At 47.8% G+C, this 69,782-nt stretch overlaps 1 protein-coding gene and 1 pseudogene across 1 annotated transcript; both read left to right on the forward strand.

The window, feature by feature from the left end:
• The first annotated feature begins 25,221 nt into the window (after positions 1-25,221).
• Positions 25,222-51,198, forward strand: LOC138528024 (trichohyalin-like; annotated as a pseudogene).
• Positions 51,195-55,321, forward strand: LOC138528025 (splicing regulatory glutamine/lysine-rich protein 1-like). The gene is made up of 4 exons (XM_069639459.1): positions 51,195-51,294; positions 51,936-51,956; positions 52,583-52,617; positions 55,007-55,321. The coding sequence occupies exons 1-4, from the start codon at positions 51,195-51,197 to the stop codon at positions 55,319-55,321; spliced, it is 471 nt and encodes a 156-aa protein (XP_069495560.1).
• The last annotated feature ends 14,461 nt before the right edge of the window (positions 55,322-69,782 follow it).

Below are 69,782 nucleotides of genomic sequence, written 5' to 3' on the forward strand. Positions count from 1 at the left end.
TCATTTTCCAATCTATGTACAAGGCATGCTTTGGTAACATACATTAAGTTTGCTCGTTTTCAGTGTGTATTGTGGAAGTTTTACTGCAGGTGTGTTAGTGGGAGAAGTGGTTTTAAAAGTGACAGAAGGAAACAAGAGAACAGTTCCCACATTAGAATGGATGATATGGGCAAGCATTGTTGGCGTGGTCATATTCTGAAGTTTCACATAGGATCTGGAAAATCCACATGTGAAACATTTCCACAGCATGTTTGTTACAAAATATCACAGAGTGATATTTAAATATATGTTATGAAACTGTTATGAAAGTGCTCATTAAAAGAGTACTTTCTCGCAGACACTATTGTAAGTAACTGCCACTTGATGTCAGGAGATGGGAGAAATGAGTATGATTGATTTAGTAGGTTAAGCAGGGTAAGTGGCCGGAACCCTGTTTACATGCATTTGTGAAAGAGTCAGACATTTACTTTACAACATGTATGCATACATGTACTTTGTGTTGCTAGATGCAGATGTGAATGAATCTGGAAGTAGAAATCTTGGAGAATGTTACAGCACTTTTGATGCTGGTGCTTTGTAATCACAGGAGACCTGTACTCTGAGTGTTGCACTGAGATTACTGTTCAACACTGCAGATGTATAGTTAGAGGTAGAGTTATGGGATGTGTTAGGGACTGCGTAACAGTAGCCAATGAGGGAATGCTGCAAAGAGTGAAGTGGAAAGGAAAGAAGGGCTGCTCCTGTGTTACGGGGTCCGTGGACACTGCGTGTCACATCCAGGTCTTCTCAGCATGCCTGGAATGTAAATGGAACTGTGGGCCAATCAGGTTTTGAGGTTGTGCTTTATAGGAAGACAGGGTAATACTTTGTTTTCATTGCATCTCTGCCATCTTCACTACACACAGCAGAGAGTTGGTGTGTTGATGGTGGGAGACTCCTTTCGTGAGTGGTATGCACAGGGAAGAAGCATTTCTGTCAATCTTGGATTTCAGGGAGTGGAGGCTTTGTGGGGCAGTGTGCCTGGCTGCAAAGTGCAAAAACTCCTTGCAAATTGCGGAGATATGGCTGCTTTCAGTACTCCTGATGTTGAAGATGTGCATTGTGGAGCACTGCATTTGGGTCATATCAGTGCTCCAAGTTTGCTGAGTGCACTGAAGGACCTGATGAAGGCACGGATGCTGCATTTCCCCAATGCAAAGGTTGTTTTCTCACACATACCACATAGAGCAGTATGGAACAACCCCAATGTCCTCTATCCTCAGCAAGATGCAGGAAGGTGTCTTGTAAACAGAGGTATGTCTGCATGTTTGTTTACAAGCACCTTAAAATAAACCTCTTTTCAGAACCACCACCAAAGATGAAATCTCCTACCCTGGGTTAAATTTCTTTCCCCAGCCCCTTGAATTGGATATTTCCGCAGACAGCGCAGTGGTCAGCGGATTGCACGTGGCACATCAGGGGCTTTTGAGGATGGCAGGCATGGAAATGTGGAGGGCAGGGGATTGGCCAATAAGGTTTCCTGGGTGTGGTATGCAAGGAGAGACTGTGGCAGAACGTATGTTTGCTGAGAGGAGTGCAGATGGCTATGGCTGTGTCTTTCAGAAGGCAGTGTGTGTATATTTCTGGAACTCGTGTATACATTTGTTGCAGGTGTATGCAGAGGACTGTGGAGTGGCAGCACATCTTGGATTTGATCATGTTCAGGAGCAGTGGTATGGAGTGCGCAGAATTAAGTGGGTGGGCTTGCTTCCACTTTTTGGTGATGCGCCACCATCCGGCCATTATTATTCATTGTGGAGGGAACAGTTTAGGCCATGTTACCGCAGTGTCACTTTTTTTTGTGATGGAGGCATTTGGGAAAGTCATGGACATGTTTCCAAACTCCTGAGTCATTTTTTCTCGCATTGCCCAGAGACAGATGTGGCTGCACTCCAGTTCATTTGGACCGCAAATGGAGAAAGCGAGGCGCAATGTCAACAAGGCTTTTTGAGATGTTTTCATTTTGGAAGGACGACATGCCAACATTACATATTTTTTTGGCGAAATATCCAAAATGCTTTGCTGCCCTTTGTGCAAATATAGCATGTATTTTGCAGTAGGTGTTGCCCACTTTAAATCTTCCAAAAAACAAAAAAAGGCTCTTTCCCACGCATAACATTGAAATGTTTTTGATGTCACCACCAGCTACATTTTTTTGGAATGTCCATGGACTTCTACGCTGTCCAGACTTCAGAGGCTGCGCAGGGGCATGCACCATTTTTTTGTTTTGTTCTATTTTTCAACTGTGAAAGGTGGCTCTGAAAAGAACCTTTTTTTTTATTTTTGTTTTATGATTTTCTTTGGTATTTTTATACAGGACAAACAAGGAAATGAAGGGTGGGTGGTGAAGGGACACCAACTACAGGGACGAAAAGGCAGGTGGAGAGAGGAAGATGTTGGTTCGGTCTCACTTAGGTAGGGGACACTGTTCCTCGTGCTCTCGGACCGTAGCCTCGAAAGCACTCAAACTGTTACCCCCTGCAGAGTACTGCGTCATTGTACATACACAATACAATGTGACCCTTGAAAGGCACGGGTCCACTGCATTATGTATGGCCTGTGAGGCCTGTTCAGGGATCTGCTGCCCCACAGGAGTGTCTCTTGTGGTGACAGGAGCAGATGTAGGGGATGCAATATAGGAACTCAACCTGTTACCACCTTCAAAAGGGATGACCCTCCAAACTGCTGCCTTGTGGTTCGACCTCAGGTGTCGCTGCATGGAGGTAGCCGAGGTAAGCCTGGTATGTACAGCTATGGGACTGAGTGCTGCCTCATTGTAGTGAACTTTGATTGCACGCACCTTGGGTACCCCCCCCAAAAGTGGTAAATAGCCTCCACACTCAAGACTCACGTCGGCATCACCATTCCTGTTCCCTTCTCCAGGCCCTCTAGAAGATGGTGGTGGTTGGGGGTGGTGATGCTAAGGAGGCAGCAGCAGGAGCAGCCATGGATGCCATAATATGCAACAGCAGGATTCCAACAACAGCAATCCCGATCTCAGTCAAGTGCTCTGTCATGGGTAGCCAAAAACAGAATGAGGTGCAGCAGTGGAGGGTGGCCTTTTATAGTGGTGTGTGGGTGAGCGCTCCGTGGACAGTTGCATGCTCCGTGGACACTTTGAGCCCAGCTTGGGGTTCGAAGTTGCACAAAATCTCTAGATCAACCAGGGCATTGTCTAGTGGCTCTGCAAGGGTGAAGTTTCAGCTTAAAATGCCCTAGTTTGGGCAAAAATGTACTTTTAAACTATTCAGGGGTATGAACAGTGTCCACAGATAGGCCTTATGCTCAGCGTGGGTGTGGTCACATGGTGACATCCGCGGATAGGACGGCTGTCTGTAGGACACCTATTGCGTGATGTGCCTAGGTTTTCGTGAGACTGAAGGGGATCACCGAACTAATTAAAAGTGCGAGACGTGCAGCGAACAGTTCCGGACAGGCGCGATGTCCGCAGACTCCAAATGGGGCTTTAAAAATAATTTTAAAAACACACACTCACTTACACACACTCACTTACACACACTCACTTACACACACTCACTTACACACACTCACTTACACACACTCACTTACACACACTCACTTACACACACTCACTTACTCACTTACACACACACTCACTTACACACACACACTCACTTACACACACACTCACTTACACACACACTTACACACACACACACTTACACACACACACTTACACACACACACACACTTACACACACACACACACTTACACACACACTTACACACACACACTTACACACACACACTTACACACACACACTTACACACACACACTTACACACACACACTTACACACACACACTTACACACACACACTTACACACACACACTTACACACACTTACACACACTTACACACACTTACACACACTTACACACACTTACACACACACTTACACACACACTTACACACACACTTACACACACACTTATACACACACTTATACACACACACACTTATACACACACTTACACACACACACTTACACACACACACTTACACACACACTTATACACACACACACTTATACACACACTTACACACACACACTTACACACACACACTTACACACACACACTTACACACACACACTTACACACACACTTACACACACACACACACACTTACACACACACACTTACACACACACACACACACTTACACACACACACTTACACACACACACACACTTACACACACTTACACACACACACACTTACACACACACACACTTACACACACACACACACTTACACACACACACACACTTACACACACACACACACTTACACACACACACTTACACACACACACTTACACACTTACACACACTTACACACACACACTTACACACACACACACTTACACACACACACACTTACACACACACACACTTTCACACACACACTTACACACACACACACTTACACACACACACACTTACACACACACACACTTTCACACACACACACACACACACACTTACACACACACACACACACACTAGGGAAGGGGTATCAGAATGGGAACCATATATAGGGCATATGGGGGAATTGGGGGGGGGAGGATTTCAAGAACAGCCTATACTAACAGAATCATTGTACCCCCCCACCCGCAGAGTGAGAGCGGGCGGTACAAGCTTCCCCAACATGGCGGCCACGTATTGGAACTCCCTTCCCCCTTCCATTAGGGGGATTGACTCCCATGAGACTTTCGGGAAGGCCATCAAAAGTAGACTCTTTGTCTAACAATGTATTGTTCCATGTGTTTTGTAACCTGTATTGAAAATGTACACTGCTATTTTTTCCTAAAATCATAATGTGCACTGTAAACTGCAACTAGCTTCCGTTATCAAGTATTTCTGCTGGGGCCGCATTCATGTAACCCTGAATCGAGCCTTCCTAAGCCTTCTCATAGCGCCTCGATGCCTGAGGGCTGTAGTGCGCTCTACAAATACAAAAATAAATTAAAAATAAAGAGGCTGTTCATCAGGGGAGGAAGGGATTGAGGTCTCATAGCATTGGTGATAAAAGGGATTTGGTGGGGATGATTGGTTGGGACGGGGGAAGGGGCACAGATGCACGTGGGGCAGTGGTATTTAATATTGTCCATTATATGTCTTTCTACAAATGCCTTTAACTGTGGAACCATTGGTGTAAAGCTGATCCATTTTTGCAGAGAGACTTCTGAGTTCATCTACAACATTTACATTTTCGGTCTCTGTGCCCATATTCTTGCACATTTGCTGGTAATTCCAGGCAAGTTTCTTCATTTTAACTATGTGCTGTTAAAAAAAAATGTTTTCAGTGACATGTTTAGCAATGTACATTAATATTACTACTTTAATGGTACACAGTACCATTTTTAGAGTTACTTCTGTAACTCAATTCAGCATGGGGGACATCCTTTTCCTCTAACCACTCCAGAGTGCTTGCCATTTCTGTGGCCACCATGTTGGGGCGTGGCGGGGAGGGGAGCGGGTCACTTTGATTTAAGGGACATGTAGACAAATTAAGGATATCATGGTAAAACCTATGAAATTCAGTGGAATACTTAGTAAAATTTAACCATCAGGAGACGTATCATGAACTACTTCATCTATTAAAGAATGTACTGCCCTAAACAACATTCCATTGCAGTGTTCTTCATAGTACAGGAACCTAATAATACAAAAACATAGGCATTGGTTGCAGCATGCACCACAGAGGTGCAATATTCACCACAGAGGTGCAATTTTTATACTCTTGCAATGTTTGATAAGAAAGCATTCATTACTTTACTATCCGAGTTTTGCGTACTGTCAAACATTTAATAACTAGCTAATAATTCAACTCTTACTGCACACTTGTGCTACTACAAGCAATACATACAAAGACGACAATGCATACACATCAGAGGCACATACAGGGTAACTAAAGTAAGTAAAAAAGAAGCAGTATCATCAGAAACTGTTAACCTAAACATGTATCTTCATGTACAGAAATGATTGGTGTGTCCCATGTACATGCACCATAAGCTGCAAAGAAACCCTAAGGAAAGTACTGTAAGAACATATGAGAAGGGCAATGTCTACATATAAAGTACCTTTTGAATTTTAAGTGAACAAAACCACCTGACCTAGATATCTCGGTGTACAAAAACAAGGGTCCAGACATGTGATGTCATCTTTGTTCTGGGTTTTAGACTTAGCAGTGCATGGTGGTGGCGTGAATTATGGTTGCTTAGCTTACCATAACTGGTGAATTTCTGGTGTATTTCGATTTTACTTGTAACCATAATATCCCTTTAACAAAGTTTTGTCACTGAATAATATATATAGATGCAGAATAATTAATAAAGACCATCTTTACTTTTCATGTACCTAAGTAGAATACTGGGATAATTATTTGCCAGCAGGCATGGCCATTCATGAGCTGTAGTTACTTTTTCCAGAGAAAATGAATGGTAAATTCTTTAATGTTAAGCAGAAAACAAATGAAAATAAAGTATTCTGTACTGCATCTCTTTCTCCATCTACACCTCTGCTAGGCATCACTTGATGGCTCACACAGCTCCCCGACCTTTTAACATTGCGTGAAACCTGGTGCCCTGCACTTCAACATAGGATACGGAGGTAAGCCCCCCCCCCTCCATCTGTGTTTTCCTTCACATCTTTGCTTGATGATTGTGGCTGAGGGCATGAACGAACTAAAACACTGACATGCGTTTCACCTGCAAATTACTTTTATTCTCATTCTGACTGTGTGCAGGCCGCCATCTAGGAATGGCGGCTCGCAGTTCAGAGCACTGGAGTGCCTGGTGCTGTGCTCTCATTGCTCCATCCTTAACATCCAGTCTGTAAGCCAGCAGTCTTGGCCGGCCCTCCTCCCAAGGCCCGATCCTAAGGCCCCTGTCTGCTCCATGTCCACTCAGGTATGCTTCTCACCCCCCCCTCTGGAGGGGTGAGTGTGCCCTCCATACACACCTCTGGACCCCTGTGCGGCGTGAGTGTGCCCTCCCACCTCTGGACCCCTGTGCGGCGTGAGTGTGCCCTCCCCCCTCTGGACCCCTGTGCGGTGTGAGTGTGCCCTCCCACCTCCCCCCTCTGGACCCCTGTGCGGCGTGAGTGTGCCCTCCCACCTCCCCCCTCTGGACCCCTGTGCGGCGTGAGTGTGCCCTCCCACCTCCCCCCTCTGGACCCCTGTGCGGCGTGAGTGTGCCCTCCCACCTCCCCCCTCTGGACCCCTGTGCGGCGTGAGTGTGCCCTCCCACCTCCCCCCTCTGGACCCCTGTGCGGCGTGAGTGTGCCCTCCCACCTCCCCCCTCTGGGCCCCTGTGCGGCGTGAGTGTGCCCTCCCACCTCCCCCCTCTGGACCCCTGTGCGGCGTGAGGGTGCCCTCCCCCCTATTCCCCCCCCCCCTCTGGACCCCTGTGCGGCGTGAGGGTGCCCTCCCCCCTATTTCCCCCCCCCCTCTGGACCCCTGTGCGGTGTGAGTGTGCCCTCCCCCCTAATCCCCCCCCTCTGGACCCCTGTGCGGTGTGAGTGTGCCCTCCCCCCTAATCCCCCCCCTCTGGACCCCTGTGCGGTGTGAGTGTGCCCTCCCCCCTAATCCCCCCCCCTCTGGACCCCTGTGCGGCGTGAGTGTGCCCTCCCCCCTATCCCCCCCTCTGGACCCCTGTTCGGCGTGAGTGAGCCCTCCCCCCCTCTGGGCCCCCGTGCGGCGTGTGTTTACGTGCCCCCCTACCCCCCTCTGGACCCCTGTGATGTGTGTGTGTGTGCGCACGCCCCTACTAATTACCAATGCCTCTATTGCTATCCCTGTTTTCTCCAATATGTTTTCACAACCAGCAACCCAGTCTGTCAGGACTTTACAACCACCTGTACTCCAAACATTGTTTAAGGCCGCATACATTGATGCAGCCGGTGAATTTAAAATACTAACGAACAGCTGACGCTTCCCCCAATAAATAACAGTTTGAATGGGGAGTTGGCCCAATTCAAAAAGTACCCCCACCAAAGGAACTGATTGGTCTAAATTAGAAGATATGGTCTGGCGTGAGCTTCTCCGGCTACGGCAATCTATTTGTCTACTCCTGGTTTGAGCTCCGTATGTCAGTTTAGGCACCAATTGCTGCTTATATAATTTTAAAACGGGTAGAATCGAAAATCTCCTGAACTTGGTATTAAAAATACGGAGCTTTACCAGTGCACCCAGAAAATTAGCCTTAAGATCTATCTCCAACTCAGGACCATCAAAATTATCATATACAGGCAAGCCTAGGTACACAAATTTAGAAACCACTTCGAGTTTACCAGATTTCAGTTTCCAGGGAAACATTTTGTATTTTTTTCTCCCACATTTTAAGACCAGAAACTTTAGACTTTTCTGTATTTAAAAACAGATCCAGAGTTTCCAGAAACTCCTCTACTGCCGTCAATGCTCTTTGTAGGCCTATGGCTGTTAGGTCACATAAGACAATGCCATTCGCATGTAATAAGTATTGTATTAACAGAGTTTCCAGCCTGGGAGGATTTGTGTTGGCTTTACCCAGGTGGCCTGCAATACCCAACGAGTAAAAACAAAAAAGAAAGGGAGCCAATACACAAAGCTGCCTCAATCCCCTATTTGTCGGGATCCATGAGTACCCTCCATATGCATCCAACCTCACTCTAATTCTTGTTCCTAAGTGCCATGCCTCAAGTATACCTACCTGCGATGGCGGGCAACCCTTTCATGTAGTTCTTCCACAGCAGTGCCCTGTTTACATGGTGAAAGGCCTTGCTAATATCCAAGAAGGCCATGAATACAGGTCTGGGTTGGGGTTTTGCATGCTGACCCAATAGGTCCAGCACAAAACTATTTAAGTCCGTGCCCATGCACTGTCTGAATCCAGTCTGATAAATGTCCCCAGAATTGGATTCCCTAACCCATCTTTGGAGCTCTTTAAGAATTATTGTGCTACTTTTAGATGAGTTTTCCCAGCTGAAGTCAAGGCCTCCCCATACATCCTTTTTTAATGTGCTCCCAAGAGACTCCCAAGCATCAAAAGCCGACCCGGTCTTGGTTCCAAGTGCAAATTGTATACTATGCCTCTTGAATTGAGATGGGAAACAAAATCGGAATTTAGGCACGTGGGAAAGATTTTGCGAGCCTCAATTAGCGTTTACTTTGATGGGAATGTGACGGTTGTGGCAGTGCTATTTGAATTTTGTCTTCACCTTTAATGCAGATTTTAAATGTATTGGTAGGGTGTTTTGTTTTAACGTTGGAACCATCTGAGTGTTTCATACCTGATTGACATTCTTACTTCACAAAATACCCACACCTTAAAGCATCCACCCATATTATGCATTTGACACCATAAAATCCCAAAAGGTCAAACAATTCCTAACTTACATCCCCTTTAAACATTTGAATTCACGCTACCAAACAGTCTTGCTGCTGCAGCTAGGATTACTGCTTTTGCACTAGGTTTGAAAGGAGTTTTTAATTGTCCGGATCTAAAAATGAGTTTGGAGGGTTCCACAAGCCTGACCCTCACTGTAGGTTGATGTAAATGATAAGCTTCTCCCTCGATGTAGTCCAAGTCTGAGCCTTGTTCTTCCTACATTAAATGCAAAGCCTTTCCCGTTGGTATTTTACATTGAAGAGTATTTATATTTTTCATATTGTACTTGGAATAAACAGTCGACTAACTGAGCGTGCTAATTAAAGCTTTCTTAGCAGAAAGCTTCATACCAGACATTTTTCTTAACACTTGAAATAAACTAATGTATTTAAATTCCCAAACAAGCTAGAGACGTAGCTGCAGCCAGAGATGTAGCCGCTGTTCCCACAATATTGAGGCATGTTCCTCAGCCCATGGTCCTGCTAAATATTCTCACGTGTTTCTCCTTGGTGGCATCTTCTGAAGCCTGTATCAGCCATAGTGTTGTGTCAATTATATAGCAGACTCTAACTTGCACCAGTTAGTATCTTCCTCTTATGTCAAGAGTGGTGAAAAGCATGTCTGTCACAGACACGGGGGAAGCAAACCAAGGAAGCCTCTCCTCCTTTTTATGGTTGAGCTGAGGCTATCCATCAATTATTGAGAGAAGGCGTGTCTGTATACTGATTGGTTAGTTGTACAGGCATAGGAGAAGTAAAGGTCTGAAGACATGGGATAACCATCTTGGATTCTGAATGAGTGCTTTGGATAGATGCTTTCCAATATTTATTTTATTTATTTTTTACATTTGTATAACAAACAGTCCATGGGCATTGTGGTGCTGTTACTTTGTAGGGAACTTGGCTGCAGGGAAGTACAAAATACATTTTTTACATTTTACATTGGTAGCAAATTAGTACAATTAGTAACAATAGTTATCTTGTCTCCGCCCAATTCCTTGCTCTCTTAAAGATTGTCACTTTGTTTGGAAATTCCTGCAGTTTTAATGCACAGGTTTTTGTCTGTACACAGGAAAGGAACATTTCTTTTGGTTTTTCATTAATTTTTGTATTAATCATTCTGCCAAGTCTATAGTTGGTAACTTTATCATCTGTTAAGTATAGCAATGCTGCTGAGGGACTTGGTGTGGTGGTATTACAGCAGAATTGGGCTTTGTAAACCCAGGTGTAGTCTTCATCTTACTCTAGGTCCTCCTGCAGGCGCAAGGAGAGAAAGACAGAACAGATCACAGGAATCAGTTTATTATATCCAATTTTCTGCCTTTCCTTGTCTTTTGATTGGATGCCTCTCCTACTTACCCCTGGAGCTCTAAGGCTGCTCTGCCTCATGGGATTGGTTAATCTCTGTGTGTCTGTGTGTGCCTACCCATCTTCTAATTAGCGTACCCCTGCTTCATTTAGGAACATTTGTAGAGGTTCCACCTTTCTCCTTCCTGGTGACGTGGTGCTTCCCACTCTCACCAGATCTCCCACAAAAATGTTTATCAATTTACTGTAGGGTGGTGCTGATTGGTGCTCTGTGATGTTCAGTGGTGCATTGGCTGAAGATATAGGGCCTGGTGCATTTGCAGAATGGACTACCAGTCTCCTCACAGCTCCTTGGTGGGAAAACCCCAACCTGTCTTCACAGCCTCTGCACCATCCTGTAGTGCGTGTATGGAAAATGAGCTAAAAAACATGGCGCCAATGCACGGTCATTTTGGACAATCACTTGCATTACTGCAAAGGCAAGCCATGAAAGCCTATGTTTTCATGGGCTCAGCAAGTAAACCTGTATTTCTGCAGTTGAGGCAAGGTCATATATTGATGTTAGTTGAACTAATTGGGAAGAATAGTTATGGTGTTGTCCACCGAAGGACAAGCCAGAAAGGGAGTCAGAGCGCTCTGCAGGTGCAGTGATCAGGGACACTGAGAATGAAAGCAAGGAGAGAAGCTGGGTTTCTTCCAGTTCTAACTGGAATATTCCACTCTGGGCCCCTCATGCTTATCTGCTTTTTGTCCGGGAGCAGTCTGGTAACCCATGATGGGTGTGGATCGAAAGTAGCACCATAAAGGTAGCAGTTTTTGGAACAAGTCTGTTAGAATTTGAACACCGGGTGATGCAGTCTCACTGAGGGGGAGGACTCTCCACCTCCGATTCCTGTTAGGGCGAGTGATCTCTCCGTCTACCTGCTCTGGGTCTAAGCATTGTTATTGGGGCCAAGATGAAGGTGTCTTCTGCAACTATCTTTCTTAATTACTTTTCTATGGTTTGTATAACTAATTTCACAGTTGTGTGCTTATTCTTTCTATGTATGTTGTAGTTTAATAAAGGGCCTATTACGAGCCATTTATATACCTGATATAGCTAAGGTGTGATGTGTAGTTATGTGTCTATCCGAGTCCAATAACTCATTTTGCTACGGGCCGGGAGGCGTAAGCATTGGTTCTTTGTGTGGCCACGATAAAAGCAAAACACATCCGTATATCTTTTGGGGTGTAGCTGTAAGATATTGAGCTGTTGTGTGGAAGCCTCACTTCCTCCCCACATCCACCTGAAAACTGCTGGACCTTTTATTCTCGTTTCCTTCTGCTTTGAATCCCTCCAAGCCGACAACCTGCGGGCCGAGTGGCCCTATAATGGTGCTGTCCCTTTTACTTCCTGTTTTTCCTGGCCTGTCACCTGACATGGTTTGTTGGGGTTCCTGGGCAGCTTTATGCGAGGTTTTAATTTTTGAGATCCTACTTGCCTGAAAATATTTGTCTCCTGAAAACTGTTTTTACTGTGGGTGAGTAAAACATTTGTTAGAGAGTTCCTTTCTGTGTTGTGGTAAGCTGCTCGTCCAGTGTGAATGGCCCTGTGCCTGATACCAGCAGACTGCCCTCTCCTATGATGGGGTCTGACTTGGGGTTTTGTGAAGCCTGTAATGGAACACTATGAATGAGTTTGTGAAGGTTCTTATCTGTTCGTGGCCCTGTCAATTTTCCCCACCTGGTCATTACTTCCAATACATCATATTTTGATAAACCAAACCCAGACTTTATTTCCAAAATGATTAAGTGTGGGCTAGGGAACGCATAACACTTTTTGTGAATTCTGGCACGGGTTTTAGGGTTGAGAATGTTGCATGTTGGGAGAGGTTTTGTGATCTGATATTTTTTTTTGTGAAATGAGGCCAAGTGTTATGGCCTACAATGGTTTGAAGTGGCGAGAGGGTACGCCCTGGCATCTAGAGGTGTGTGTGTGTGTGTGTGTGTGTGTGTGTGTGTGTGTGTGTGTGTGTGTGTGATACAAATAAAATCATATAGTGCAAGGGAGAGACGAGGAGTGGAAAGTGGTGAGCAAGATATCAAATAAAAACTGGTAGTGCAGCCAGCGAGGAGGCAAGTACAGGGTTAAGGCACAGACAAGGGGTGTCTGATAAGTGCAGGCAAGGGGACTGCAGGGTTACAGATATAGACCCAAGTGCAAGGGTTACAAGGCGGCAGTGCGGGTGTGTGGCTGGGGGGGGCAGGGACCTGGGCATGAAGATCATAGGGAACTTCCCAAGATCAGACTTAAGAAGTTTTCCTCATTTGAATCTTGTCTGTAAGTTTTAAGTTCCTCGTCAGGGTTAATTACTGATATTGTAATGCATTAGCTGAGATGTGGTTTGCAAATTCTTATCCCTGTGTTGATGATGCTTTAATCTGGGGAAAATGTAGGTCAATTACTCGGGACCTGCAGGGAATTGAAAAGAGTTCTTGTATTGCGTCAAGTTGCACCTCACAGAAGTGATGCATACACTCTTGGCCCCAGTGTACCTCTAAATTCATTACCTAGGTTCATGTGATATATGCTTGCTGAACATACTCTCAAGTCTGGGATGAATTCACCGGAGTCTCCATTCAGCCCTACGTCTCCTGAGAGAGACATACAAAGTGTGTGTGTTACCTATGCTGTGGAAATAAAATCTGTATGCTTGCATCCCTTACTGGATGGAGTATTTCAAGAATTGTGTGAAGGAGACCTGGTGGTGTTTCCAAGCAACACAATGTCTAACGTTCCCCTCTGCTACATTTTGATCGTAGACATACAAAACGTAGCAGGCTTGATATTTGACATACTGTAAAGATGTTGAAGGTGATGATTGCTTACCATCTTGATGCCCTAAAAAATGATTATGATGCCCTAAAATAATTGTATCTTCAGAATTTGGACATGTGTTTACCATGAAAACAAGAATAACCAACCCCTACAGTCCACTTCTCTGCTGACCTGTTTTCACCGGTACAAAGGTCATTCTCTGACTCCAATATGATCGGTTGCTTGCTCTCAGCATACTGTTGCAGTTCTTGGAGGAGAAGCAGTGTCTTGCCATAGGCTGCTGGTGTTGATTCATGTTGATGAATAGCAGTTAACTGACAACAGAAGAAGCCTCCCTGAACCAAAGAAAATTGTGAAGCCATCGACGTTCTAAGCTGCCCCATCTACAATGAAATGAGAACATATCGTCAGTGCTGCTGGTGCAGACGAGCACGGCTGGCCACACACAGCTTGGATAACCAATATTGGCTGGATTATCTTCTTGTCAGTGCTAACATGTAACTCAAATACACATTCATCATTTGTGTATCATTGGGCTTTCTTCCACTAGCTATTGTACACTCTGTCCCAGGCACATTGAAGAATCGGGATCAAGAAGCACATGAGCGTGTGTGTGAGAAACTGCATCTATGTCAGGTGCAATTCTCTAAGAGGGGACTGACATGACAGACAGCTGAGAATCCCCACCAGCAAGTAGAAACACAGCCATTCACTCCCTACTCTGTAAACAATTATTCTTTCAAAAACATATTGTGCAGTTATGCACATTTGAACTGTTTATCAGCAGTGTCTTGATATCCTGCCCTCCTCTCCAGTCTGAAATGCAGCCACTTCTCGCTTAAAGCAGCCAGTGGAGGTAGAGCTGTGGGGTGGGGGGGGGGGGGGGGGGCAAGTCAATGTATGAGGTGTGACTAAGTCCCCTGCCTGCCTATTGGTCTGATGGTATGGGTGCCACAGGGTGTCTGGTGACACCACTCATACCATGATGCTGAACACCAGGTGGTGGAACGGGAGGATCCCATGGCCAACTCCTTCAAACCATGTGAAGGCAGGAGTGCACCACAGAATATATCAAAATGGTGATATCACTTTAAGGTATTTAGGGCAGAGTTTCACACACACATGTAGAAATAGTGATAATCAATGACTCGGTTTTTAGAAATTGGAGAAAGATTTATGGAATGCTTTATGTATTTGATCTAATTGTTTATACATTGTGTCATTTTATGTAGAATAGAATATTGAAAGGTTGAACATTTTGAGCCAAACCATAAAAGTAAAAAAATTATAAGATATCTCAAATATTTCCTGAAGGATTTCCTAGTTGCATTTTGCGTTTAAACCTTTTTAGACTTTGTGTCAAGGGAAAATCTTAATTCTTACTCTTCTGGACCAACTTCTTTCCCAGAGGCTCAACAATGTTAGCTGCTTTTGAGGATATAGGAGGATTCCCAGCATCCTCCACTGGAGCCAAAACCTGTAGCGATTCAGGCACATTTATTATGTCCAGTGAATCACAGGAATTACTTGCACAACCCGGTTGCTCAGATTGTATGGGTTGAGACAAACCTGATGAATTCAGCAGTAAAGAAATGGCTTGAAGCAAGTCACAGGGGTGGGGGCCAGGTATATTAGAGTTTTCAAATCCAACTCATTTGCTGCGTTAACCAATTATTTTGGGATCGAATTGAGCAGTATAATATGCAACTAAAGCACATAATTCAGCACCACCAGAACTTTTTGAACACTGCCATCCATTTCCATATCTGTTTGCTTAAGTCGCGTAGTGGGTCTCCTAAACTGAGTAGGATGAGGAGCAGATATATCCGGGAACTGGGCATCATTGCTGTCATTGTTATCTTCCGAAGGAATTGGAGAGAGTGTTTCACAGGTATTATTTGAAACACCTCTTTGCCCTTCAATCCCTCCGCAACCTGTACTTCAGCAAATGGGTTGGAATCGATGGACCTAGCCTTTCCCATAATATTAAACAAATACAGGATTTATTTTTCCATCTTTTCATTTTTAGGCACCTGCCCAGCTTTGAAATCCCCACTGGCAGGATGTTGATACCTAGGTCACGTCTGCTCTCCCTCAAACACTGGGACAGGAACGGCACATACCGCTAAATGAACAGATGTTTGTGATGGCTTATCACTCAACCGTGAGAAGCTTCTAAATGCATACATGATACAACACACCTGGTGGCAAAACTCACAGAAGCTTTGCTATCCTTGTACAGTCTGAGTCACCTTTGATTCGTGCCTATCTCCCGAACTACCAACAACACTTCTCATGCACTCTGTGTCCGCTCTACACCAGCCAGGGTGTTTTGTAGAGAATTGGTGTCAGACTAGAAGTGGTCCGCACAGAAATACACAAACAAGGTAGCAAAATTCCAAGCAGTGCAAACAGCACTCGTACACTCTGCAGGCACTTGAGAGATCTTTTTGGGCTTTAGATTATAGTAACTCATGGTATCTTGGTATAGTGGTATTTCTGCCAGCTCCTGGTAATATATTCTGGCAAATTTATTGGGGTATCTTTTTAGTGGTGAGACTAACTTCAAAATGCTGCCTAATAATTGTTTATCCATGTTCACTTGCGGTAAACAAGTACTATACTTAGTACACTCTGAATAATCAGCTCATGCCCTCCTTTAGTATCTTATGTACGACACCACATTTTGGCTTTTTGGCTGTTTCAAAATACATTGATCATTTCACAACCAAATAGCTGTACTCACATGCACGCCTAGCACTTAAGATAACATATTCTTATGAGTTGAGTTTTCATATGTTTTACCACATGTGGTAATGTGAATGCAGTAAAATAAGCTTACCACCCATTAGCTAATAGACTTGAGTTCCAACAATTACTTAGACACATTATAAGAATGCTGATCCAATTGGTTTTTCTCTTTGGTCACATTATGAATTTTAACATTTTATAAAGCTACAAAACAGTTGCATTATACTGTACTCCTTTACATTGGTCTATACTTGAACATGTGTAAAATGCATTTAATTAGAGAGCTCGCACACATTAAATAGCTTTTATAATAATGTTTCTCTCACAATCCTTGGCATTTTGGAGACTGCTATCTAAACAAATAGCACATGTTTTCCTTTGTTCCTAGCACCAACAGATTTACTAATTATACAGTAACTGAGGAGCACGTGATATACGTGAGAAATGCTTACAGGTTGTGTGATAGATTGTGAATTACGTAAAGAAAAATATTTCTGTTTTTTACATGCACTCTCATTTATGAAGTGACCGTGTTTTAAGTTAAGTCTCCTAACTGTGAGAGAGGGAGCAAGAGTGAGTGAGTGAAAGAGTGAGAGTGAGTGAGTCCCCTCTCTCTGCCTCAAGCCTTTTCCCAAAATCATGTCATTCAAGAAAATCAGCCCATGAGATAGCACATGATTTTCTTTGTGCCTTTGACCGAGATTCAAACTGCAGCGCTGAAGAGAGAAATGTTACATTCATCCGGCACGGTGTCCTCCTTTTTCATAAATGAACAATGGAGTGTAGAGAAATTTCCCTATCCTGAATTTCAACAAGGTATTTCCGAAATTTCATCATCCACAGTTTAGCAAAGGTCTGAATTTTAACTCAGGCCAACGGTGTGAGACTCATGTGTGAGCCTCATGCTGTGTCTAATAGATGTCAGTATTATAACGCAAAAAGCTCAAGCCAGCCAATTTGAATTTGACCCTGCACAACAGGTTTTATCATTTGCACCACACCACAGCAATGGACTAAATCCAATGAAAGTAAAACAACATACTAATTCTACTAACATTCCAGGACCCAATAACATATTCCCCTACTAATATTCAATGTAATTTAGGCCATTGCTTATGAGTTCAAAACATTGGTGAATAGGGGGCAAAGTGGCCCATTTCCTAAAATGTAAAGATATTTGAACTGCGCAAAGCCAACTGGAAATGTAGAATTAGATCTGTTCTGCAGTGAATACGTGACAGGGCTGAGATGCAAATTGATTTATTCAAACCGGCTCCATTGTTCACTTATGAAAAAGGAGGAAACATGGCCGTTTGAATGTAAAATTTTACTCTCCAGCGATGCAGTTTGTGCCTTTGACCAAGATTCAAAGGAAATCACATGCTATTTAATGGCCTGTTTTGTCAAAGAGAGAGTGTGAGAGAGTGCGAGAGTGAGAGCAATTGAGTGAACGAGAGAGAGAGCAAGTGAGCAAGCAAGAAAGTGAGAGAACGAGAGAGAGAAAGTGATTGAGAGAGCACACAAGAGAGAAATAGTGAGAGCGAGCGAGAGAGAGCGAGAGAGAGCGAGCGAGAGCTATAGAGCGTGCAAGAGAGCTTGCGCGAGAAAGCATGAGAGAGTGCGAGAGAGCGTGAGAAAGCAAGAGAACGTGGGAGATAGTGAGAGAGCAAGCAAGAGAATGAGAGAGCGCCAGCGAGAGTGAGCAAGAGAGAGAGCAAGAAAGAGAATGAGTGCAAGTGAGAGAGAGTGAGCAAGAGTGAGAATGAGCAAGCATGAGATAGCAAGAGAGGAAGAGAGTGAGAGAGCAAGCAAGAGCAAAAGAGAGCAAGGGCGAGAGAGAGTGCAAGTGCGGCCGAGAGCGTGTGAGAGAGGGCAACAAGAGCGAGAGAGCAAGAGATTGAGCGAGAACATGAGAAAGAGAGAGTGAGAAAGTGAGCAAGAGAGATCACCAGAGAGAGCAAGTGAGAGAGAGCACAATTGAGCAAAAGTGAGAGCAAGTGAGAGGGAGAGAGAGAATGAGCACAAGAGTGAGAGTGACTGAGCACGAGAGAGGGAAAGTGAAAGAGTGAGATAGTGAGAGTGAGAGAGAGCAAGCATGAGGGAGCAAGAGTGAGCGCGAGAGCTAGAGAGAGCAGCATGAGAGAGATTGCGAGTGTGGACTGAGAGCAAGAGAGAGTGAGAGAAATAGTCAGTGTGAGTGAGAGAGGAAAAGCAAGAGAGCACAAGAAAGCGAGAGAAAGAGCGAGAGTGAGAGAGTGAGCAAGCGAGAGAGCAAGAGAGAGTGAGCAAGAGTGAGTGAGCATGAGAGCGAGTGAGCACAATACAGATGAGAGCACAATAGAGACGAGAGCAAGAGCATGTGAGATTGTGATGGAGAGAGCGTGAGAGTGAGAGAAAGCAAGAGAGCGAGAGTAAGAGCAAGAGAGCGAGCGAGAGTAAGAGAAAGCATGAGAGCGAGCGCGAGGAAGAGCTAGAGACGGAGTGTGAGAGAGAGAGAGAGCGGAAAAGCGAGAGCAAGAGCACACAAGAGATAGCGAGAGAGCAAGCAAGAGAATGAGAGAGAGGAAGCAAAAGAGCGAGCACGAGAGAGAGAGTAAGAGGGAGCGAGAGAGCGAGATAGCAATTGCGAGTAAGAGAGCAAGCGTGAGAGAGCAATTGAGCAAGCGAGAGAGAAATAGAGAAAGAGTGAGCGAGAGCAAGAGAGATAGCGAGGGAGAGAGCAAGAGAGCACGAGAGCCAGCAAGAGTCCGTGAGAGAGAGCAAGCGTGAGCGAAATAGCTAGAGGGAAAGCAAGAGAGCGAGCAAACAGGAGCAAGAGTGAGTGAGAGAGAGCAGGAGTGAGAGCGAGAACACGCAAGAGAGCGAGCGTTAGCAAAAGAGAGTGACCGAGCAAGAGAGAGGGAGCATGAGGTAGTGCAAGAGTGAAAGAGAGCAAGCAAGAGAGTCCGAGAGCGAGTGAGAGAGGGAGCAAGAGAGCCTTAGAGCAACTAGAGCGAGAGAGAGCAAGCAAGAGAGCGAGATAAACCAAGTTGGAGTGAGAGCATGAGAAAGAGAGTGAACGAGAAAGTGAGTGAGAGAGGGCACGAGGCAGAACAAGTGAGAGAGCAAACAGGAGCAAGAGCACGTGCGCGCGCAAGTGAGAGAAAGTGAGAGCGAGAGAGAATGAGCACACGCGAGAGAGAGAGCGAGCACAAGAGAGGGAGAGCGAAAGAGTGAGATACTTGCACTTGCTTGCACTGAGTGGGAGAGAGTGAGCAAGAGGGCGAGAGAGCTAGAGAGCAGCATGAGAGATTGCGAGTGAGGGATCGAGAGCGAGAGGGGGAGAGACTGTCCCCTCTCTGCCTTAAGCCTCTCTTTTCCTCAAACTCATGTCATTCAAATAGAACCTCCCCTTGACAAATCAGCTTATTAAATAGCAATTGATTTCCTTTGTGCTTTTGACTGAGATTCAAACTGCAGCGCTAAAGAGAAAAATGTTACATTCATCCGGCGCCATTTCCTCCATTTTCATAAATGAAAAATGGAGTGTAGAGAAATTTCCCTATTTTGAATTTCAACAAGGTAGTTCCACATTTCATCATCCACAGATCAGCAAAGGTCTGAATTTTAACTATGGACAAGGGTGTGAGACTTATTTGTGAGCCTCAAGCTGTGTCTAATAGATGTCAGTATTATAACGCAAAAAGCCAATTTGAATTTGACCCTGCACAACAGGTTTTATCATTTGCACCACACCAGAGCAATGGACTAAATGCAATGAGAGTAAAATAACATACTAATTCTACTAACATTCCATGACCCCATAACATATTCCCCTACTCAATGCAATTTAGGCCATTGCTTGTTAGTGCAAAACGTTGGTGCATAGGGGCAAAGTGGCTCATTTCATAAAAAGTAAAGATATTTGATCTGCGCAAAGCCAACTGGAAATGTAGAATTAGATTTGTTCTGTAGTGTATCGCTGACAGGGTTGAGATGCAAGTTGATTTATTCAACTGCCTCAATTTTTCATTTATGGAAAAGGAGGAAACAGCGCTGGATTAATGTAACATTTTTCTCTTCAGCGCAACAGTTTGAATCTCCATCAAAGGCACAAAGGAAAACATGCGCTATTTAATGGGCTGTTTTGTAAGAGAGAGCGATAGAGAGAGAGCGAGCAAGTGAGAGAGAGAGCGAGCGAGAACGAGCAAGTGAGAGAGAGAGCGAGCAAGTGATAGAGAGCGAGCGAGAGAGAGAGCAAGCAAGTGAGCAAGTGAGAGAGAGCGAGCAAGTGAGAGCGAGAGCGAGAGAGCAAGCAAGTGAGCAAGCGAGAGAGCAAGCGAGAGGGAGAGAGAGCGAGCAAAAGAGCGCGAGCGAGAGAGAGCACGAGCGAGAGATAGAGCGAGCGAGAGAGCGAGAGAGAGCTAGCGAGAGAGAGCGAGAGAGAGCTAGCGAGAGAGAGCGAGCGAGCGAAAGAGAGAGCGAGAGCGAGCAAGTGAGAGCGAGCGAGTGAGCGAGAGAGCGAGTGAGAGCGAGAGAGAGCGAGTGAGAGCGAGTGAGAGCGAGAGAGAGCGAGCGAGAGTGAGAGCGAGCGAGAGTGAGAGCGAGCGAGAGTGAGAGCGAGCGAGAGTGAGAGCGAGCGAGAGTGAGAGCGAGCAAGTGAGAGTGAGCGAGAGAGCGAGCAAGAGCGAGCATGTGAGAGAGCGAGAGCGAGTGAGTGAGAGCGAGTGAGTGTGTGAGAGAGCGAGAGAGAGCGAGAGAGAGCAAGTGTGTGAGAGAGCGAGAGAGAGCGAGAGAGAGCAAGTGTGTGAGAGAGCGAGAGAGAGCGAGAGAGAGTGAGAGAGAGCGAGTGAGAGCGAGAGAGCGAGCAAGTGAGAGCGAGAGCGAGCAAGTGAGACCGAGAGAGCAAGTGAGAGAGCGAGCGAGAGCGAGCAAGTGAGAGAGCGAGCGAGAGCGAGCAAGTGAGAGCGAGTGAGCGAGTGAGAGAGTGAGAGAGAGAGCGAGTGAGAGCGAGAGTGAGAGAGAGAGCGAGCAAGTGAGAGCGAGAGCGAGCAAGTGAGACCGAGAGAGCAAGCGAGAGCGAGCAAGTGAGAGAGCGAGAGCAAGTGAGTGATCGAGAGCAAGTGAGTGAGTGAGAGCAAGAGAGAGCGAGTGAGAGCAAGCGAGAGCGAGCGAGTGAGAGCGAGAGAGAGCGAGAGAGAGAGCGAGAGTGAGAGCGAGCGAGAGTGAGAGCGAGCGAGAGAGAGAGCGAGCAAGTGAGAGCGAGAGAGCGAGCGAGTGAGAGCGAGAGAGCGAGCGAGTGAGAGAGAGCGAGCAAGTGAGACCGAGAGAGAGCGAGCAAGTGAGAGAGAGAGAGAGCGAGAGAGAGAGAGCGAGCAAGTGAGAGAGAGAGCGAGCGAGAACGAGCAAGTGAGAGAGAGAGCGAGCAAGTGATAGAGAGCGAGCGAGAGAGAGAGCAAGCAAGTGAGCAAGTGAGAGAGAGCGAGCAAGTGAGAGCGAGAGAGCAAGCAAGTGAGCAAGCGAGAGAGCAAGCGAGAGGGAGAGAGAGCGAGCAAAAGAGCGCGAGCGAGAGAGAGCACGAGCGAGAGAGAGCGAGAGATAGAGCGAGCGAGAGAGCGAGAGAGAGCTAGCGAGAGAGAGCGAGCGAGCGAAAGAGAGCGAGAGATAGAGCGAGCGAGAGAGCGAGAGAGAGCTAGCGAGAGAGAGCGAGCGAGCGAAAGAGAGCGAGAGCGAGCAAGTGAGAGCGAGTGAGTGAGCGAGAGAGCGAGTGAGAGTGAGCCAGAGAGCGAGCGAGTGAGTGAGTGAGAGCAAGTGAGAGAGCGAGAGAGAGAGAGCGAGAGAGAGCGAGTGCGAGCGAGTGAGAGAGAGCGAGCAAGTGAGAGCGAGAGCGAGCATGTGAGAGCGAGCGAGAGAGAGAGCGAGTGAGAGCGAGTGAGTGAGCGAGAGAGCGAGTGAGTGAGAGCGAGTGAGTGTGTGAGAGAGCGAGAGAGAGCGAGAGAGAGCGAGAGAGAGTGAGAGAGAGCGAGTGAGAGCGAGAGAGCGAGCGAGTGAGAGCGAGAGCGAGCAAGTGAGACCGAGAGAGCAAGTGAGAGAGAGAGCGAGCGAGAGCGAGCAAGTGAGAGAGCGAGCGAGAGCGAGCAAGTGAGAGCGAGTGAGCGAGTGAGAGCAAGTGAGTGAGTGAGAGCAAGTGAGTGAGTGAGAGTGAGTGAGTGAGAGAGAGAGAGCGAGAGAGCGAGCGAGAGCGAGTGAGAGCGAGAGAGAGAGCGAGCAAGTGAGAGCGAGAGCGAGCAAGTGAGACCGAGAGAGCAAGCGAGAGCGAGCAAGTGAGAGAGCGAGAGCAAGTGAGTGAGTGAGAGCAAGTGAGTGAGTGAGAGAGTGAGAGCGAGCGAGTGAGTGAGAGAGTGAGAGCGAGCGAGAGAGAGAGCGAGCAAGTGAGAGCGAGAGAGCGAGCAAGTGAGAGAGAGCGAGCAAGTGAGACCGAGAGAGAGCGAGCAAGTGAGAGAGAGAGAGAGAGCGAGAGAGAGCAAGTGAGAGAGAGAGAGCGAGAGAGAGCGAGCAAGTGAGCGAGAGAGAGCGCGAGAGAGCGAGCAAGTGAGACCGAGAGCAAAAGAGAGCGAGAGAGAGCAAGCAAGTGAGAGAGAGAGAGAGAGAGAGCAAGTGAGAGAGAGAGCAAGTGAGAGAGAGAGAGCGCAAGTGAGAGAGAGCAAGTGAGAGAAAGCGAGCAAGTGAGAGAGCGAGAGAGCAAGCAAGTGAGAGAAAGCGAGCAAGTGAGAGAGAGCGAGAGAGAGAGCAAGCGAGCGAGAGAGAGCAAGTGAGACAGAGCGAGAACAAGTGAGAGAGCAAGTGAGACTGAGAGCGAGAGCAAGTGAGAGCGAGAGCAAGCGAGAGCAAGTGAGAGAGAGCGAGAGCAAGTGAGAGCAAGTGAGAGAGAGGGAGCAAGCGAGCAAGAGCAAGCAAGAGAGAGAGCAAGCAAGAGAGAGAGCAAGCGAGCGAGAGCAAGCAAGAGAGGGAGTGAGAGTTCAGGTGAGACCGAAAGCGAGTGAGAGAGGGAGCAAGAGTGTTAGAGAGAGCAACAAGAGTGAGAGACCAAACATGTGTGAGAGAGAGCGTGTGAGAGAGTGAGCAAGAGAGTGCGAGCAAGTGAGAGCGAGCAAGTGAGAGAGAGCGAGAGAGAGCCAGGTAGTGAGAGAGAGCGAGAGAGAGCGAGCAAGTGAGAGCGAGGTAGTGAGAGAGAGCGAGAGAGAGCCAGGTAGTGAGAGAGAGCGAGAGAGAGCGAGCGAGAGAGAGAGAGAGAGCGAGCAAGCAAGTGAGAGAGAGAGCGAGGTAGTGAGAGCGAGAGAGAGCGAGGTAGTGAGAGAGAGAGCGAGCGAGCAAGCAAGTGAGAGAGCGAGCAAATGAGAGAGAGCGAGCGAGAGAGAGCGCGAGCGAGCAAGTGAGAGAGCGAGAGAGAGCGAGCAAGCGAGAGAGAGAGAGAGCGAGCGAGCAAGTGAGAGAGCGAGCAAGTGAGAGAGCGAGCGAGAGCGAGCAAGTGAGAGCAAGCGAGAGCGAGCAAGTGAGAGAGCGAGAGCGAGCAAGTGAGAGCGAGCGAGAGCGAGCAAGTGAGAGAGCGAGCGAGAGCGAGCAAGTGAGAGAGCGAGCGAGAGCGAGCAAGTGAGAGCAAGTGAGAGAAAGAGCAAGAGCGAGCAAGTGAGAGAGAGAGCGAGCAAGTGAGAGAGAGAGCGAGCAAGAGGGAGAGAGCGAGCAAGTGAGAGAGAGCAAGAGCGAGCAAGTGAGAGAAAGAGCGAGCAAGTGAGAGAGCGAGAGAGAGCGAGCAAGAGAGAGAGCGAGAGAGCGAGCAAGAGAGAGAGCGAGCAAGTGAGAGAGAGAGAGCGAGAGTGAGCAAGTGAGAGAGCAAGTGAGAGTGAGCAAGTGTGAGAGCGAGTGAGAGCAAGTGAGAGAGCAAGTGAGAGAGAGGGAGCAAGCGAACGAGAGCAAGAGAGAGCAAGCGAGAAAGAGAGCAAGCGAGAGAGGGTAAGAGTTCAGGTGAGACCGAGAGCGAGTAAGAGAGGGAGCAAGAGTGTTAGGGAGAGCAACAAGAGTGAGAGACCAAACATGAGTGTAAGAGAGCGTGTGCGAGAGAGAGCGTGTGCGAGAGAGAGAGCGTGCGCGAGAGAGCGTGCGCGAGAGAGCGTGCGCGAGAGAGTGTGAGTGTGAGAGAGAGCGTGTGAGAGTGTGTAAAAGAAAGAGCGAGAGAAACACGAGCGAGAGAGCAAGTAAAAGAAAGAAAGAGAGCAAGCAATAGAGCAAGTGAAAGCGAACAGTAGAGAGAGCGAGAGTGAGGGCATGAGAGGGTGAGTGCGAGAGCGAGAGTGATAGAGCCATAGAGAGCGAGCAGGAGAGAGAGCGAGCAAGAGAGAGAGCGGGCAAGAGCGAGCGAGAATAAGGGAACACAAGAGCAAGCAAGAGAAAGAGAAAGCAAGCAAGAGAAAGAGAGAGCAAGCGAGAGCACGATGGAGGGAGCAAGAGAGCAAACAAGAGAGGAGAGAGACAGCATGAGAGAGAGTGAAGAGCATGAGAGAGCAAGCGAGAGAATGAAAGAGTGTGCGAGAGAGCACAAGAGAAAGAGCGAGTAAGAGGGATAGAAAGCGATAGAGCGTGAGTGAGAGAGAGAGCATGAGAATGCAAGAGAACATGAGAGCGAGAGTGTGAAAGAATGAGGGAGCACGAACGAGAGTGAGCCCGAGAGCAAGCAAGCGAGAGAGGGAATGTGAGAGAGCGAGAGAGAATGCAAGCAAGAAAGCGAGAGAGCATGGGTGAGAGAGCAAGAGCGAGCAGGAGAAGCCGAGAGCGAGACAGCGAGTGAGCAAGAGTGAGCGAGTGAGCAAGAGAGCGAGAGATCACACAAGATAGATAGTGAGAGAGCGATCAAGAGTAACAGTGAGAGAGCAACAGAGCATGAGAGCAAGCAAGAGCAAGCAAGAGAGCGAGCAAGAGCAGGCAAGAGAGGAGAGAGCCATCGAGAGAGAGCGCAAAAGAGTGAAAAAGGGCGCAAGAGACAGAGGAGAGTCAGCAAGAGAGTGCGGGAGAGATAGCAAGAGAGCAAGCAAGAGAATGAGAGAGCATGAGCACATGGAGATAGCGGGCAAGCAAGCGAATGAGCGAGCACGAGAGAGAAAGCGTGAGAGAAAGCAAGCAAGCAAGAGTGAGAGAGCAAGAGAGCAAAAGCAAAAGCAAGAGCGAGAGAGAAAGTGAGTGAGCGAGAGAGAGGGGGTGAGAGAGCACATGAGAGAGCAAACAAGAGATTGAGAAAGAGCAAGAGCGAGAGCAAGAGAGAGATAGTGAGAGAGCGAGCGAGAAAGCAAGAGAAGTTCATCGAGAGAGAAAGAGATGGCAAGTGGGAGAGCGAGGGAGGGAGAGAGCGAGGGAGGGAGGGAGGGAGAGTGAAAGCGAGAGAGATTCTCTGCCAGTCCTTCTGCTACCTTCACCAGTGAGTGAGTGAATGACGCAGCCCTCTCTGCCTCAAGCCTTTTTCTCAAAATCATGTGTCATTCAAGAGAACCTCCCCTTTACAAATCAGCCCATTAAATAGCACATGATTTTCTTTGTGCCTTTGACCAAGATTCAAACTACAGCGCTGAGGAGAAAAATGTTACATTCATCCGGCACCGTTTCCTCCTTTTTCATAAAAGAACAATGGGGGGTGTAGAGAAGTATAGTGAAATACTTTTCCCTATTCTGAATTTCAACAATTTAGTTCTGCATTTCATCATCCATATTTTAGCAAAGGTCTGAATGTTAACTACGGCCAAGGGTATGAGACTCATGAGTGAGCCTCAAGCTGTGTCTAGTAGATGTCAATATTATGACGCAAAAAGCTCAAGCCGGCTAATTTGAATTTTACCCTGCACAACAGGTTTTATCATTTGCACCACACCAATGGACTAAATGCAATGAAAGTAAAACAAAATACTAATTCTACTAACATTCCAGGACCTAATAACATATTCCCCTACTAATATTCAATGTAATTTAGGCCATTGCTTATGAGTTCAAAACATTGGTGAATAGGGGGCAAAGTGGCCCATTTCCTAAAATGTAAAGATATTTGAACTGCGCAAAGCCAACTGGAAATGTAGAATTAGATCTGTTCTGCAGTGAATACGTGACAGGGCTGGGATGCAAATTGATTTATTCAAACCGGCTCCATTGTTCACTTATGAAAAAGGAGGAAACATGGCCGTTTGAATGTAAAATTTTACTCTTCAGCGATGCAGTTTGAATCTTGGTCAAAGGCACAAAGGAAATCACATGCTATTTAATGGCCTGTTTTGTCAAAGAGAGAGTGTGAGAGTGCGAGAGTGAGAGCAATTGAGTGAACGAGAGTAAGAGAGCAAGTGAGCAAGCAGGAAAGTGAGAGAGAGCGAGAGAGAGAAAGTGATTGAGAGAGCACACAAGAGAGAAATAGTGAGAGCAAGCAAGAGAGCGAGAGAGAGCGAGCGAGAGCTATAGAGCGTGCAAGAGAGCTTGCGCAAGAGAGCTAGAGAGAGAAAGCATGAGAGAGTGCGAGAGTGAGAAAGCAAGAGAACGTGGGAGATAGTGAGAGAGCAAGCAAGAGAATGAGAGAGCGCCAGCGAGAGTGAGCAAGAGAGAGAGAGCGCACATGAGTGAGAGCAAGAAAGAGAATGAGTGCAAGTGAGAGAGAGTGAGCAAGAGCGAGAATGAGCAAGCATGAGATAGCAAGAGAGGAAGAGAGTGAGAGAGAGCAAGCAAGAGCAAAAGAGAGCAAGGGCGAGAGAGAGTGCAAGTGCGGCCGAGAGCGTGTGAGAGAGGGCAACAAGAGCGAGAGAGCAAGAGATTGAGCGAGAACATGAGAAAGAGAGAGTGAGAAAGTGAGCAAGAGAGATCACCAGAGAGAGCAAGTGAGAGAGAGCACAATTGAGCAAAAGTGAGAGCAAGTGAGAGGGAGAGAGAGAATGAGCACAAGAGAGTGAGAGTGACTGAGCACGAGAGAGGGAAAGTGAAAGAGTGAGATAGTGAGCGCGAGACAGAGAGCAAGAGAGTGAGAGAGCAAGCATGAGGGAGCAAGAGTGAGCGCGAGAGCTAGAGAGAGCAGCATGAGAGAGATTGCGAGTGTGGACTGAGAGCAAGAGAGAGTGAGAGAAATAGTCAGTGTGAGTGAGAGAGGAAAAGCAAGAGAGCACAAGAAAGTGAGAGAAAGAGCGAGAGTGAGAGAGTGAGCAAGCGAGAGAGCAAGAGAGAGTGAGCAAGAGTGAGTGAGCATGAGAGCGAGTGAGCACAATACAGACGAGAGAGCACAATAGAGACAAGAGCAAGAGCGTGAGAGCAAGAGCATGTGAGATTGTGATGGAGAGAGCGCGAGAGTGAGAGAAAGCAAGAGAGCGAGAGTAAGAGCAAGAGAGCGAGCGAAAGTAAGAGAAAGCATGAGAGCGAGCGCGAGAAAGAGCTAGAGAGGGAGTGTGAGAGAGAGAGAGCGGAAAAGCGAGAGCAAGAGCACACAAGAGATAGCGAGAGAGCAAGCAAGAGAATGAGAGAGAGGAAGCAAAAGAGCGAGCACGAGAGCGAGATAGCAATTGCGAGTAAGAGAGCAAGCGTGAGAGAGCAATTGAGGAAGCGAGAGAGAAATAGATAGAGCAATAGAGAAAGAGTGAGCGAGAGCAAGAGAGATAGCGAGGGAGAGAGCAAGAGAGCACGAGAGCCAGCAAGAGTCCGTGAGAGAGAGCAAGCGTGAGCGAGATAGCTAGAGGGAAAGCAAGAGAGCGAGCAAACAGGAGCAAGAGTGAGTGAGAGAGAGCAGGAGTGAGAGCGAGAACACACAAGAGAGCGAGCGTGAGCAAAAGAGAGTGACCGAGCAAGAGAGAGGGAGAGCAAAAGAGTGAGAGAGCGAGCATGAGGTAGTGCAAGAGTGAAAGAGAGAGAGAGAGCAAGCAAGAGAGTCCGAGAGCGAGTGAGAGAGGGAGCAAGAGAGCCTTAGAGCAACTAGAGCGAGAGAGAGCAAGCAAGAGAGCGAGATAAACCAAGTTGGAGTGAGAGCATGAGAAAGAGAGTGAACGAGAAAGTGAGTGAGAGAGGGCACGAGGCAGAACAAGTGAGAGAGCAAACAGGAGCAAGAGCACGTGCGCGCGCAAGTGAGAGAAAGTGAGAGCGAGAGAGAATGAGCACACGCGAGAGAGAGAGAGCGAGCACAAGAGTGAGTGAGAGTGACTGAGCACAAGAGAGGGAGAGCGAAAGAGTGAGATACTTGCACTTGCTTGCACTGAGTGGGAGAGAGTGAGCAAGAGGGCGAGAGAGCTAGAGAGCAGCATGAGAGATTGCGAGTGAGGGATCGAGAGCGAGAGGGGGAGAGACTGTCCCCTCTCTGCCTTAAGCCTCTCTTTTCCTCAAACTCATGTCATTCAAATAGAACCTCCCCTTGACAAATCAGCTTATTAAATAGCAATTGATTTCCTTTGTGCTTTTGACTGAGATTCAAACTGCAGCGCTGAAGAGAAAAAAGTTACATTCATCCGGCGCCATTTCCTCCATTTTCATAAATGAAAAATGGAGTGTAGAGAAATTTCCCTATTTTGAATTTCAACAAGGTAGTTCCACATTTCATCATCCACAGTTCAGAAAAGGTCTGAATTTTAACTATGGACAAGGGTGTGAGACTTATTTGTGAGCCTCAAGCTGTGTCTAATAGAGGTCAGTATTATAACGCAAAAAGCCAATTTGAATTTGACCCTGCACAACAGGTTTTATCATTTGCACCACACCCCAGCAATGGACTAAATGCAATGAGAGTAAAATAACATACTAATTCTACTAACATTCCATGACCCCATAACATATTCCCCTACTAATATTCAATGCAATTTAGGCCATTGCTTGTTAGTGCAAAACGTTGGTGCATAGGGGCAAAGTGGCTCATTTCATAAAATGTAAAGATATTTGATCTGCGCAAAGCCAACTGGAAATGTAGAATTAGATTTGTTCTGTAGTGCATCGCTGACAGGGTTGAGATGCAAGTTGATTTATTCAACTGCCTCAATTTTTCATTTATGAAAAAGGAGGAAACAGCGCTGGATTAATGTAACATTTTTCTCTTCAGCGCAACAGTTTGAATCTCCATCAAAGGCACAAAGGAAAACATGTGCTATTTAATGGGCTGTTTTGTCAGAGAGAGCGATAGAGAGAGAGCAAGCGAGAGCGAGCAAGTGAGAGAGAGAGCGAGCAAGTGATAGAGAGCGAGCGAGAGCGAGAGTGAGCAAGTGAGAGAGAGCGAGAGAGAGCGAGCAAGTGAGAGCGAGAGCGAGAGAGCAAGCAAGTGAGCGCAAGCGAGCGCGAGCGAGAGAGAGCGCGCGAAAGAGCGAGAGAGAGAGAGAGAGAGAGCGAGAGCGAGAGAGCGAGAGCGAGAGAGCGCGAGCGAGAGAGCGCGAGCGAGAGAGCGCGAGCGAGAGAGCGCGAGCGAGAGAGCGCGAGCGAGAGAGCGCGAAAGAGAGCGAGAGCGAGCGCGCGCGAAAGCGAGCGAAAGAGCGTGAGCGAAAGAGCGCGAGAGAGAGCGAGCGAAAGAGCGCGCGAGAGAGCGAGCGAAAGAGCGCGCGAGAGAGAGCGAGCGAAAGAGCGCGAACGAAAGAGCGCGCGAGTGAGCGCGCGAGTGAGCGCGCGAGTGAGCGCGCGAGTGAGCGCGCGAGTGAGCGCGCGAGTGAGCGCGCGAGTGAGCGCGCGAGTGAGAGCGAAAGAGCAAGAGAGAGAGCGAGAGAGCAACTGAGAGAGAGAGCGAGCAAGTGAGCAAGTGAGAGTGAGAGCAAGCGAGAGAGCGAGCGAGAGAGAGCAAGTGAGAGAGCGAGCGAGAGCAAGTGAGAGAGCGAGCGAGAGAGTGCGAGCAAGTCAGAGAGCGAGCGAGGGAGTGAGAGCGAGCAAGTGAGCAAGTGAGCAAGTGAGACAGAGAGCGAGAGCGAACAAGTGAGAGAGAGAGCGAGCAAGTGAGAGAGAGTGAGAGCAAGTGAGAGCGAGAGAGAGCAAGTGAGAGAGTGCAAGCAAGTGAGAGAGAGAGTGAGAGAGAGCGAGCAAGTGAGAGAGCGGGCAAGTGAGACCAAGCAAGTGAGACCGAGAAAGTGAGACCGAGAGCGAGCAAGTGAGAGAGAAAGCGAGCGAGCAAGTGAGAGAGAAAGTGAGCGAGAGTGAGCAAGTGAAAGAGAGCAAGCAAGTGAGAGAGAGCGAGTGAGAGCGATCAAGTGAGAGAGAAAGAGAGCGAGAGAGAGCGAGCAAGTGAGAGAGAACGAGCAAGTGAGAGAGCGAGAGAGAGCAAGCAAGTGAGAGAGAACGAGCAAGTGAGAGAGCGAGAGAGAGCAAGCAAGTGAGAGAGAGAGTGAGAGAGAGCGAGCAAGTGAGACCGAGAGAGAGTGAGCAAGTGAGAGAGAGAGTGAGAGCGAGCAAGTGAGAGAGCGCGATAGAGCGAGCAAGTGAGACTGAGAGAGAGCAAGCAAGTGAGCAAGCGAGTGAGCAAGTGAGAGAGAGAGCGAGCAAGTGAGACCGAGAGTGAGAGAGAGTGAGCAAGTGAGCGAGCAAGTGAGCAAGCGAGAGAGCAAGCAAGTGAGCAAGCGAGAGAGCAAGCAAGTGAGCAAGCGAGAGAGAGCAAGCAAGTGAGCAAGCGAGAGAGAGAAAGCAAGTGAGCAAGTGAGAGCGAGAGATAGAGAGCGAGAGAGCGAGCAAGAGAGCGAGAGAGAGAGCAAGCAAGTGAGCGAGAGAGCGCGAGTGCGAGAGAGAGCAAGCAAGTGAGAGCGAGCAAGTGAGACTGAGAGCGAGCAAGTGAGAGAGAGAGCAAGTGAGAGTGAGAGCAAGTGAGAGCGAGATAGAGAGGGAGCAAGCGAGCAAGAGCAAGTAAGAGAGAGCAAGCGAGTGTGAGAGTTCAGGTGAGACCGAGAGCGAGTGAGAGAGGGAGCAAGAGTGTGAGAGAGCGTGTGAGAGAGAGCGAGCAAGTACGAGCGAGCAAGTGAGAGACCGAGCGAGTGAGAGCGAGCAAGTGAGAGAGAGAGAGAGAGAGAGAGAGAGCGAGCAAGCAAGTGAGCAAGTGAGAGAGAGAGCGAGGTAGTGAGAGAGAGCGAGAGAGAGCCAGGTAGTGAGAGAGAGCGAGAGAGTGCGAGCAAGTGAGAGAGAGCGAGAGAGAGCGAGCAAGTGAGAGAGAGCAAGTGAGAGAGAGAGCGAGGTAGTGAGAGAGAGCGAGGTAGTGAGAGAGAGCGAGGTAGTGAGAGAGAGCGAGAGAGAGCGAGGTAGTGAGAGCGAGCGAGCGAGCAAGTGAGAGAGAGCAAGCAAGTGAGAGAGAGAGCGAGCAAGTGAGAGAGAGAGCGAGCAAGTGAGAGAGCAAGCAAGTGAGAGAGAGCGAGCGAACGAGCAAGTGAGAGAGAGAGCAAGTGAGAGAGAGAGCGAGCAAGTGAGAGAGAGAGCGAGCGAGTGAGAGAGAGAGAGAGCGAGCGAGCGAGAGAGAGAGAGAGCGAGCGAGAGAGAGAGCGAGCGAGAGAGAGAGCGAGCGAGAGAGAGAGCGAGCGAGCAAGTGAGAGCGAGCGAGCAAGTGAGAGCGAGCGAGCAAGTGAGAGAGCGAGAGCGAGCGAGCAAGTGAGAGCGAGCGAGCAAGTGAGAGAGCGAGAGAGAGCGAGCAAGTGAGAGAGCGAGAGCGAGCAAGTGAGAGAGCGAGAGCGAGCAAGTGAGCGAGTGAGAGCGAGCGAGAGCGAGTGAGTGAGTGAGTGAGAGCGAGTGAGTGAGTGAGAGCAAGTGAGTGAGAGAGCGAGAGAGAGCAAGCAAGTGAGCAAGTGAGTGAGTGAGAGAGAGTGAGAGCGAGAGAGAGCGAGTGAGAGCGAGAGAGAGAGAGAGAGCGAGAGCGAGCAAGTGAGAGAGAGAGCGAGCAAGTGAGAGAGAGCGAGCGAGAGCGAGCAAGTGAGAGAGAGAGAGCGAGCAAGTGAGAGAGCGAGCGAGCAAGTGAGAGAGCGAGAGAGCGAGCAAGTGAGAGAGCGAGCGAGCAAGTGAGAGAGCGAGCGAGCAAGTGAGAGAGCGAGAGAGAGCGAGCAAGTGAGAGAGCGAGCGAGAGAGAGCAAGTGAGAGCAAGTGAGAGCAAGTGAGAGTGAGAGCAAGTGAGAGAGGGAGCAAGAGTGTTAGAGAGCAACAAGAGTGAGAGACCAAACATGAGTGAGAGAGAGCGAGCAAGTGAGAGAGCGAGCAAGTGAGAGAGAGAGCGAGCAAGTGAGAGAGAGAGCGAGCAAGTGAGAGAGAGAGAGCGAGCAAGTGAGAGAGAGAGAGCGAGCAAGCGAGAGAGAGCGAGAGAGAGCACGAGAGACAGCGAGCAAGAGAGCGAGAGAGAGCGAGCAAGTGAGAGAGAGAGCGAGCAAGTGAGAGAGGGAGCGAGCAAGTGAGACCGAGCGAGAGCGAGCAAGTGAGAGAGAGAGAGAGAGCGAGCAAGTGAGAGAGAGAGAGAGCGAGAGAGAGCAAGTGAGAGAAAGCAAGTAAGTGAGAGAGAGCGAGAGAGAGAGCAAGCAAGTGAGAGAAAGCGAGCAAGTGAGAGAGAGGGAGAGAGAGAGCAAGCAAGTGAGCGAGAGAGAGCAAGTGAGACTGAGAGCGAGAGCAAGTGAGAGAGAGCGAGCAAGTGAGAGAGCGAGTAAGTGAGAGCGAGAGCAAGTGAGAGCGAGAGCGAGCAAGTGAGACTGAGAGCAAGTGAGAGAGCGAGAGCGAGCAAGTGAGAGAGAGAGAGCGAGAGCGAGCAAGAGAGAGAGAGAGAGCGAGAGCGAGCAAGTGAGAGAGAGAGCGAGCAAGTGAGAGGGAGAGAGAGCGCAAGTGAGAGAGAGCGAGCAAGAGAGCGAGAGCGAGCAAGTGAGAGAGAGCGAGAGCGAGCAAGAGAGAGAGAGCGAGAGCGAGCAAGTGAGAGAGAGAGCGAGCAAGTGAGAGAGCAAGTGAGAGGGAGAGCGAGAGCAAGTGAGAGAGTGAGCAAGTGAGAGCGAGAGCGAGCAAGTGAGAGCAAGAGCGAGCAAGTGAGAGCGAGAGCGAGCAAGTGAGAGCGAGCAAGTGAGAGAGAGCAAGTGAGAGAGAGCAAGCGAGCAAGAGCAAGCAAGAGAGAGAGCAAGCGAGCGAGAGCAAGCAAGAGAGGGAGTGAGAGTTCAGGTGAGACCGAAAGCGAGTGAGAGAGGGAGCAAGAGTGTTAGAGAGAGCAACAAGAGTGAGAGACCAAACATGAGTGTGAGAGAGAGCGTGTGAGAGAGAGCGAGCAAGTACGAGCGAGCAAGTGAGAGAGCGAGCGAGAGAGTGCGAGCAAGTGAGAGAGAGAGAGCGAGCAAGCAAGTGAGAGAGAGCGAGAGAGAGCGAGGTAGTGAGAGAGAGCGAGAGAGAGCCAGGTAGTGAGAGAGAGCGAGAGAGAGCGAGCAAGGGAGAGAGAGCGAGAGAGAGAGCGAGCAAGCAAGTGAGCAAGTGAGCGAGAGAGCGGGGTAGTGAGAGAGAGTGAGAGAGCGAGGTAGTGAGAGAGAGCGAGCGAGCAAGTGAGAGAGAGAGCAAGCAAGTGAGAGAGCGATCAAGATAGATAGTGAGAGAGCGATCAAGAGTAACAGTGAGAGAGCAACAGAGCATGAGAGCAAGCAAGAGAGGAGAGAGCCATCGAGAGAGAGCGCAAAAGAGTGAAAAAGAGCGCAAGAGACAGAGGAGAGTCAGCAAGAGAGTGCAAAAGAGGGAGAGATAGCAAGAGAGCAAGCAAGAGAATGAGAGAGCATGAGCACATGGAGATAGCGGGCAAGCAAGCGAATGAGCGAGCACGAGAGAGAAAGCGTGAGAGAAAGCAAGCAAGCAAGAGTGAGAGAGCAAGACAGCAATCGAGAGAGAAAGTGAGTGAGAGAGAGGGGGTGAGAGAGCACATGAGAGATCGAGAGTGCAAGCAAGAGAATGACAGAGCAAGCAAGAGAGCGAGAGAGCACACAAGACAGCAAGCAAGAGATTGAGAAAGAGCAAGAGAGAGAGATAGTGAGCAAGTGAGAGAGCGAGCGAGAGCGAGCAAGTGAGAGCGAGCGAGAGCGAGCAAGTGAGAGCGAGCGAGAGCGAGCAAGTGAGAGCGAGAGAGAGAGCGAGCGAGCAAGTGAGAGAGCGAGAGAGAGCGAGCAAGAGAGAGCGAGAGCGAGCAAGTGAGAGAGCGAGCGAGAGCGAGCAAGTGAGAGAGCGAGCGAGAGCGAGCAAGTGAGAGCGAGCGAGAGCGAGCAAGTGATAGAGCGAGAGCGAGCAAGTGAGAGCGCGAGCAAGTGAGAGCGAGCAAGAGCGAGCAAGTGAGAGAGAGAGCGAGCAAGAGGGAGAGAGAGCGAGCAAGTGAGAGAGAGTGAGAGCGAGCAAGTGAGAGAGAGAGCAAGAGCGAGCAAGTGAGAGAAAGAGCAAGAGCGAGCAAGTGAGAGAGAGAGCGAGCAAGTGAGAGAGCGAGCAAGTGAGAGAGAGCGAGAGAGAGCGAGCAAGTGAGAGAGAGAGCGAGAGTGAGCAAGTGAGAGAGCAAGTGAGAGTGAGCAAGTGTGAGAGCGAGTGAGAGAGCGAGTGAGAGCAAGTGAGAGAGAGGGAGCAAGCGAGCGAGAGAGCAAGCGAGAAAGAGAGCAAGCGAGAGAGGGTAAGAGTTCAGGTGAGACCGAGAGCGAGTAAGAGAGGGAGCAAGAGTGTTAGAGAGAGCAACAAGAGTGAGAGACCAAACATGAGTGTAAGAGAGCGTGTGTGAGAGAGAGCGTGTGTGAGAGAGAGCGTGTGTGAGAGAGAGCGTGTGTGAGAGAGCGCGTGTGAGAGAGAGCCTGTGCGCGAGAGAGCCTGTGCGCGAGAGAGCCTGTGCGCGAGAGTGTGAGTGTGAGAGAGAGCGTGTGAGAGTGTGTGTGAGAGTGTGTGAAAGAAAGAGCGAGAGAGCAAGTAAAAGAAAGAAAGAGAGCAAGCAATAGAGCAAGTGAAAGCGAACAGTAGAGAGAGCGAGAGTGAGGGCATGAGAGGGTGAGTGCGAGAGCGAGAGTGATAGAGCCATAGAGAGCGAGCAGGAGAGAGAGAGAGCAAGAGAGAGAGCGGGCAAGAGAGCGAGCGAGAATGAGGGAACCCAAGAGCAAGCAAGAGAAAGAGAAAGCAAGCAAGAGAAAGAGAGAGCAAGCGAGAGCACGATGGAGGGAGCAAGAGAGCAAACAAGAGAGGAGAGAGACAGCATGAGAGAGAGTGAAGAGCATGAGAGAGCAAGCGAGAGAATGAAAGAGTGAGTGCGAGAGAGCACAAGAGAAAGAGCGAGCAAGAGAGTGCGAGTAAGAGGGATGGAAAGCGATAGAGCGTGAGTGAGTGAGAGAGAGCATGAGAATGCAAGAGAACATGAGAGCGAGAGTGTGATAGAATGAGGGAGCACGAACGAGAGTGAGCCCGAGAGCAAGCAAGCGAGAGAGGGAATGTGAGAGAGCGAGAGAGAATGCAAGCAAGAAAGCGAGAGAGCATGGGTGAGAGAGCAAGAGTGAGCAGGAGAAGCCGAGAGCGAGACAGCGAGTGAGCAAGAGAGCGAGAGATCACACAAGATAGATAGTGAGAGAGCGATCAAGAGTAACAGTGAGAGAGCAACAGAGCATGAGAGCAAGCAAGAGAGGAGAGAGCCATCGAGAGAGAGCGCAAAAGAGTGAAAAAGAGCGCAAGAGACAGAGGAGAGTCAGCAAGAGAGTGCAAAAGAGGGAGAGATAGCAAGAGAGCAAGCAAGAGAATGAGAGAGCATGAGCACATGGAGATAGCGGGCAAGCAAGCGAATGAGCGAGCACGAGAGAGAAAGCGTGAGAGAAAGCAAGCAAGCAAGAGTGAGAGAGCAAGACAGCAATCGAGAGAGAAAGTGAGTGAGAGAGAGGGGGTGAGAGCACATGAGAGATCGAGAGTGCAAGCAAGAGAATGACAGAGCAAGCAAGAGAGCGAGAGAGCACACAAGAGAGCAAGCAAGAGATTGAGAAAGAGCAAGAGAGAGAGATAGTGAGAGAGCGAGCGAGAATGAGAGAAAGCAAGAGAAGTTCATCGAGAGAGAAAGAGATAGCAAGTGGGAGAGCGAGGGAGGGAGAGAGCGAGGGAGGGAGAGTGAAAGCAAGAGAGATTCTCTGCCAGTCCTTCTGCTACCTTCACGAGTGAGTGAATGACGCAGCCCTCTCTGCCTCAAGCCTTTTTCTCAAAATCATGTGTCATTCAAGAGAACCTCCCCTTTACAAATCAGCCCATTAAATAGCACATGATTTTCTTTGTGCCTTTGACCAAGATTCAAACTACAGCGCTGAGGAGAAAAATGTTACATTCATCCGGCACCGTTTCCTCCTTTTTCATAAAAGAACAATGGGGTGTAGAGAAGTATAGTGAAATACTTTTCCCTATTCTGAATTTCAACAATTTAGTTCTGCATTTCATCATCCATATTTTAGCAAAGGTCTGAATTTTAACTATGGCCAAGGGTATGAGACTCATGAGTGAGCCTCAAGCTGTGTCTAGTAGATGTCAATATTATGACGCAAAAAGCTCAAGCCGGCTAATTTGAATTTTACCCTGCACAACAGGTTTTATCATTTGCACCACACCACAGCAATGGACTAAATGCAATGAAAGTAAAACAACATACTAGTTCTACTAACATTCCAGGACCTAATAACATATTCCCCTACTAATATTCAATGTAATTTAGGCCATTGCTTATGAGTTCAAAACATTGGTGAATAGGGGGCAAAGTGGCCCATTTCCTAAAATGTAAAGATATTTGAAATGCGCAAAGCCAACTGGAAATGTAGAATTAGATCTGTTCTGCAGTAAATACGTGACAGGGCTGAGATGCAAATTGATTTATTCAAACCGGCTCCATTGTTCACTTATGAAAAAGGAGGAAACATGGCCGTTTGAATGTAAAATTTTACTCTTCAGCGATGCAGTTTGAATCTTGGTCAAAGGCACAAAGGAAATCACATGCTATTTAATGGCCTGTTTTGTCAAAGAGAGAGTGTGAGAGAGTGCGAGAGTGAGAGTGCAATTGAGTGAATGAGAGTGAGAGAGCAAGTGAGCAAGCAAGAAAGTGAGAGAGAGCGAGAGAGAGCTATAGAGCGTGCAAGAGAGCTTGCGCAAGAGAGCTAGAGAGAGAAAGCATGAGAGAGTGCGAGAGAGAGTGAGAAAGCAGGAGAACGTGTGAGATAGTGAGAGAGCAAGCAAGAGAATGAGAGAGCGCCAGCGAGAGTGAGCAAGAGAGAGAGAGAGCGCACATGAGAGTGAGAGCAAGAAAGAGAATGAGTGCAAGTGAGAGAGAGTGAGCAAGAGCGAGAATGAGCAAGCATGAGATAGCAAGAGAGGAAGAGAGCGAGAGAGAGCAAGCAAGAGCAAAAGAGAACAAGGGCGAAAGAGAGTGCAAGTGCGGCCGAGAGCGTGTGAGAGAGGGCAACAAGAGCGAGAGAGCAAGAGATTGAGTGAGAACATGAGAAAGAGAGAGTGAGAAAGTGAGCAAGAGAGATCACCAGAGAGAGCAAGTGAGAGAGAGAGCACAATTGAGCAAAAGTGAGAGCAAGTGAGAGGGAGAGAGAGAATGAGCACAAGAGAGTGAGAGTGACTGAGCACGAGAGAGGGAAAGTGAAAGAGTGAGATAGTGAGCGCGAGACAGAGAGCAAGAGAGCAAGCATGAGGGAGCAAGAGTGAGCGCGAGAGCTAGAGAGAGCAGCATGAGAGAGATTGCGAGTGTGGACTGAGAGCAAGAGAGAGTGAGCAAGAGAGCGTGAGAGAAATAGTCAGTGTGAGTGAGAGAGGAAAAGCAAGAGCAAGAGAGCACAAGAAAGCGAGAGAAAGAGTGAGAGTGAGCAAGCGAGTGAGAGCAAGAGAGAGCGAGCAAGAGTGAGTGAGCATGAGAGCGAGTGAGCACAATACAGACGAGAGAGCACAATAGAGACGAGAGCAAGAGCGTGAGAGCAAGAGCATGTGAGATTGTGATGGAGAGAGCGCGAGAGTGAGAGAAAGCAAGAGAGTAAGAGCAAGAGAGCGAGCGAGAGTAAGAGAAAGCATGAGAGCGAGCGCGAGAAAGAGCTAGAGAGGGAGTGAGAGAGAGAGAGCGGAAAAGCGAGAGCAAGAGCACACAAGAGATAGCGAGAGAGCAAGCAAGAGAATGAGAGAGAGGAAGCAAAAGAGCGAGCACGAGAGAGAGAGAGTAAGAGGGAGCGAGAGAGCAGATAGCAATTGCGAGTAAGAGAGCAAGCGTGAGAGAGCAATTGAGCAAGCGAGAGAGAAATAGATAGAGCAATAGAGAAAGAGTGAGCGAGAGCAAGAGAGATAGCGAGGGAGAGAGCAAGAGAGCACGAGAGCCAGCAAGAGTCTGTGAGAGAGAGCAAGCGTGAGCGAGATAGCTAGAGGGAAAGCAAGAGAGCGAGCAAACAGGAGCAAGAGTGAGTGAGAGAGAGCAGGAGTGAGAGCGAGAACACGCAAGAGTGCGAGCATGAGCAAAAGAGAGTGACCGAGCAAGAGAGAGGGAGAGCAAAAGAGTGAGAGAGCGAGCATGAGGTAGTGCAAGAGTGAAAGAGAGCAAGCAAGAGAGTGCAAGAGAGTCCGAGAGCGAGTGAGAGAGGGAGCAAGAGAGCCTTAGAGCAACTAGAGCGAGCAAGCAAGAGAGCGAGATAAACCAAGTTGGATTGAGAGCATGAGAAAGAGAGCGAACGAGAAAGTGAGTGAGAGAGGGCACGAGGGAGAACAAGTGAGAGAGCAAACAGGAGCAAGAGCACGTGCGCGAGCGAGAGAGAGAATGAGCACACGCGAGAGAGAGAGCGAGCACAAGAGTGAGTGAGAGTGACTGAGCACAAGAGAGGGAGAGCGAAAGAGTGAGATACTTGCACTTGCTTGCACTGAGTGGGAGAGAGTGAGCAAGAGGGCGAGACAGCTAGAGAGCAGCATGAGAGATTGCGAGTGAGGGATCGAGAGCGAGAGGGGGAGAGACTGTCCCCTCTCTGCCTTAAGCCTCTCTTTTCCTCAAACTCATGTGTCATTCAAATAGAACCTCCCCTTGACAAATCAGCTTATTAAATAGCAATTGATTTCCTTTGTGCTTTTGACTGAGATTCAAACTGCAGCGCTGATGAGAAAAATGTTACATTCATCCGGCGCCATTTCCTCCATTTTCATAAATGAAAAATGGAGTGTAGAGAAATTTCCCTATTTTGAATTTCAACAAGGTAGTTCCACATTTCATCATCCACAGTTCAGAAAAGGTCTGAATTTTAACTATGGACAAGGGTGTGAGACTTATTTGTGAGCCTCAAGCTGTGTCTAATAGATGTCAGTATTATAACGCAAAAAGCCAATTTGAATTTGACCCTGCACAACAGGTTTTATCATTTGCACCACACCACAGCAATGGACTAAATGCAATGAAAGTAAAATAACATACTAATTCTACTAACATTCCATGACCCCATAACGTATTCCCCTACTAATATTCAATGCAATTTAGGCCATTGCTTGTTAGTGCAAAACGTTGGTGCATAGGGGCAAAGTGGCTCATTTCATAAAATGTAAAGATATTTGATCTGCGCAAAGCCAACTGGAAATGTAGAATTAGATTTGTTCTGTAGTGTATCCCTGACAGGGTTGAGATGCAAGTTGATTTATTCAACTGCCTCAATTTTTCATTTATGAAAAAGAAGGAAACAGCGCTGGATTAATGTAACATTTTTCTCTTCAGCGCAACAGTTTGAATCTCCATCAAAGGCACAAAGGAAAACATGCGCTATTTATTGGGCTGTTTTGTCGGAGAGAGCGATAGAGAGAGAGAGAGCAAGAGAGAGAGCGAGCGAGAGCGAGCAAGTGAGAGAGAGCGAGCAAGTGATAGAGAGCGAGCGAGAGCGAGAGCAAGCAAGTGAGCAAGAGAGAGAGAGCGAGAGAGAGTGAGCAAGTGAGAGCGAGAGCGAGACAGAGCGAGAGAGCAAGCAAGTGAGCAATCAAGCAAGTGAGCAAGCGAGAGAGCAAGCAAGTGAGCAAGCGAGAGAGCAAGCAAGTGAGCAAGCGAGAGAGAGAGAGCAAGCGAGAGAGAGAGAGCAAGCGAGAGAGAGAGAGCGAGCGAGAAAGAGAGCGAGCAAAAGAGTGCGAGCGAGAGAGAGCGAGCGAAAGAGCGCGAGCGAGAGAGCACGAGCGAGAGACAGCGAGCGAAAGAGCGCGAGCGAGAGAGCGCGAGCGAGAGACAGCGAGCGAAAGAGCGCGAGCGAGAGAGAGCGAGCGAAAGAGCGCGAGCGAGAGAGAGCGAGCAAAAGAGCGCGAGCGAGAGAGATCGAGCGAAAGAGCGCGAGAGAGAGCGAGCGAAAGAGTGCGAGCGAAAGAGTGCGAGAGAGAGCGAGCGAGAGAGAGCGAGCGAAAGAGAGCGAGCGAAAGAGCGCGAGAGAGCGAGCGAAAGCGCGAGAGAGCGAGCGAAAGAGCGAGCGAAAGAGAGCGAGCGAAAGAGCGCGAGAGAGCGAGCGAAAGCGCGAGAGAGCGAGCGAAAGCGCGAGAGAGCGAGCGAAAGAGCGCGAGAGAGCGAGCGAAAGAGCGCAAGCGAGAGAGAGAGAGCGAGCGAAAGAGCGAGAGCGAGCGAAAGAGCGAGAGCGAGCGAAAGAGCGAGAGCGAGCGAAAGAGCGGGAGCGAGAGAGAGCGAGCGAAAGAGCGGGAGCGAGAGAGCGAGCGAGAGAGAGGGAGCGAAAGAGAGCGAGAGAGAGCGAGCGAAAGAGCGAGAGAGAGCGAAAGAGCGAGAGAGAGCGAAAGAGCGAGCGAGAGAGCGAAAGAGCGAGCGAGAGAGCGAGAGCGAGCGAGCAACTGAGAGCGAGAGCGAGCAAGTGAGAGAGCGAGAGAGCAACTGAGAGAGAGAGCGAGCAAGTGAGCAAGTGAGAGTGAGAGCAAGTGAGTGAGAGCAAGTGAGAGCAAGTGAGTGAGAGCAAGTGAGAGAGAGGGAGCGATAGCGAGTGAGAGTTCAGGTGAGACCGAGAGCGAGTGAGAGAGGGAGCGAGCAAGAGCGAGCAAGTGATAGAGCGAGCAAGTGAGAGTGCGAGCGAGAGAGAGCAAGTGAGAGAGCGAGCGAGAGAGTGCGAGCAAGTCAGAGAGCAAGCGAGGGAGTGAGAGCGAGCAAGTGAGAGCGAGCAAGTGAGCAAGTGAGAGAGAGAGCGAGAGCGAACAAGTGAGAGAGAGAGCGAGCAAGTGAGAGAGAGTGAGAGCGAGAGAGAGCAAGTGAGAGCGAGAGAGAGCAAGTGAGAGAGTGCAAGCAAGTGAGAGAGAGTGCGAGAGAGAGCGAGCAAGTGAGACCAAGCAAGTGAGACCGAGAGCGAGCAAGTGAGACCGAGAAAGTGAGACCGAGAGCGAGCAAGTGAGAGAGAAAGCGAGCGAGCAAGTGAGAGAGAAAGCGAGCAAGTGAGAGAGAAAGTGAGCTAGAGTGAGCAAGTGAAAGAGAGAGAGCGAGAGAGCAAGCAAGTGAGCAAGTGAGAGAGGGAGCGAGTGAGAGCGATCAAGTGAGAGAGAGAGCGAGTGAGAGCGATCAAGTGAGAGAAAGAGAGCGAGCGAGAGAGAGCAAGTGAGAGAGAGCGAGCAAGTGAGAGAGCAAGCAAGTGAGCAAGTGAGAGAGCAAGCAAGTGAGCAAGTGAGAGAGAGCAAGCAAGTGAGACCGAGAGCGAGCAAGTGAGACTGAGAGAAAGAGCAAGCAAGTGAGCAAGCGAGAGTGAGCAAGCAAGTGAGCAAGTGAGAGAGAGAGCGAGCAAGTGAGACCGAGAGCGAGAGAGAGTGAGCAAGTGAGACCGAGAGCAAGCAAGTGAGCAAGCGAGAGAGAGAAAGCAAGTGAGCAAGTGAGAGCGAGACAGAGAGAGCGAGAGAGAGCGAGAGAGAGCAAGCAAGTGAGAGAGAGAGCGAGAGAGAGAGAGCGAGCAAGAGAGCGAGAGAGAGAGAGAGCAAGCAAGTGAGCAAGTGCGAGAGAGAGCGCGAGTGCGAGAGAGAGCGAGTGAGAGAGAGCGAGCAAGTGAGAATGAGAGCGAGAGCAAGTGAGAGAGAGAGAGCAAGTGAGAGAGAGAGCGAGCAAGTGAGACCGAGAGCGAGCAAGTGAGACTGAGAGCAAGTGAGAGAGAGAGCGAGCGAGAGTGAGCAAGTGAGAGAGAGAGCGAGCTAGAGCGAGCAAGTGAGAGAGAGAGAGCGAGCGAGCAAGTGAGAGAGAGAGAGCGAGCGAGCGTGAGCAAGTGAGAGAGCAAGTGAGAGGGAGAGCGAGAGAGCGAGCAAGTGAGAGCGAGAGCGAGCAAGTGATGGCAAGAGCAAGTGAGTGAGAGTGAGTGAGAGCAAGTGAGTGAGAGTGAGTGAGTGAGAGCAAGTGAGTGAGAGCAAGGGAGTGAGAGAGGGAGCAAGTGAGCGAGAGCAAGCAAGAGCAAGAGAGAGCAAGCAAGAGAGAGAGTGAGAGTTCAGGTGAGACCGAGAGCGAGTGTTAGAGAGAGCAACAAGAGTGAGAGACCAAACATGAGTGTGAGAGAGAGCGTGTGAGAGAGAACGAGCAAGTGAGACCGAGAGCGAGCAAGTGAGAGAGCGAGCGAGAGAGAGCAAGTGAGAGAGCGAGCGAGAGAGTGCGAGCAAGTGAGAGAGCAAGCAAGTGAGAGAGCGAGAGCGAGCAAGTGAGAGAGCGAGAGCAAGCAAGTGAGAGAGCGAGCAAGCAAGTGAGTGAGAGCGTGAGAGAGAGCGAGAGCAAGCAAGCAAGTGAGAGTGAGAGCGTGAGAGAGAGAGCGAGAGCGAGCAAGTGAGAGAGAGAGAGAGCGAGAGAGGGAGAGCGAGCAAGTGAGAGCGAGAGCAAGTGAGAGAGAGAGCGAGAGAGAAAGCAAGCGAGAGCGAGCAAGTGAGAGAGCAAGCAATAGAGAGAGAGAGAGCAAGAGCGAGAGAGAGCATGAGCGAGAGAGAGAGAGAGCATGAGCGAGAGAGCGAGCAAGTGAGAGAGAGAGCGAGCAAGTGAGACCGAGAGCGAGCAAGTGAGAGAGAGAGCGAGCAAGTGAGAGAGAGCGAGAGAGAGCGAGCAAGCAAGTGAGAGAGAGAGAGCGAGAGAGAGCGAGGTAGTGAGAGAGAGCGAGAGAGAGCGAGAGAGAGAGCGAGAGAGAGCAAGCAAGCGAGCAAGTGAGAGGGAGAGCGAGAGAGAGCGAGGTAGTGAGAGAGAGCGAGGTAGTGAGAGAGAGCGAGAGAGAGCGAGCAAGTGAGAGAGAGCAAGCAAGTGAGCGAGAGAGAGAGAGAGCAAGCAAGTGAGAGCGAGCGAGAGCGAGAGAGCAAGCAAGTGAGCAAGTGAGAGAGAGCGAGCAAGTGAGACCGAGAGTGAGCAAGTGAGACCGAGAGTGAGCAAGTGAGACCGAGAGCGAGCAAGTGAGAGCGAGAGAGAGAGCAAGCAAGTGAGCAAGCGAGAGAGAGAGCAAGCAAGTGAGCAAGTGAGAGAGAGCAAGCAAGTGAGCAAGCGAGAGAGAGCAAGCAAGTGAGCAAGCGAGAGAGCAAGCAAGTTATCAAGTGAGAGAGAGAGAGAGCGAGAGAGAAAGAGAGCAAGCAAGTGAGCGAGAAAGAGAGAGAGCGAGAGAGAGAGAGAGCGAGAGATAGAGAGAGAGCGAGAGAGAGAGAGCGAGCAAGTGAGAGAGAGAGCGAGCGAGAGAGAGAGTGAGCAAGTGAGAGAGACCGAGCAAGTGAGAGCGAGCAAGTGAGAGAGAGAGCGAGCGAGAGAGAGAGTGAGCAAGTGAGAGAGAGCAAGCGAGAGAGCGAGAGAGAGCGCGAGCAAGTGAGAGAGAGAGCGAGCAAGTGAGAGCGAGAGCGAACAAGTGAGACCGAGAGTGAGAGCAAGTGAGAGAGAGAGCGAGAGTGAGAGCAAGTGAGAGAGAGAGCGAGAGCGAGCAAGTGAGAGAGAGAGCGAGAGCGAGCAAGTGAGAGAGAGAGCGAGAGCGAGCAAGTGAGAGAGAGAGAGAACGAGCAAGTGAGAGAGAGAGCGAGAGAGAGCGAGCAAGAGAGAGAGCGAGAGAGAGTGAGCAAGTGAGAGAGCGAGCGAGAGCGAGCAAGTGAGAGAGCGAGCGAGAGCGAGCAAGTGAGAGTGAGAGCGAGAGCGAGCAAGTGAGAGAGCGAGCAAGTGAGAGCGAGAGCGAGCAAGTGAGAGTGAGATAGAGAGAGAGCAAGCGAGCGAGAGCAAGCAAGAGCAAGCAAGAGAGCGAGAGCAAGCAAGAGAGAGAGTGAGAGTTCAGGTGAGACCGAGAGCGAGTGAGAGAGGGAGCAAGAGTGTTAGAGAGAGCAACAAGAGTGAGAGACCAAACATGAGTGTGAGAGAGAGCGTGTGTGAGAGAGAGCGTGTGTGAGAGAGCGTGTGTGAGAGAGCGTGTGTGAGAGAGCGAGCAAGTGAGAGAGAGCGAGAGAATGAGCACACGCGAGAGAGAGAGCGAGCACAAGAGTGAGTGAGAGTGACTGAGCACAAGAGAGGGAGAGCGAAAGAGTGAGATACTTGCACTTGCTTGCACTGAGTGGGAGAGAGTGAGCAAGAGGGCGAGAGAGCTAGAGAGCAGCATGAGAGATTGCGAGTGAGGGATCGAGAGCGAGAGGGGGAGAGACTGTCCCCTCTCTGCCTTAAGCCTCTCTTTTCCTCAAACTCATGTGTCATTCAAATAGAACCGCCCCTTGACAAATCAGCTTATTAAATAGCAATTGATTTCCTTTGTGCTTTTGACTGAGATTCAAACTGCAGCGCTGAAGAGAAAAATGTTACATTCATCCGGCGCCATTTCCTCCATTTTCATAAATGAAAAATGGTGTGTAGAGAAATTTCCCTATTTTGAATTTCAACAAGGTAGTTCCACATTTCATCATCCACAGTTCAGCAAAGGTCTGAATTTTAACTATGGACAAGGGTGTGAGACTTATTTGTGAGCCTCAAGCTGTGTCTAATAGATGTCAGTATTATAACGCAAAAAGCCAATTTGAATTTGACCCTGCACAACAGGTTTTATCATTTGCACCACAGCACAGCAATGGACTAAATGCAATGAAAGTAAAATAACATACTAATTCTACTAACATTCCATGACCCAATAACATATTCCCCTACTAATATTCAATGCAATTTAGGCCATTGCTTGTTAGTGCAAAAAGTTGGTGCATAGGGGCAAAGTGGCCCATTTCATAAAATGTAAAGATATTTGATCTGCGCAAAGCCAACTGGAAATGTAGAATTAGATTTGTTCTGCAGTGTATCCCTGACAGGGTTGAGATGCAAGTTGATTTATTCAACTGCCTCAATTTTTCATTTATGAAAAAGGAGGAAACAGCGCTGGATTAATGTAACATTTTTCTCTTCAGCGCAACAGTTTGAATCTCTATCAAAGGCACAAAGGAAAACATGTGCTATTTAATGGGCTGTTTTGTCGAGAGAGAGATAGAGAGAGAGAGCGAGGGCGAGAGAGAGCAAGAGGGCGAGGGCGAGAGAGAGCAAGAGAACAAGGGCGAGAGAGAGAGCGAGGGCGAGAGAGGGAGGGCGAGAGAGAGCAAGAGAACAAGGGCGAGAGAGAGAGCGAGGGCGAGAGAGGGAGGGCGAGAGAGAGCAAGCGAGACCGAGCAAGTGAGTGAGAGCAAGCGAGACAGTGAGAGCAAGTGAGTGAGAGAGTGCAAGTGAGACCAAGAGAGCGAGAGCAAGCGAGAGACCAAGCGAGCGAGGGTGAGCAAGTTCAAGTGAGACCAAGAGCGAGTGAGAGAGGGAGCAAGAGAGTGTTAGAGAGAGCAACAAGACCGAGAGAGCAAACATGAGAGAGAGAGCAAGTAATAGAATGAAAGAGAGCAAGCAATAGAGAGCGAGAGAGACTAAGAGTGAGCGTGAAAGTGCGCAAGAGATCACGAGCAAGAGAGAGCAGGAAAGCAAGTAGTAGAGAGAGCAAGTGAAAGTGAACAGGAGAGAGAGTGAGAGCGCGAGAGAGTGAGTGTGAGAGAAGAGTGAGAGCGAGAGTGATGGAGCCATAGAGAGCAAGAGAGCGAGCGAACAAGAGTGAGTGAGTGTGAGGGAGCAAGCGAGAGAGAGCAAAAGAGTGTGTGAGAGCGCGAGAGCACAAGAGAAATAGCGAGCAAGAGCAAGAGAGGGATATAAAGAGATAGAGCAAGACTGAGCAAGAGCATGAGAGTGCAAGAGAACATGTGAGCGAGAGTGTGATAGAATGAGAGCACGAGAGAATGAGAGAGAGCACGAGTGAGCAAGAGAGCGACAGAATGCGAGAGCACAAGAGAGCACGAGAGCACGAGAGAGAGCAAGAGCGAGCGAGAGAAGCAGAGTGCTCGAGCGAGACAGCGAGTGAGCAAGAGTGAGCGAGGGAGCACACAAGAGAGATAGTGAGCGAGCAAGAGCGAGAGAGCAACAGAGCATGAGAGCAAGCAAGAGAGCAAACAAGAGGAGAGAGCCATCGAGAGAGCAAACGACAGAGAGCGAAAGAGGGAGAGTGCGAAAGAGAGCAAGAGAAAGAGAGGAGAGAGCCTGCGAGAGAGAGAGCGAAAGAGGGAGAGATAGCGAGAGAGCAATCAAGAGAATGAGAGAGAGAGCGAGAGCAAGTGAGGGAGCACATGAGAGAGAGCGAGAGCAAGTGAGGGAGCACATGAGAGATAGCGAGCAAGCAAGAGAGCCACAGAGAGCAAGAGAGTGCAAGAGAGGGATCAAGCAAGAGAGCGAGCGAGAGAGCTTGAGCGAGCTAGAGAAAGAGAAGGTGATCGAGAGCAAGAGATAGCAAGTGGGAGAGCAAGAGAGCACAAGAGTGCGAGTGCAAGTGAGAGAGCAAGTGAGAGAGAGAGAGAGAGGGAGAGGGAGGGAGGGAGGGAGAGAGCAAGGGAGTGAGCGAGTGAGAGGGCAAGCGAGTGAGAGCGAGAGAGAGTGAATGCGAGGGAGAGTGAGAGAAAGCGCATGAGAAAGATAGCGAGAGTGCAAGCAAGAGAATGAGAGAGCAAGCCAGAGAGAGCAATAGAGAGAGCCAGCGAGAGCACACACGAGAGAGATAGCGAGAGATCAAGCAAGAGAGCAAGCAATAGAGCGAGCGAGAGAGAGCACGAGAGAGAGAGCGAGATAGAGCAAGAGATAGCAAGTGGGAGAGCAAGAGAGCACAAGAGAGAGAGCGAGTGCAAGAGTGCAAGTGAGAGTGAGAGCAAGTGGGTGAGAGAGAGAGCAAGTAAGAGCGAGCCGAGAGCAAGAGAGCGAGCGAGGGGGAGAGAGTGAGGGCGAGAGAGCGAGAGGAAGAGTGAAAGCGCGGGTGAGTGAAAGCGCGGGAGAGAGAGAGAGAGTCTCTGCCAGTCCTTCTGCTACCTTCATCAGTGAGTGAGTGAATGACCCAGCCCTCTCTGCCTCAAGCGTTTTTCTCAAAATCATGTCCCCTTTACAAATCAGCCCATTAAATAGCACATGATTTTCTTTGTGCCTTTGACCGAGATTCAAACTGCAGCGCTGAAGAGAAAAATGTTACATTCATCCGGCACTGTTTCCTCCTTTTTCATAAATGAACAATGGGGTGTAGAGAAGTATAGCGAAATACTTTTCCCTATTCTGAATTTAAACAATTTAGTTCCACATTTCATCATCCACAGTTTAGCAAAGGTCTGAATTTTAACTCGGGCCAAGGGTGTGAGACTCATGTGTGAGCCTCAAGCTGTGCTTGTAGATATCAGTATTATAACGCAAAAAGCTCAAGACAGCCAATTTGATTTTAACCCTGCACAACAGGTTCTATCATTTGCACCACACCACAGCAATAGACTAAATGCAATGAAATTAAAATAACATACTAATTTTACTAACATTCCAGGACCCAATAACATATTCCCCTACTAATATTCAATGCAATTTAGGCCATTGCTTATGAGTGTAATACGTTGGGACACTTTGTCCCTATGCACCATTTCATAAAATGTAAAGATATTTGAACTGCGCAAAGCCAACTGGAAATGTAGAATTAGATTTGTTCTGCAGTGAATACGTGACAGGGTTGAGATGCTAGTTAATTTATTCAAACTGCCTCCATTGTTCATTTATGATGATGGGGGAAACAGTGCCGCATAAATGTAACATTTTTCTTTTCAGCGCTGCAGTTTGAATCTCCATCAAAGCCACAATGGAAATCACATGCTATTTAATGGGCTGTTTTGTCAAAGAGAGAGTGTGAGAGCGAGAGAGAGCAAGAGTGAAAGTGAGCGAGAGTTAAAACAAGCGAGAGAGCTAGAGCAAATGAGAGCAAGCTAGCGAGTATGTGAGAGAGTGAGAGAGCGCAAGCAAGAGAGAGAGCACATGAGACAGCGAGAGAGCAAGCAAGAGAACAAGAAAGAAAGAGAACGCAAGAGCCAGAGAGCGCAAGAGCGAGAGAGAGCAAGCAAGAGAGCGAGAGTGCAAGCAAGAGAGAGTAAGAGCAAGAAACAGAGAGCGAGCAAGAAAGTGAGCACAAGAGCAAGCGACAGAGTGAGAAAGAGCAAGAGAGTGAAAGACAGTGAGCAAGAGAGCAAGCACAAGAGAGAGAGTGAGCAGCAGTGCAGGAAAGCGAGTGTGAGAGAGTCCAAGAGCGAGTGAAGGAGCAAGAGAGAGCAAGAGCAAGCACGAGCAAGAGAGTGAGAGCAAGAGAGTGAGAGAGCAACCAAGAGAGAAAGCGAGAGAGCATGCAAGAGAGAGTGAGAGCTTACGTGAGAGAGCTACAGAGAGCGTGCACGAGAAAGAGTGCAAGTGAGAGACAGAGAGCGAGAGAAAGAGAGAGAGCACACGAGAGAGAGATAGCGAGAGAGCAAGCAAGAGAATGAGAGAGAGCAAGTGAGAGAACGAGAGAGAGAGCAAGAGGGATGAGCAACAGAGAGCATGAGAGCAAGCAAGAAAACGAGCGAGAGGAAGTGAGAGCGAGTGAGAGAGAGTGAGAGACTGTGAGCGTGCAAGAGAGAGTGAGTGAGCAAGCAAGCACGAGAGAGAGAGAGTGTGAGAGAGCATGCAAGCGATTGCAAAAGAAAGCGAGTGTGAGAGAGAGTGCGAGTGAGACCAAGAGAGAGTGAGAGATCAAGCATGAGCGCAAGAGTGAGCAAGAATGTGAGAGTGGGAGAGCAGGCAAGAGAGAGTGCAAGAAAGAGAACGAGAAACCAAGAGGGAGCGAGAATGTGAGCGTGAGAGCACGCAGGAAAGTGAGCGTGAGAACATGCGAGAGAGAGTGCGAGACTGTGAGCGTGCAAGAGAGAGTGAGTGAGCAAGCAAGAAAGAGAGCAAGTGAAAGTGAACAGGAGAGAGCACAAGAGAGAGTGAGAGAGGAATAGAGAGCAAGCGAGAGTGATAGAGCAACAGAGAGCAAGTGAGAGAGCGGGAAAGAGCGAACAAGAGAGCGAGCAAGTGAGAGAGAGCGAGCAAGAGAGAGGAGAGAGAGCCAGCGAGAGAGAGAGCGAGATAAAGACCATGAGAGAGCATGAGGGAGCAAGTGAGAGAGAGAGTGAAAGAGAGTAAGAGCGTGAGAGAGCGAGACAGCAAGAGAGAGCAAGCGAGAGAGATTGATAGAGCAATACAGAGCAAGCGAGAGAGAGTGAGCAAGAGAGCGAGCAAGAGAGCAAGCGAGCGAGAGGAGAGAGCCAGTGAGAGTGAGTGAGATAAAGAGCATGAGAGAGCGCGAAAGAGAGAGTGAAAGAGATAGCCCGAGAGAGTGAGAGAGCGAGCGAGCAAGACAGAGCGAGACAGAGCGAGAGCGAGCAAGCGATACAGAGAGCGTGAGAGAGACAGAGAGCGAGAGTGCAAGAGGGAGCGAGCATGAGGGAGTGAGAGAGCAAGAACAAGGGAGAGAGCAAGAGTGAGAGCAAGCGAGAGAGAAAGCAAGAGAGCATGCAAGAGTGTGTGCAAGCGAGAGCTTGCTTGAGAGCTAGAGAGAGCATGCACGAGAGAGAGTGCAAGTGAGACAGAGAGCGAGAGAAAGAGAGAAAGAGCACACAAGAGAGTGATAGCGAGAGAGCAAGCAAGAGAGCGAGAGAGCAAGAGAATGAGCAAGAGCAAGTGAGAGTGAGGGAGAGAGTGAGCAAGCATGAGATAGCGAGCGAGCACGAGAGAGAGAGAGCAAGAGAATGATATAGAGCAAGCAAGCGATAGCAAAAGAAAGTGAGGACGAGAAAGAGTGTGAGTGAGACCAAGAGCGAGTGAGAGAGAGAGCAAGAGAGTGTGAGAGAGAGCGAGAGTAAGCATGAGCGTGAGAGCAAGCGAGAGTGAGAAAGCATGCAAGAGAGAGAGTGCAAGCAAGAGAACGAGAGAGAAAGCAATAGAGAGAAAGTGAGAGAGAGAAACCAAGAGTGAGCGAGAATGTGAGCGTGAGAGCATGCGAGAGAGAGTGAGAGAGCGAGAGACAGTGAGCGTGCAAGAGAGTGAGCAAGCAAGAGAGCAAGTGAAAGCAAACAGGAGAGAGCACGAGAGAGAGAGCACAAGCGAGCGAGACAGCACAAGTGAGAGAGCAAGAGGGTGATAGAGCAATAGAGAGCAAGCGAGAGAGAGCGAACAAGAGCGAGCAAGTGAGAGTGAGCAAGTGAGAGAGAGTGAGACAGCAAGTGAGAGAGAGATGAGAGAGCAAGTGAGAGAGAGCCAGCGAGAGAGAGTGAGGTAAAGACCACGAGAGAGCACGAGGGAGCAAAAGAGAGAGAGCGAAAGAGAGTAAGAGCGTGAGAGAGCGAGACAGCAAGTGAGCAAGAGAGTGAGTGAGCGAGAGCAAGTGAGAGAGAGCAAGTGAGAGAGAGAGAGTGATAGATCAATACAGAGCAAGCGAGAGAGAGCAAGCGAGAGAGAGGAGAGAGCAAGTGAGAGAGAGAATGAGATAAAGAGCATAAGAGAGCATGAGGGAGCAAGCGAGAGAGGGTGAGAGAGCCCGAGAGAGCGAGACAGCGAGCGAGCAAGAGAGAGAGAGCGAGAGCAAGACAGAGCGAGAGAGAGCGAGCGTGAGAGAGACAGAGCGTGAGTGCGAGAGAGGGCGAGCATGAGAGAGAGTGAGAGCAAGAACAAGCGAGAGAGCAAGAGTGAGAGCAAGCGAGAGAGAAAGCAAGAGAGCATGCGAGAGCATGCAAGCGAGAGCTTATGTGAGATCTAGAGAGAGCGTGCAGGAGAGAGTGCAAGTGAGAGACAGAGTGAGAGAAAGAGAGAGAAATTGCACATGAGAGAGAGAGAGATAGTGAGAGAGCAAGCAAGAAAATGAGAGAGAGAGCAAGCGAGAGAGAGCGAAAGAGAGCAAGGGAGAGAGAGAGCGAGAATGAGCACACAAGAGAGAGAGCGAGAGAGCAAGCAAGAGAATGAGAGAGAGCAAGTGAGAGTTCACGAGAGCACAAGCGAGAGTGGGTGAGAGCACAAGCGAGAGAGCAAGAGAGCAATAGAAAGCAAGTGAGAGAGCAAGAGAGAGCGAACAAGAGAGCAAGTGAGAGAGAGCGAGAGCAAGTGAGAGCAAGAGTGATAGAGCAATAGAGAGCAAGAGAGAGTGAGTGAGAGAGCGAGCAAGAGAGCAAGCGAAAGAGAGGAGAGAGCCAGCGAGAGAGGGAGAGCGAGATAAAGAGCATGAGAGAGTGCGAGGGAGCAAGCGAGAGAGAGAGCAAAAGAGTGAGAGCGCGAAGAGCAAGTCAGAGAGCGTGAGAGAGCAAGAAAGTGAGAGAGCGAGAGAGCAAGTGTGAGAGAGCAAGCAAGAGTGTAAGTGTGAGAGAGCGAGCAAGAGTGAGTAAGTGAGAGAGAGCAAGTGAGAGAGAGCGAGAGAGTGATAGAGCAATAGAGAGCAAGCAAGAGAGGGAGAGAAAGAGCGAGCAAGAGAGCAAGCGAGAGAGAGGAGAGAGCCAGTGAGAGAGGGAGAGCGAGATAAAGAGCAGGAGAGAGCGTGAGGGAGCAAGCGAGAGAGAGTGAAAGAGAGTGAGAGAGCCCGAGAGAGCGAGACAGCGAGCGAGAGCACAGACAAGAGAGAGTAAGAGAGTGAGAAAGAGAGAACTAGAATGAGCACATGAGAGAGAGATAGTGAGAGAGCAAGCAAGAGAATGAGAGAGGGCCAGAGTGAGAGGGCAAGCGAGCGTGTGATAGAGGGAGCAAGAGAGCAAACAAGAGGGAGAGAAGGAGAGAGCCAGCGAGAGTAAGAGAGCATGAGAGAGCGCAAGAGAAAAAACAAGAGTACAAGAGACAGAAAGCAAGCGAGAGAGCGAGAGAGAGGGAGAGAAAGAGCGATAGAGCAAGAGTGAGCGAGCGAGAGAGAGTGAGAGTACAAGAGAGCGTGAGAGTGAGCGAGAGCATGAGATCGAGAGAGCACGCGAGAGAGCCTGAGAGTGAGCCAGAGTCTGAGCCAGAGTGTGAAAGTGCGAGCAAGAAAGGGAGAGAGAGCATGAGAGAGCAAGTGAGAACGAGAGAGCAAAAGCAAGAGAGAGCAAGAGAGTGTGAGAGCGAGAGATCAAGCAAGAGCAAGCGAGAGAGAGAGAGCGAGCAAGCAAGAGAGCGAGCACAATTGAGAGAAAGTGAGAGCAAGAGAGAGAGCATGAGCACACGTGAGAGAGAGCATGAGCACAAGAGAGTGAGAGTGACCGAGCACGAGAGAGGGAGAGTGAAAGAGTGCAAGAGAGTGAGCATGAGAGAGCAAGAGAGCGAGCGTGAGAGAGTTAGAGAGCAGCATGAGAGATTGTGAGGTAGGACTGAGAGCAAGAGAAAGTGAGCACGAGAGAGCAAGAGAGTGAGAGAGAGTGCGAGTGAGAGAAAGAGCAAAAGAGAGAGCATGTGAAAGCGAGAGAGAGAGAAAGAGAGAAAACACGAGCGAGAGAGTTCGAGAGAGCAAGCAAGAGGGAGAGAGAGTTTGAGAGCGAGAGAGTAAGAGTGAGCGAGCAAGAGAGCCTGAGAAATCAAGAGACAGTGAGAGAGAGAGAGAGAGAGAGAAAGGACGAGAGAGAGCACATGAGAGATAGCGAGAGAGCAAGCAAAAGAGTGAGAGAGAGTGAGTGAGAGAGACAGAACGAGCAAGCGAGAGAGAGAGCAAGAGAGAACGCGAGAGAATGATAGAGCAAGATTGAGCAAGAAAGAGTGAGTGCAAGAGCGAGCGAGAGAGACTCTCTGTCAGTCCTTCTGCTACCTTTGCCAGTGAGTGAGTGAATGACCCAGCCCCCTCTGCCTTTTTTTCACTCGTGTCATTCAAATAGAACCTCCCCTTGAGAAATCAGCCCATTAAATAGCAAATGATTTCCTTTGTGCTTTTGACCGAGATTCAAACTGCAGCGTTGAAGAGAAAAATGTTACATTCACCCAGCGCTGTTTCCTCCTTTTTCATAAATGAACAATGGAGTGTAGAGAAATGTCCCTATTCTGAATTTCAACAAGGTAGTTCTGAAATGTCATCATGCACAGTTTAGCAAAGGTCTGAATTTTAACTATCGACAAGGGTGTGAGACTCATGTGTGAGCCTCAAGCTGTGTCTAATAGATGTCAGCATTATAATGCAAAAAGCACAAGCCAGCCAATTTGAATTTGACCCTGCACAACAGGTTTTATCATTTGCACCACACCACAGCAATGGACTAAATGCAGTGAAAGTAAAATAACATACTAATTCTACTAACATTCCAGGACCCAATAACATATTCCCCTACTAATATTCAATGCAATTTAGGCCATTGCTTATGAGTGTAAAACGTTGGGACACTTTGCCCCTATGCACCATTTCATAAAATGTAAAGATATTTGAACTGTGCAAAGCCAACTGGAAATGTAGAATTAGATTTGTTCTGTAGTGAATACGTGACAGGTTTGAGATGCTAGTTAAATTATTCAAACTGCCTCCATTGTTCATTTATGATGATGGGGGAAACAGTGCCGGATAAATGTAACATTTTACTCTTCAGCGCTACAGTTTGAATCTCCGTCAAAGCCACAAAGGAAATCACATGCTATTTAATGGGCTGTTTTGTCAAAGAGAGATTGTGAGAGTGAGAGAGAGCAAGAGTGAAAGTGAGAGAGAGTGAAAAGTGAGAGAGCTAGAGCAAATGAGAGAGAGCTAGCGAGAATGTGAGAGAGAGCAAGAGAGTGAGTGAGAGTGAGGGCAAGAAAGCGTGAGAGTGAGCAAGCGAGAGCGTGAGAGAGTGAGAGAGCGCAAGCAAGAGAGAGAACACATGAGAGACAGTGAGGGAGCAAGCAAGGGAATGAGAAAGAGAGAACGCAAGAGTGAGAGAGAGCAAGCAAGAGAGCAAGAGTGCAAGCAAGAGAGAGTAAGAGAGTGAGAAAGAGAGAGTGCGAGCAAGAAAGTGAGCCTGAGAGCACGAGAGCAAGTGACAGAGTGAGAAAGAGCAAGAGAGTGAAAGACAGTGAGCAAGAGAGCAAGCACAAGAGAGTGAGAGTGAGCAGCAGTGCAGGAAAGCGAGTGTGAGAGTGAGACCAAGAGTGAGTGAGAGAGAGCAAGAGAGAGCAAGAGCAAGCACGAGCGAGAGAGTGAGAGAGCAAGCGAGAGAGAAAGCGAGAGAGCATGCAAGAGAGTGAGAGCTTACGCGAGAGAGCTACAGAGAGCATGCACGAGCAAGAGTGCAAGTGAGAGACAGAGAGCGAGAGAGAGAGAGAGAGAACACACGAAATAGAGATAGCATGAGAGAGCAAGCGAGAGAACGAGAGAGAGCAAGAGAGCATGAGAGCAAGCAAGAAAACGAGCGCGAAAGCATGAAATAGCAAGCAAGCACGAGAGAGAGAGAACAAGAGAGCGAGAGAGAGCAAGCAAGCGATTGCAAAAGAAAGCGAGTGTGAGAGAGAGTGCGAGTGAGACCGAGAGAGCTAGAGATCAAGCATGAGCGCAAGAGTGAGCAAGAATGTGAGAGTGGGAGAGCAACCAAGAGTGCAAGAAAGAGAACGAGAGTGAAAGCAATAGAGCGAGAGCGAGAAACCAAGAGGGAGCGAGAATGTGAGCGTGAGAGCATGCAAGAAAGTGAGCGTGAGAACATGCGGGAGAGAGAGCGAGAGACAGTGAGCATGCAAGAGAGAGTGAGTGAGCAAGCAAGAAAGAGAGCAAGTGAAAGCAAACAGGAGAGAGCACGAGAGAGAGGGAGTGCAAGTGAGCAAGAGAGAGCCCAAGTGAGAGAGCGAGAGAGTGATAGAGGAATAGAGAGCAAGTGAGAGAGCGAACAAGAGAGCGAGCAAGTGAGAGAGAGCGAGCAAGATAGAGGAGAGAGAGCCAGCGAAATAGAGAGAGAGCAAGATAAAGACCATGAGAGAGCGCGAGGGAGCAAGCGAGAGAGAGCAAGTGAGAGAGAGTGATAGAGCAAAACAGAGCAAGCGAGAGAGAGGAGAGAGCCAGTGAGAGAAAGAGCATGAGTGCGTGAGGGAGCAAGTAAAAGAGAGAGTGAAAAAGATAGCCCGAGAGAGTGAGACAGCAAGCAAGCAAAACAGATTGAGACAGAGCGAGAGAGAGCAAGCGAGACAGAGAGCGTGAGAGAGAGCGAGAGAGAGCAAGAGCAAGAACAAGGGAGAGAGCAAGAGAGAGAAAGAGCAAGAGAGAGAGAGAAAGCAAGAGAGCATGCAAGAGAGAGTGTGCAAGCGAGAGCTTGTGTGAGAGAGCTAGAGAGAGCATGCACGAGAGAGTGTAAGTGAGAGACAGAGAGCGAGAGAAAGAGCGCACAAGAGAGAGATAGCGAGAGAGCAAGCGAGAGAGCGAGCAAGAGAGAGAGCAAGAGAATGAGCAAGAGCAAGTGAGAGCGAGGGAGAGAGTGAGCAAGCATGGGATAGCGAGCAAGCACGAGAGAGAGAGAGCGAGAGAGAGCAAGAGAACGATTTAGAGCAAGCAAGCGATAGCAAAAGAAAGCGAGGACGAGAGAGAGTGTGAGTGCGACCAAGAGCGAGTGAGAGAGCAAGAGAGTGTGAGAGATAGCGAGAGAGTAAGCATGAGCATGAGAGCAAGCGAGAGCAAGAGTGAGAGAGCATGCAAGAGAGAGTGCAAGCAAGAGAACGAGAGAGAAAGCAATAGAGAGAGAGCGAGAGAGAGAAACCAAGAGTGAGCGAGAATGTGAGCGTGAGAGCATGCGAGAGAGAGTGAGGGAGCGAGAGACGATGAGCGTGCAAGAGAGAGTGAGCAAGCGAGAGAGAGAGAGCAAGAGAGCAAGTGAAAGCGAATAGGAGAGCACGAGAGAGTGGGAGTGTGAGAGAGCGAGCACAACTGAGCGAGAGAGAGCACAAGTGAGAGAGCGAGAGAGTGATAGAGCAATAGTGAGCAAGCGAGAGAGAGCGAAAAAGAGAGCGAGCAAGTGAGAGAGAGTGAGAGAGCAAGCGAGAGAGGGGCGAGAGAGCCAGCGAGAGAGAGAGAGAGAGATAAAGACCTTTGAGAGTGAAAGAGAGTAAGAGCGTGAGAGAGCGAGACAGCAAGTGAGCAAGAGAGTGAGTGAGTGAGAGCAAGTGAGAGAGCGAGCAAGAGTTAGAGAGCAAGTGAGAGAGAGTTATAGAGCAATACAGAGCAAGCAAGAGAGAGTGAGCGAGAGAGAGCAATCAAGAGATAGCAAGCGAGAGAGAGGAGAGAGCCAGTGAGAGAGAGAGTGAGATAAAGAGTATAAGAGAGCACGAGGGAGCAAGCGAGAGAGGATGAGAAAGCCCGAGAGAGCGAGGCAGCGAGCGAGCAAGAGAGTGAGCGAGTGAGAGCAAGACAGAGCGAGAGAGAGCAAGCGAGACAGAGAGCGTGAGAGAGACAGAGCGTGAGTGTGAAAGAGAGCGAGCATGAGAGAGAGTGAGAGCAAGAACGAGCGAGAGAGCAAGAGTGAGAGCAAGCGAGAGAGAGAAAGCAAGAGAGAGCATGTGAGAGCATGCAAGTGAGAGCGAGAGCTTACGTGAGAGAGCTAGAGAGAGCGTGCACGAGAGAGTGCAAGTGAGAGACAGAGTGGGAGAAAGAGAGAGAAAGAGCACACGAGAGAGATAGTGAGAGAGCAAGCAAGAGAATGAGAGAGAGAGCAAGTGAGAGAGAGCAAAAGTGCAAGAGAACGAGAGAGAGCGAAAGAGAGCAAGGGAGAGAGAGCGAGAATGAGCACACGAGAGAGATAGCGAGAGAGCAAGCAAGAGAATGAGAGAGCAAGTGAGAGTGCAAGAGAGTGATAGAGCAATAGAAAGCAAGTGAGAGAGCAAACAATAGAGAGCAAGTGAGAGAGAGCAAGTGAGAGAGAATGAGAGAGCGAGAGAGCGAGCAAGAGAGCAAGCGAAAGAGAGGAGAGAGCCAGCGAGAGAAGGAGAGGGAGATAAAGAGCATGACAGAGAGCGAAGGAGCAAACAAGAGAGAGAGCGAAAGAGTGAGAGAGCGCGAAGAGCAAGTGAGAGAGCGCGAGAGAGTGATAGAGCAATAGAGAGCAAGCAAGAGAGAGAGAGCGCAATAGAGAGCAAGCAAGAGAGAGAGAGAAAGAGAGAGCCAGTGAGAGAGAGGAGAGAGCCAGTGAGAGAGGGAGAGCGAGATAAAGAGCAGGAGAGCGCATGAGGGAGCAAGCGAGAGAGAGTGAAAGAGAGTGAAAGAGAGTGAGAGAGCCCGAGAGAGTGAGACAGCGAGCGAGCAAGAGAGTGAGCGAGAGCATGGACAAGAGAGAGCAAGAGAGCGTGAAAGAGAGCGAGAATGAGCATGAGAGAGATGGTGAGAGAGCAAGCAAGAGAATGAGAGAGAGCGAGAGAGCGAGCAAGAGAGAACAAGAGAGCAAAAGCAAAGAGAGAGCAAGCGAGAGAGAGCCAGAGTGAGACAGAGAGCAAGCGAGCATGTGATAGAGGGAGCAAGAGAGCAAACAAGAGGGAGAGAAGGAGAGAGCCAGCGAGAGTAAGAGCATGAGAGAGCGCAAGTGAAAGAGCAAGAGACAGAAAGCAAGTGAGAGAGAGCAAGTGAGAGAGGGAGAGAAAGAGCGATAGAGCAAGAGAGAGTGAGTGAGAGTACAAGAGAGCGCGAGAGCATGAGATCGAGAGAGCATGCGAGGGAGCGAGAGAGAGCCCGAGAGAGAGAATGAGAGTGAGCAAGAGAGTGAAAGTGCGAGCGAGAGTGCGAGCAAGAAAGGGGGAGAAAATATGAGAGAGAGCAAGTGAGAACGAGAGAGCAAAAGCGAGAGAGAGCAAGAGTGTGAGAGCGAGAGAGCAAGCAAGAGCAAGCGAGAGAGAGCAAGAGAGAGACAGAGCAAGCAAGCGTGTGCGAGAGAGCGAGAGAGAAGGAGCAAGAGAGGAAACAAGGGGAGAGAAGGAGAGAGCAAGTGAGAGTGAGAGCATGAGAGAGCGCAAAAGAAAGAGCAAGAGAGTACAAGTAAGAGACAGAAAGCAAGCCAGAGGAAAGGAGGGAAGGAGGGAGGGAGGGAGGGAGAGAGAGAGAGAGAGAAATCGAGGGAGAGAGAGAGAGAGAACGAGATCGAGAGAGCATGCGAGAGAGAACAAGAGAGCAATCGAGGGAGCGAGAGAGAGCAAGTGAGAGAGAGAGAGAATGAGAGCGAGTGAGAGTGCGAGACAGCGGCAAGCGAGAGAGAAGGGCAAGATAGCGAGAGAAGGAGCGAGAGTGAGAGAGTGAGCAACCGAGAGAAAGTGTGAAAGAGCGAAACAGCGAGTGAGCGAGCAAGAGAGCACACGAGAGAGAGATACCAAGAGAGCAAGCAAGAGAGCAAGAGAGAGCAAGAGAGAATGAGACAGAGTGAGAGATTGCAAGCGAGACAGAGCGAGCGAGAGTGTGAGAGAGAGCAAGCACGAGTGAGAGTGCACGAGAGAGCAAGTGAGAGCAAGAGAGAGAGCAAGCGAGAGCAAGAGAGAGCAAGAGAACAAGCATGAGCGAGAGAGCAAGCACGAGTAAGAGGGAGTGAGCAAGCGAGAGAGAGCGAGCAAGAGAGCAAGCACGAGCGAGAGCAAGAACGAGTGAGAGAGCAAGTGAGACAGAGAGCAAGTGAGACCGCAAGTGAGAGACAGCAAGCGAGAGAGAGAGCAACAAAGTGTCATAGAGCATGAGAGGGACAGAGAGAGCAAGAGTGCGAGAGAGAGCGAACGAGAGAGAACATAAGTGAGTGAGAGAGTGAGCAAGAGAGAGTGAGCAAGCATGAGAGAGCAAGCTCGAGAGAGAGAACAAGAGAGCAAGAGAGCGAGAGAGAGCAAGAGGCTGCACTGCCACGGTTCATTGCCTTTATAATTTATTTTTCTTATGTATTTATGTACAAAATGAGCTGCAGGACTGGGTCTCTTGCTTTCTATTGACAAAAATATGTTATGTTATGTTGTATTATTGGCATTTTTTCTAAGCACGCTGCCATTTTCATGGTTTCCAGGTGCTCACATGGATCTGAAACAAAATGCATGGAGGTTGTGGTTAGGAGGTTTGGGGGAAAGACATGTGTTTTGCTTTAATGTTGGTGCTTGTAGAACCCAGAGCAACTGGCATCTGTGTGGGTGTGTTTTCTTTGAGGATTGTGATTTGTACTCCAGAGGCTTTTCTGTTTTCAGATGGGAGACCTGGAGAGTCTGTGGAGTATCTGGGTGTTTTAGCCAGTGGTACAGGTTTTCAAGTTGATTGGAGAGATGTAGAGTTGTGACTATACTGGTGTGTGTTGAGGTTTTTCTTAAACCATTTGTGTTAGCGAGTTTGTGAGCATGTGTTGAGTGAGTGTCGATGAAACAGGAGATTGTTAGTAGGTTATGTTCTTTGCATATTGCTTGTGAGAAAAGTTAGTTTGATCTTTGCTTTCTCATTGGTACCAGTGATGAGGAACTTTTTGAGAGAGGGTTCAGCTCTGTAGGTTTCTGGTTTCAGGTCCTGGAATATATAGGCCGAGATCAGATAACATAGTAGTGCATTTTGAGAAGCACCTAGATTGAGAACACGGCATATGGAGTGGTGCAATGTGCTCATGTGTGAGAACATCCAGGTTGAAACACAATTTAGAGCAGTGATGAGGGCTGTAGGGAAATGTAATAGGGACATGATTTTCCCTATTCTGGATTTCAGCAAGGGTAGCTCCACACTTCATCATCCACATTTTAATAAAGCTTTGAATTTTAACTAGGACTCATGAGGGAGGCTCAAGCTGTGCCTAGTAGATGTCAGTATTATAATGCATAAAACACATGCTAGCTAATTTGTATTTGACCCTGCACAGCAGGTTTTCATCATTTGCGCCACACCACAGTTATGGACTAAATGCAATGAAAAAGAAAATTAACATATTAATCATAGTAACATCCCAGGACCGAATAGCCTATTCCCTTACTAATAATCAATGCCATGTAGTCCATATGAGTGCAAAAAATTGATGCATTGAGATTAAGTGGCCAATTTCATAAAATGTAAAGGCATTTGAGCTGTGCAAGGCTAACATTTATATGGAAAATATAGAATTAGATTTGTTTTGCAGTGAATACGTTACAGGGTTTAGATGTGGGTTGATTTATTTAAACTAGCTCCATTGTTCATTTATAGAGAAGGAGAAAATAGCGCCGGATGAATGTAACATTTTCCTTCAGCGCTGCAGCTTGAATCTCGGTCAATGGCACAAAGGAAATCACATGCTATCTAATGGGCTGGTTTGTCAAGGGGAGGTGGTTTGAATGACACATGAGGTTTTATAACAGGGCTTGCAGCAGAAAGTGCTGGGTCCCTCACGCGCACTCTATCTCGCTGACTTCAGGAGCACAAAGGCTGGAAGCTGTCTAAAGAGGGTTCGTTCCAGGCAAAAAGGCAGTGGACCAGATAAGAGTTGTTCTCTTTGACAACAAGAGTGGGGTCGTGAACAGTTGAAGAAACACACATAATTAAAGATTTCTGCAGTAAGTTCAGTCAACTTGAGGAGAGTGCAGATAAGTGAATGCTTGTTACTAGGTAGCGTAGGGTAAATAAGTCATTTCATTTTTTGGTGCTGCACCATGACATTCTAAACAAGTATGTAAAACTGTGTTCATATTTTTTTCTTTCACGTTTTGCTGCGATAAACCTCAGATTGGCAGAAGCTGTGCTATGCCAATTTTTTTTGCAAAGCGCAAGGCCAATGTTGGCAGAACTCTGGGAGTTATTGCAAATAGAATGTTTTGAGACCCATTGCAGGAAAGACTTTGCTTATGTTTGAATTACAATGTGGATGTACATGTCATTCTGTGTAACATGCATATTTCTAGCTTCTGATAAAGAATAACAATTCGAAAAGGTGACTTAGACTCAGTGTACTTATTCTCTACTCAGCTTTATTGGGTTGGCATGCAGAGAGATGCAGAACGTGCAGTAAAAAGAAAGTAAAACAAAGTTAATCACTGTAAATTGTCTTACTCTGAGAGGCTCTGAATGACAGTTTCATCTTTCATTTGCATGGTAAATGTATTCTGGGATGCAAGCCACAAGGTCATAAGGTGGTATTGTAGACAAGATACCACAGGAGGGGACGAGTTAATTGTTTAGAGTGTACTAAATCCAGTGTTTGATTACTGTAGTGATTCCGGTAAAATAACTGTTCAGGTGGTATTCTGAAGTTAGGCTCACCACTATACCAAAAATACAGTATCTGGTCTTTCCATCTAATGCCATTGCATCACATTTTTTCCATCTAAAAAGTTTACATCTAATGCATATTTTTTGGGGGTAAAGGGTTACATTTTGTTTAGGTGCATATAAAGGGTAAAAAACAGGGGTTGGGAGATGCAAAATTTTTAGATGGAAAACATTTGATGGAATGGCATTAGATGCAATGGCATTAGATGGAATGACCATAAACCCAAAAATACCACTATATCAAAAATACCACTATACCACAAAAATACCATGAAATACTAAAAATATTGCACACAAAGATCTCTAATGGGGCTTATTTCTGAGAATACCTAATTATAAAACACAATAGGGAGCAACGTAATGCCTTTATGTCCAAGAGCATCTAGATATAAACTATATAATGGAGCCGTATCTGCACCAAAGTCTAAAAACAATCTAACAAAGAATATGGTATTGTGTGTTGCTGCCCACTTGTATTACAGAAACACTGTGCTACTATCTCATTTGAATTATTATTGTTCTTTGTGTGTTAGGCTACTAGATATGTTCCTCTTCTCCTTCAATGTATTCTTCATCCTTGTAATCTCTCTGTGTGCCCACCAACCCCTCTGGTTTCCCGTAATGAATCTGTATGCCCCTGATTCCCATGATGTCAGTGGTGCCCAGACCCTCTGGTTCCCTGTGTCGTCACTGCTCAAACCAAGCCCCTTATCCCCTTGTTGTCGCTTTATGCCCCCAGCCCTCTATGTTCCCTGTGATGTCGCTGATTGTCCCTGCCCCCCATGTCTCCTAAGATATTGCTATGTGCCCAGTACCCCTCTTGTTTCCTGTATTGACACTGTGTGCCCCCACCCCTCTGGTCCCCTTGATGTTGCTGTGTAAACCCAGCCCCTCTGGTTCCCATGATGTCTCTGTGCCCCCCCGATCCCCATGCTGTTGCTGTGTACCCCCAACCCCTCTGGTTCAACTGTGATGTCTCTCTGTTCCCCCTCTAGTTCCCATGCTGTTGTGTGCACAGACCCTCTGGTCCTATTATACCGTTCCCTCCTGTCTCTGTCTTGGCACTTGCACTATCTGGATGTCGCTAGACTGAGTGCAATGGCTAGTCTTTGCATTACTGGTTATGGCCTGTGGTAGTGTCTTTGCGTTTTCCCTTGTCTTCGAGTGCTTTTGAACCGCATTGTGTGCGGGAGCTGTATAGATGAACCATCATATCATATATCACTATGCTTACTCTCTACTCTACACCGTCACTCAATTTGAGGGGTGTAGCTGCACTCTATCAATTCGGCTTAGCTGCTCACATATGAACAGTACCTCACGAACACCTCATTATTCTAATAGAACTCAGCTATATCCCATGAAAAACCAGCCTAGCTGCACACATAAGCATCCCGCAGGCCTAACGCAGCCAGAACCCAGTCTTCATCTCCACTGGCCAGACTGCACACATTGCACTTATACCAATACCACCACACCTAATGCTAGGATGCAGCTTCCATCAGGCAGTTAGATCAGCTACACACTTAACTGGTGCACCTAACCACCCTTCTTGAGCCTACTCTTTCAACTGAACTGGACTACAGTCCCCCGAGGGTGTTCAACCTACTAGCGCTTTGAGGTCATACCAATGATATATAGAGCACTATATAAATGCCAAATAACGTAACATAACATAACATTCAGTGGTAACGATTTTATTTAGTTTCAATTATATTTGTAAATCACACCTAATTTGGCTCCTACAAACTAGTCTGCCTATTCCGTGCAAATGTGAGTTTCATTTCCTATGTATTGTATTTAAATATATTCACAAGCTTGCCCCTACTTGCTTAGCTGATCTCATTGCATTGCATCAACCTTTTCGCTCATTACACTCTGTTTCTTTGTGTCTTCTTCATGTTCAGGGTCCTCCTTGTGCAACTTCTCGCTTCAGTTCATTTCAACTCTTAGATGCTAAATTAAGGAATGCTTTGCCTCTTCATGTTTGTCTAACAACTACATTAAATAGTTTAAAATATGACTGAAGCAACATTTTTTTCTGCCCTTAGCCTTCCTACTTAACTATGCTTATATTGGTTTGATATTGTTTATTTTTTTGTACTTATCTAACATTTAAATCTGTTTAATTTGTTTTTGTACTGCCACTTTATAACGATTTGTTCCGAACTTTGATAAAAGGGCGGTTAGACTACAACAAATAAATAAAAACAAAAACACCAACAAAGAGATACAAATATAGTGCAGTGAAATGGGTCCACTTCTGAGAAAACCCAAGAAGAGAACACAATTTAGAGTAGTGCAATGCGCCCATGTGTCGCCTGGACAGAAAAATCTACATAGAGCAATGTAATCCACTTCCATGTGAGAACACCTAGTGTGAAAACACAATATTGAGCGGTGCAATGCATCTATGTCTGACACACCTAGATAGAACACACAATATAGGGCAGTGCAGTTCACTTAAGTCTGAATACGCAAGTTGAAAACACCATGTGGAGCATTAAAAAATGCCATATTGATCAGTACAATGTACTTAATTTTGACATCTTCCATTGTAATGCACTTGTATGACAAAACCTAGACTGAAAAAAACACAATATAAAGCAGTACAATGTACCTATGTTTTGGAAATCCTTGATAGAGTACACAGTGTATACGGAAATAGAATGTGTTTATGCCTGACCATACCTAGACATAAAACACCATATTAGGCAATGTAATGTGCCAACATCTAAGAATATCCAGGTATGAAATACGGTATGGAGCAGTGCAATGTGTGTATGTCAGAGTATACCTAGATGCAAAACACTTCTAAGATCAGTGCAAAACACCCAGGAAGAAAAATACTATATGGAGTAGTGCAATGCAATTATGTCTGATAAACATGGTGCCAGGACAAGATGATACTGTGGATTCAGCATTTGGAGAATGTAGCATAATGATGTTGGTAAGCTGTTGATTAAGTAGTCACAGTGTAGAGCAATACAATGTAGCCAAGTTATGGGTTAAACTTGTTTAAAATGCAGAGCAGTTATGTTGTTACTGTAAAGAGAACACAGCTGGATATTCTCGTTACCTGAGTGTTGCTGGGAGTTTCATCCCAGAGGGCTGTCTGGCTAGGATGCCAGGTAAACAGGCACACAGAAGGACTGCTCAGGCATGGCTGCCCTGGATTTCTGTACGAAATGTGCAGTTCTGGGTGACATGACCCAGCCATCATTGAATTAGCCTTGGGGACGGCATGCAGTGGTACGGAGGGAACAGAGAGCAGTGGGACTCAAGCATGGATTCTATTTAAAAGAAGAAGGAAAACATGATTTCATTGGGAAAAAAGAGCTGAGGGGTGAGGCATACATGCTTTCCAGGCTACTTGTGGAGATTGGCTCCAAAACAGCCTGAAACATTCCATGTCCATCTGCCCTATCGTTCTGGGACCAAAAGCAATACATTATATTTCAGATCATCTCTTTGTGGTATTTCCCATGAGATAGACATGTTACCATTCCTCAATATTCAAAGGTAACGGGTCTGTGGTAAAATAGCATTCAGTAGATCATTGATTCCCACTTAACCAGAGTTGAAGGACTGGCTTGACCTTACCAAACAATGATTTTATTGGAGTCAATTCACAAAGATATTACTCTAACTCAAACTTACCGTTGACTTACTCATAGTCAGAAATCAGCATTTCAGTGATGAGTGCTCTGTAGCACAGCCCTCTGTATTGTCCCCTTGCACCCTCTTCAGTTGTGAGAATTGATAACTGATCACCCTTCTTATGCCACACTGGCTTAGGAGGACATTTACCAGGACACAGTGTCGCAGTAAGAACTGATGTCTTCATACAGAAGCACATCACCACATAATCGCAAATTACTAGACCGTGACCTGGAGCAAGTGCTCCTCTTGCCTTCCACTTTTAGTTCCCCCTTAAATTTCCCTACTCCTGTGTGGCCTTCTGGGACTGGCATAGTTCCACCTTGGGACTAGTGGGATTTGTTTTGGAATTTTGGATTTCTCTTCCCAAGAAATTACAACTCTACGTGACTTCCACTGAATTTACTATTTGGATTGGAGTTTTTCTCCAGTGTCTGATACTTACTAGGACTTGTGGTTCCTCCTCCTTACATTCTCATTTTGTCAGGTTGTTAGGCCTGCACTTTTTCTCCCTTTTGGACCTTCATGATGGGATGTGTCCCAGTTGTGCTGTTTGGTTATTTTTTGTTTTGGTACTTTCTACCTATTTGCAAAATTGCTGACCTTATTGTTGTTTGCTCTTGCAGCAGCAGCAGGTTGGTGTTATTTCTCCCACCCCCGCCCCTTAGGTTTTGTGACACTGCCAGACGGTTCCATCTTACTTGTGGTCATACACTGTTCTTACATTGTACAAGTGTTCTCCTCAAGGTATCAATCCACTCAGACAGTGCTACCCCATTCACAAAAGGTGCACTATGAATAATTCAGGAGTAACTCCGACCTACTAATAGGAACTTCTTTTGTGGATCAAAAATCTCTCTTCAGTAGTAACTAGAGTTACTCATAGAAACCTTGTACTAACCTTGTTGTGAATTGGCTCCATTGTGTTTGTCCTAGCCATCATAAACAAGACATTCATTTAAGTTTGGGTTACAGTCTAACCTAAAATGTCTTACTTGTAGATGATACAATTTAGATGTTGACTACCATTCCTGTATATAAAGTACAGGGTTTGTATTTTAAAGTTAAGATCTATGAACATTGGAAATGCCAAAATTAATGTTTAACATATTTAATACTAAAAGTAAAATAAAATATACTATTTTTATAGATTGTAAAGATAGATCGTAAACTAAGTATTTTTAATACAGTATTAGATGGATATTTGTCTTCACATCTCTGCATATTATATTGTTGGTGTGAGTTGATTATTGTGCAGATTATGTAACATATCATAAAAGGGCATCAGACTTTTGGTAACATGTTCATGTTGTAAAGGTTAACATTGCAACCAATGAATACACTTTATAGTTCCTAATTTTATTATTGTGTTTGTGGTTGACGCTTGAGAGTGTGGATTGTTCTAGAAGTACACCTACACAAAAGTGAAAGTGGTGTAATGTGACCTATTAAGGTTTTTGTAATTGGAAGCCTGTTTTTGCTTAGTAGGTTATTAATGTTGATACTTTTCTTTGAGGCACCCATGATAATTTGGTGTGTGGAATATACAGCACATGGTTGACATTTGTTTTTCATGTGCGTCTGAAAAACTAACTTGAAAGCTATGTGCTTATTTGTTCATACAGAAATGTAGGACATAAGTTGTACTTGATCCAGTACATGTGCCACGTAGAGGCTGTACAAAACTTCCACATTGAGTGCAAAATACAGATCTTGGGTGAGAAGAAGACTGTAGTTATAGGGGCCCCTTCTTTCCAATGTAAACGTTTTGACAGGTGGGAATGCCCCCTGGTTGTCCTTATTCCTGCCCCCTTTTGGTATGGGTGTATTTCTTTTTTTATTTGGAATTTGATATCTATTAATGTTTGATATCCTAATGTTTTGATATAAAATGTTATATCGATTTGATATCCGTTTTAAATAAACAGCTATATAAAGTGGGTTTGTGTACTTTACATCATTTTGATATAAACTTTCAAAGTGTATATCAAAATATTTTTGTTTGTAAATGTTTATTCGGAAAAGTAAAATATTAATTAAACACATATAAAATATCACAGTAAGACATAATTCATCGGTGCATTTAAAATACAAAAGTATTCAGTACATTCTAAAACAGTCGTAAAAAAAAGTTGCTGTTGAGTACACATATTACAATATGATTAAGATGCTGCCACTTGCCTTCTCAAAAACCCCCTTCTATAAAACATTGCAGACTTCAAGTACAATAAGAAGGCCCAAGCTGACGGTTCCATTTCTGCCCTTAAAAAGAAAGACAGTGCTGGCCTGTGTTGGTGCAAATCTGTGCGTCTCAGGACATGTAATATAGTCCACTCTCTAATGACCCCATACCCTGGACAAAACAAAGTGGGTCAAATTTTCAAAAGGGGCACCACAGACGGGGCAACTTGGATCGTCCGGATATCCTGCCCAATTTGCTGTGTTGCCTCTCAAGCGTAAGCAGTCATAACGAGCCCGTGTAATGAGCCAGTTTCGATGGCCTACCCTGGCCCAGACAAGATACGGCTGTAGAGTGGACATCCCACTTATGTGCTGATGGTAACCATCTGCCTGAGACACTTGTGTTACATTGGAGTGTATAGCCACAATTTCCCTGGAAGATGTTACTTCCTTAGTTTGTAACATCCTGGTGGCGGGAGGCACTACCACGTGGTTCGCATTACACATCAGCTATTTCATTGATTTTATCCAAGCTATTTTATGCCACACATCCTTACTCATGGTTGAATTTATTATAAAGTGGCACATTGAGGTTGCCCCAAATTCTTAGTTAAAACATGCTTGGGGCAGCTGCCCAATCGTCCTCCAAAAAGGCCATCCCCAATTCTCTGTGCACCGAGGCGCAAGAAGAAGAACCAGGGAGACTGAATAATCTTTTGGAGTAACAATTTTCCTTGGCCTGCATGTCACCAGGCTTTTGATAGCCCCAGAGAGGTGCTCCATATACAGAGGCTGTCTTGACTTGCATGGTATACAGTTTGAGTGCCGATTCCAAGTGTCGACCTTTACATTTAGTGGAAAAATGGAAGAGACCCCCAGGTTTTGGCACATTTTCAGAGACTGTTTTATTACATGAGCATTACTTGTTAGAGACTGAGAGTTGATTATTTGGGTGTCAGATTCTCGATCACCCTTGGGATCACATCCCCTTACAGGTTATGGGGCGCATCTTGATAGACTTCCTGCCTCCACTACAACTCATGACCGCTGGTTTTACAGAATTGATTTTAAGACCTAGGCTGGTCATGAAGGCGGCATAAGCGTCCACCAAGGCCTGTAATGCCCTTGGGGTTCTGGCCATAAGCACTGTATCATCAGCATAGGCCAGAACTGGGAATGGCCTGCCCCCCATTCGCAGAAAGTCCACAGCAGTGTTCAACAATACCTGCAACAGCCAATTGATGTACAGAGTGAAGAGTATGGGGGCCAATACACATCCCTGATGTACCCCCAGTATGATGTCAAGCCACTCTGTGCACCTCCCCCTGGTCCAAACCGAACATACGCTTTGGTGTTTGAGTGGATCTCCCACAACACTTCCAGACTAGCCACAGGACAACCCATGGGCTCAAACACGACCCACAGCTTTGTACGATAAACCTTTTCAAAAGCTGTGCTTAAATCCATGAACACAAGGTAGACTACCTCGCTCTTACAGAAGACAAAGTTCGATACCAATAGGTATAGGTTGAGCACCTGGTCCAGGGTGCCCAAACCAGGGTGGAAACCAAATTGTATATCCGTTAAGATGTCCCTCTCAGTAAGCCATCACTCTATGTGGCCCAACAGGACCCGGCCAAACATTTTAAACACTGTATCCAACAGAGAAATGGGGTGATACGAGGAAGGTTTGGTGATCTCCCCATTTTTAAAAATCAGAAAAATGGTTGCCGTCTTCCACGATGGTGGATAATGGCCTAAGCTTAAGTAAGCATTAAATGCTGCAGTCAGCAGCGGGGCCCATAAATCAATTTGGCTCATGAAGAGGTCAGCAGGTATCACATCCAGGGCCGGTGCTCAATTTCGAGACTGTGCCCCAATTATTTTGGTCACCTCCTCCAAAGAAAAGCATAGAGCCACTAATATGCACTGCTTTTCCTCTCTAAATCAGCCATCGTCATACAAGGTAAAATAAGAGACCCAATATGCAGCCCCCACATGGGTTCCATGTGGGCCTTGAGTTCCCTTATCGCAAGACCCCTTGATACGAATTCCCAGAAGCCCTTTGCATCATTTACCCTGAAAGGCTCTATAAATTCCTCCAAGGCCATGACTTCCAGCTCCAGTTTCCTTTGCTCAATCGTCCTGCGATAGTCAGTACGTGCCTGAGCAATGATGCGTCTGTCCACCGCAGGATGCTTTAGGGCATCCAAAAGGGCCGATTTTGCCAACCTGCATTTTTGATCAAACCAGCCCCACTTTCCTTCACTTCCTTGTTGTTTA

This window comes from Ambystoma mexicanum, chromosome 7q (assembly GCF_040938575.1).
Source record: "Ambystoma mexicanum isolate Mex_15411 chromosome 7q, UKY_AmexF1_1, whole genome shotgun sequence".
NCBI classification, from domain to species: domain Eukaryota; kingdom Metazoa; phylum Chordata; class Amphibia; order Caudata; family Ambystomatidae; genus Ambystoma; species Ambystoma mexicanum.

Bases quoted from the DNA above. Each gene is read 5' to 3' on its own strand.
- LOC138528025 (XM_069639459.1), top strand. From the start codon at position 51,195: ATGAGAGAGAGTGAGAGCAAGAACAAGCGAGAGAGCAAGAGTGAGAGC. The intron at 51,295-51,935 runs GTGAGATCTAGA...AGTGAGAGAGAG, and splicing joins GCATGCAAGCGAGAGCTTAT to CAAGTGAGAGAGAGCGAGAG. The intron at 51,957-52,582 runs GTGATAGAGCAA...AGAGCAAGTGAG, and splicing joins AAGTGAGAGAGAGCGAGAGA to AACGAGAGAGCAAAAGCAAG.